Source organism: Sminthopsis crassicaudata, chromosome 4 (assembly GCF_048593235.1).
Source record: "Sminthopsis crassicaudata isolate SCR6 chromosome 4, ASM4859323v1, whole genome shotgun sequence".
In the NCBI taxonomy this organism is placed as follows: domain Eukaryota; kingdom Metazoa; phylum Chordata; class Mammalia; order Dasyuromorphia; family Dasyuridae; genus Sminthopsis; species Sminthopsis crassicaudata.
The window spans coordinates 59090377-59148477 of NC_133620.1; the positions used below are offsets into that span (position 1 = coordinate 59090377).

The 58101-nt window shown below is 34.5% G+C and overlaps 2 protein-coding genes across 3 annotated transcripts in view; one reads left to right on the top strand and one right to left on the bottom strand.

Moving 5' to 3' along the window:
* Positions 1-395: 395 nt before the first annotated feature.
* Positions 396-21996, top strand: LOC141565376 (flavin-containing monooxygenase 5-like). Of its 2 annotated transcripts, XM_074308337.1 has the most exons (9): positions 396-591; positions 4209-4346; positions 7200-7388; positions 8966-9128; positions 11031-11173; positions 11567-11766; positions 13800-14155; positions 16675-16747; positions 17545-21996. In XM_074308337.1, the coding sequence occupies exons 2-9, from the start codon at positions 4215-4217 to the stop codon at positions 17897-17899; spliced, it is 1611 nt and encodes a 536-aa protein (XP_074164438.1). In that variant the 5' UTR covers positions 396-591; positions 4209-4214; the 3' UTR covers positions 17900-21996. The 2 variants fall into 2 exon arrangements, with proteins under 2 accessions (XP_074164438.1, XP_074164439.1); XM_074308338.1 differs by lacking the exon at positions 7200-7388.
* Positions 21997-41754: 19758 nt separating this feature from the next.
* The window catches only part of LOC141565377 (flavin-containing monooxygenase 3-like), a 17952-nt gene continuing 1605 nt past the window's right edge, over positions 41755-58101 (bottom strand). Inside the window, exons 3-9 of the mRNA XM_074308339.1 lie at positions 53236-53424; positions 50161-50323; positions 49393-49535; positions 47413-47612; positions 46001-46356; positions 43750-43822; positions 41755-42133 (exon numbers count right to left, since the gene is read on the bottom strand). Coding sequence (XP_074164440.1) covers positions 41791-42133; positions 43750-43822; positions 46001-46356; positions 47413-47612; positions 49393-49535; positions 50161-50323; positions 53236-53424 — 1467 coding nt within the window. The 3' untranslated portion in view covers positions 41755-41790. The remainder of the gene's footprint in view (positions 42134-43749; positions 43823-46000; positions 46357-47412; positions 47613-49392; positions 49536-50160; positions 50324-53235; positions 53425-58101) is intronic.

Here is a 58101-nt window from a genome sequence, read left to right on the forward strand (position 1 = left end):
GGGGTCACAAAGAGTTGGATAGAACTAAAAACAATTCGGCATTTTCCTTTGGTAAAAGGAAAGAAAAGATGCAGAGTGTTCTTTTGCTCCCCTCTTTGTTGAGCAAAGAACTCCCTGACTTTCCAAATTCCAATGATAATTTAAAATGAAATGGAACAGATCCCATTACCTGAAATTCTCCAGGGAAATAGTAAAATGAATTGGTACTAGTCACATTTTAGGAAAAGAAGGAGATAATGGAGATAATCTGTGTGGTTTGTTTTGGAAAAAGGAAAGATAAGGAAGGTACTTTCAGACATCTTGAAGAAAACAGAGCTATATTCATAAATCTCTCTGAAATGTGGGGGTGGGGGATGACACACCTCAATACTGGGTTATGATATTTAAAGGGAAGCCTGCATATTGGACCCAGAGACAAAGATCTTCAGAACAAGACAGAAGAATCCCTGTCAGATTTGGTATCATTCAACTAAGAAAGAATCTGAGTCGGCAGTACTTGCAAGATCCTCAGATCCTACCTATTACAGTGGTTGCAGTAACATCAAGTTACTCTCAGGAGTCAACCCTGTGGTGAGATTCTAAAAACTATTGGTGAGCATTCTTTGCCTCCCCATAACTGCATTTAAAAATGGTCCCAGATCCCTGACTTCTTAGACAGAGGGAAACCTTTCTTCTTTTCCCTTTACATAACTCTCTTTCCTCCCATTTTCTTTGGTTAACTAGGGTCCACTTATCTAAGTTGTCTAAGTAGAATCCATTGGAGTCCTTTCTTTTGTTTGTTATTGTTATTGCTTTTATTATTTATGTATTATTATTATTATTATTACAGTTATTATTATTGTTGTTGTTGTTTATTCTTGCCTTAATTATTTTTTAGAGAGGCAAGGAAATATAGGATAAAGTTTGCCACACCCTGGACATAAGTCCAGAGTCCTAGATTCAAATTCTAATCACTACACCTAGAGGTGATAATAATAGTTTTATTGAGCTGGGTTGAGCAAACCTTACAACATTTCAAGCATTACCAAACTCTAGACAGCTAGATGGTGCATGAACAGAGTTCTGAACTTGACATCAGCATTGTTGATGTCTATTATTGTAATTATTGGCTATTATTATAAATGTGAATGATTGCCATCCATATCTTACTCATAGGGTAGTTGTGAGATAAAATTCATAAAACACTTTGTAATTGTAAAGTTCTATGTAAACCTGAACTGCTCCATTTTATTCACTGCTTTGATGTTTTTATAAAGCACTTGTATTGGCTGATACAACTATGATTATCCCCATTCTACAGATGAAAAAAATCTGAGTTTGAGAAGTAATTTGCCCACTATTACATGGTTGAGAAATGGGAGAGTTATGGCTATTCTGCATTTCCCAGCATTACTCATAATAGCAAAATCTAGTATTTACATAGTGTATTAAGTTTGCAAAGCACTGAACTTGAATTGAAACCCTACTTCAGATACTTGCTAGCTGTGGGAATCTGAACAAATCATTTGACTTCTTTATGTCTCAGTTTCTTCATCTGTAAAATGAAAGAGTTGGATGGATTTGATGACTATTAAGATTTCTTCCAGCTTTAAATCTATAGTCTATGATGTCTAGCCCCAGGATTAACATGTTATAGTCTCAGTGAGAAAATAAGAATCATTATTTACTGCTCAAAAGAATTCATTAAGCTTTGTTCTTTCCTTCTCCCAAAGAATTAGATTCAAGACAAAGAATAAAACTTTTCATCCTCACTGGATTTCTTTTTTGATTTCCAGGTAGTCAGATAAAATGATATTTTTATTAAAGTACCTCAATATTAATAGATTTGACATTGTTGGCCTAAGATTCTTGGTTATGATTTCTTTTTGGAAACTAAAAAAGCACCCATAAATTTAACCTCATTAAAGGCTACGGTTTAGGTTACTCAGTTAATTGGGATGTCACTGTGTTCTGCAGACTAAGGGATATTGTCAATAGGTAGAAGGAAATTTGCTGTATAGGATCTAAATAACATACTAAATGGGTATCACATCCATCAAATGGGCAATCATGTACTCTACTGTTGACCTTGCAGACTTCCTAGATAGTCAGTAAATGAAATGCAAACAAACAAACAAACAACAGCAAAAAAAAACAAAAAAAAACTGCAAGCTCTTGGGCAGATTTATAGAGAACAATCTATTTGTGGGGAAATGAGAGTGGGGACTTCATTCTTTGTGCAATCCCAGCACTTACCAAAATGTTTAGTGCATAGGAATTTAATAAATGCTTGTTGATAATTAAGACATATTCTGATTGATAGAATTGCCACAAATGTCCCATATAAATTAGCAATTTTCAAAGAAAAAGATTACTTTATATGAAAATTAGAGCAGACAGAATTTAATCTTTTAACGATTTAGAAAGTATGATTCAGAATCTCCTAGTGGCTCAGAATCATCAGTTCTCACTATACTAGTAAAGCACAGAAATACATGCTATTAAGAAATTTTAATTTTATAGAATTGAAAATAGTAGTCAAAGGAACATTTCCCATCATCTACATTTCAAAAAATGATAATGTAGAAATCCTCCCCTGGCTAGTTCATCAGTTGATAGCCTAGCAAAAATGAGAGTTGCTATTTGCTCTGTCATAGAATGATGAAATGGAAAAATTGCTGAGAAAATTGGAAGGTTCTTGCTTTAATATCTTGTAATTATATAGTTGTGATAACATTGGTTTACTGTTCCCAGAGTTATACAACCAGAGAAGCATACTCATGAAGGTCCTATATTCTCATAAAGAAGCAAAAATCTGAACTCATAGCTCCTAGATCCAGAGTACATAAAGGTACACTAAAAAGAAAAAGACTTTTACAAAATAATGCTAAATCCTTCTTGAATCTGATAGGCAGTAAGAAAGAGAAGAATTCAGTGCTAGAGTGAGATAATTTTTTTTTTTTCAAATCTCCCTTAATGCAATGGAGTCAAGGCAAACCAATAATCATTTATTAAATGCTTACTCTGTGCTAAGTACTATGCATAGTTCAGTTCTAAGGGACACAAATAAAAGCAAAAAGGTTAAGGAAGGAGGAAGGTGAGATGAGCACAATAGTGAAGAATGGGTGGTAGGAGATATGGTTGAATAAGAAATTTGATTCTTCAGCAAATTTTTCTATTAAAGGGAAATTTTCTTTGATGATCTAAACAATTTGCAAATGGACATTAATAATGTATAAATTCCAGCTTGATTCATTCAACAAGTATTTTCAATTCAATCCCAATTAGTGAGAACTGATAGTCCTGAAACATTAGATATTCTGAATTGCTAAAAGGTTAAATTCTATCTATTATAATTTTCATGTAAAGTAATTTCTTTTTTGAAAATGGGTATGGGGTATTAGTGACAATCTATCAATCAGAACAAAACCCTTAACTATCAAGAATATTCAATTTACCATTGGCTCAGCTTCCACATGTCTGGCATTGTACTAGGCACCAGGAATGTGAAAACAATAATTAAATTAGGTTTATATTTATATGTTATATATATATATATATATATATATACACATAATTTATATATATATTTATAATATTATTTATATTATAAAAATATAAACATATATTTTATATATTATTTATTTATTATAAATATATATATTTTTATATATTATATTATATTGGGAATTTACATTCTGGTCATTTATTAAGAACTTACTATGGGGGCAACTAGGTGGCACGGTGGATAGAGCACAAGCCCTGATGTCAGGAGGAACTGAATCAAATATGGTGTCAGACACTTAACACTTCCCAGCTGTGTGATTCTGGGCAAGTCACTTAACCCCAATTGCTTCAGGGAAAGAAAAAAAACAAAAAAACTTACTATTTACTGGATACTCTTTGGTGTCCTGGGAGAGATACAAAGTTCATATAAGATACAGTATTTTCCCTGATGGAGACTACAATGTGATAGGAAAATAAGACATCAATACTCAATAACACATGATAACTACAACAAAATCTTCAGATAACATTTCTTCTTGCCTGGAGAATAACACAACATTTTGATGACATTTTTATGTTTATCTTTACATTTCAGCAATACTAATATGTAAGCTGTTGTACTCCCTTTTCTCAGTAGAAAATACAAAAGGTAGAAACCAGGAACCAAAGAATCCCTGTCACTGGAAGATTATCAAATTTGTCTGCTTCTTCCCCTGACACAGGAGACCATGGTAAAGAGAGTTGCAATCATTGGCGCTGGGTCCTGTGGCCTCCCTGCCATTAAGTGTTGTTTGGATGAGGGGCTTGAGCCCACCTGCTTTGAGCAGAATGATGATATTGGAGGACTCTGGAAATTTCATGTAAGGAATATTTCACTTCCTTTCTAGATCTGTTTTTTAAACACTAGTTTGTTCAGATAAAAAAATACTAGTAATATAACTAATAGAATCTGATTAAAAATCTATTTTTTTTTAACTTAAATGTAGAACTAGGTGGGACAGCCAAGGATAATGAAAAGGACATTAGATTTGGAGTCAGAAGTTCTAGTCAGCTTGTTTCCTCAATGACATTGGGCAAATCATTTAATTTCTCTGGGCCTCAGTATTGACCTAGAAAATCTCTAAGGCCTTTAACTTTTAAAAATCCTATTATCTCTATTTTTTTCAGTTCCTAAAGAACTTGCCTTCCATTTATAGAATTCAGAACTGGAAGTAACTTTATAGGTCATTTATCACAACATTTTCATTATATAGATAAGGAAACTGAGGCCCACAGAAGTGAATGGCCTTGTCTACATTCACATAGGTACTAAGTTATAATTGAATCAGTAGTGGGAACCATGCACTTTGACTTCAAATCTTTCCACTTTGTTTTACTGCTTTCCATTTCCTTCTTGAAATAGAATTTAAGACTGATTAAGAAAAACAAAACAAAACAAAACAAAACAAAAAAAAAAGGATAATAGCCCTCCCCTTCCAAAAAAAGATGATAAGGACCAAGTAAGGACCCCTTGCAGCCCAAGTAAACTGAACATTTTGTAACAAGCCATGAAAATAGATTAAATGTTTAAAAATTAGATCATGTTTCAATTATTTTCTAATTTATAAAATAATAATAATAACTATGGTATTATCTTTTAAACTCTGGAAAAAATTTTTTTTTAAATTTGTGATCATGTTATAAAAGTCTCTACCCTAAGTCCAAAACCCTACATATAAGCCTGCAAATTTGCTTGTTATTTTTATCTTGGGAGCTGTGAGTGCTGATTGAGTGACCTGGGTATTAAAATTCTTGGGCATTTATTTATGGGGTTCTTGCCTTGCTCCAAGTACTCTATTCTCTTATCTTGTGGGATCTGTTGTAATTATTTCGTATATCACCACATTTTCTTTTCTTTGAAATTGTGAAGTTGAAGAAGTTTGCATAAAACCATTATTTTGTTATTTTTCTGGTTATGTAGGTCACACCTATTTCTTAATGATAAGCAAAACATCAAAATTGGGAGAGACCACTGAAATCACTTAGTCCTACTTGTACCTGAATAAGCATTTCTTCAACAACATTCCCAACAAATGGTCATCCAGGAAGACTTTCATTTAATAATTAAATAAACTACATACCAAGACAATCCATACTACTTTGGGATATCTCTAGTTTGCTAAGAAGTTGTTTGGTTTTTTTGTTTTGTTTTGTGTTATTTTAGATAATAGACAGACAGGTACATGGGTAGATAAATTGATGGATAGATAGGAAGGAAAGAAGGAAGGTAGGAAGGAAAGAAGGAAGGAAGGAAGGAAGGAAGGAAGGAAGGAAGGAAGGAAGGAAGGAAGGAAGGAAGGAAGGAAGGAAGGAAGGAAGGAAGGAAGGAAGGAAGGAAGGAAGGAAGGAAGGAAGGAAGGGAGGGAGGGAGGAAGAGAGGAAAGGAGGGAGGAAGAGAAGAAGGAAGGAAAGAAGGAAGGAAAAGACATATTTACTTCTCTCTTTCTATATATACACCACATCTAAATTCATTTCTTTGCTTTTTATAATTGCTGCTATTTCTGTCTTTTGGGGCCAAACAAATCAGTCCCTCTTACATATGACAGTCCTTCAGATATTTAAAGTCAGCTTATGTCCCACTGCCCACATCACAACCAAGATTTCTCCTCATCAAATATCTCTGATTTATTTCATTCTATATTCATACATCTTAATTTTCAGTCTCCAAACCATCCATTTAAATGTGCTTCTATATCACATATATGTTCACTTTTCTGTCATTCTTTTACTCCCCCTTTTTTACTTAAATTTTTCTACAAAGTGAGTTAGTGTTTATTTTTATGGCCACTGACCACATTCAATTCACAGAAACAGGATCCATGGCAGAAATGTAAGGAAAAAAAATCCCTTCCCCCCACTCTCAACAGAAAAATGTCAGAAACTGACTTGGAAGTTCCTAAGGCTAATAAAAGTATTTTTAAATGCTATCCATTTTCATAAGCACTTTCTTATCATTTCACTTGATCTTTCCAATAATCTTATGAAGTAGGTAAGATTGGTATTATAACCCTACTATACAGATGAAGAAACTGAAATCCAATGATGTTATGTGACATGTCCATTGTCACAGTTGATTAGCATCTAGATGTCTTGATTCTCAATAAAAAACTTTCTTCATTAAACAAATATTAAATATATATTAAAAACATTAACTATTATAATTACTTTTGAAGCATAAAGAAATAATAGATACAACATGGCAGTATATATTAATGATATAATTGAATAAGCATAGTAAATAAATTATGTTAAAATTTTCATTTGTCAAGGTATTGGCTGGGAAGCAGAGGAATAATTTTTAATTAAGGGCTCTCAAGAAAAATATTTCCAAAGGTCTCTTTACTTAGTACTAATTTCAAACTAAATCAATGTCAGTTGTAGAGAGGCACTTACTTTCCTGCACCTAGTTTGCACCTAGTAATAACATAGTTAGGTTAGAAAAAAAGATACATGTATTTATATTTCATTGGACTGGTAATAGAGCATATATTGTACAGACAAATAAGAATGGATCAGGAAGATACTTTTCACGAGAATTTTATGCTTCCTTGAGAATCAGAGGACTGAGGGTGGGCCTTTTCCTACGTGACATAAGAAACCAGTGATTTGTGAGATTTATGGATTTGATCTTGGATGACAAACCTAAACAGTTTTGGCTTGCTTTCTTCCTGAAGGATGAAACTATTGAGGGGAGGGCCAGCATATATAAATCCCTGACAATTAACACATCTAAGGAGATGATGACATTTAGTGATTTCCCCATTCCAGAAGATTATCCCAACTACATGCACAATAGCCAAATCATGGACTACTTCCGGGCTTACGCCAAGCACTTTGGACTGCTGTCATATATATGTTTTAAGGTAAGGTGTGAGGAACACTGTATTGTCTATAAGAAAAAGTGCGGATGCTCAGTTCACATTAAAAGTCCTTCATAATTTGGCCCATAATTACCTCTGCAGACTTTCTGCCTATTACTCCCCTTGACTTGGTCTACATTCCTACAAAGTCAGCTTGCTGACTGTTCTCTGAACTTGGTCTTCTAACCCCAAACTCTGTGATTTTGCACAGATTGTCTCTCAAATCTGAAATGTATTGCTTCCTCCTTTCTGCTTCTTGGAATCCTAGATTCATTTAAAGCTCAGTTTATGTGCAAGCTCTTTCAGGAAAACTTTTTCAAGGCATATCATTCTTATTATTATCCCTTCTCCTCTTCAAGTTATCATGTTGATATTTAGCTGTTTACCTGTGTAATTCCCTAATAGAATATAAACTTTTTGAAAGGATGAACTGTTGCCAGGGGCTTTTGTATGTGTGTGTTTCATGTTTGGAGTTGGGCCTGGCACAGTACCTTTTATAGAACAAATACCAAATAATTTCAAGGCAACTAAAGGGTGCAGTGGACAGAATACTGGCCTGGAGCTAAATGACCTGAGGGCAAATCTGTCTCAGATACTTAATAGCTGTGTGATCCCAGCAAGTCACTTAATCTTGTTTGCTTCAGTTTCCTTATCTGTCAAATGAGAAAGAAATAACAAACTATTCTAGTATCTTGGCCAAGAAAAACCTAAATGGGGTCTCAAGGAGTCAGACACAACTGAATAACTTTTTAGATACAATTGAACCAGTATATATAAAATATACTTTGGCCAGTGAGATTACAGAAATTAAAAAGTATCAACTTAATGCAATAATAGTAACAATAGTATTTGTATTTTGAGAAGCATTTAAGATTATTTTCATATATACAAATTTAGAGTCTGGGACTTCAGGAGGAGTAGATAAGGTCAGAGTGGGAATGCTAATATTCAGAGACTGGACTGATCTAGTTGAGGATGGGAATTAGGAATAGGAAGAGAGAAAAAGTACATTGGAATGAGAGTCCTAGCAGTAGGTCAAAAAAAGACATTTGTAAAAGTTTCCATTGTCATGACAATCTGGGAGCAGGCAGTAGGTAGAAGTCCAGGTTGGCCAATGGTCCTGCCAGAGATGCCCAAATGTGGATAGCAAAGTTGGGAGAGGGGTGACAACAGAGAGATTTGGTCCTGTTTTTGAAGTTGACAATCCAGAAAGTCAGATTCTGACAGACAGAAAGTGGGAGGTAAAAACAGGTAGAAACTTGATATTGCTCCACTAATAGCAAGGACCCCAAGCTGAGGTTCAGAAGTAGGACATTAACCTTGAGGAAGGCTGAAGAGAAGGAAAAGTCCCATCTTAATGTTCCACCAAACAGAACTCTCACCTGGCTGAGTATTTCTTCCTGACAACACATATTCTGTGAGGGGCAGTTTAGTAACATAAGACTCAGAAGTGTAAGCTAGTCTTCCATTAATAAAAGGCCAGTGTCCTTGTCTTGGTCAATGGCCACTATTATCTTCCTACAGCAAGATTAATCAATCTTCCTCCTTGCTTACAATTTTTCTGTTTTGTTTTCTGTTAGACCACTGTCCTCAATGTAACAAAACAACCAGATTTCTCTATTACTGGCCAATGGAATGTTGTCACTGAGTCTTCTGGGAAAAAGGAATCATCAGTCTTTGATGCTGTTTTGGTTTGCACGGGTCATCATGTTGAACCTTATCTACCACTCTCATTTTTTCCAGGTAAATTATCTGTGGGGAGTGTCATAACTTACATGGCTGTATGTTTTAAATTTTAAATAAAAAAGGAAAGGGGGGCATTTGAAATTGCAGTACAAGCTGTCATATTTGTCTAGTGAGAAAAATATTTGAATTATCATTAAGCTTAAACTTTAGAGAAACCAACAGACACAGAACTGATCCAGAGATAAGCCTTTCAGCCATCCAATTGAGTCTTTTTTTGTATGGAAATGCAATACCCATAGCTGGGTAGCATAGTGGATAAAGTACCAGCCCTAGAATCAGGAGAAACCAAGTTCAAATACAGTTTTCAGACATTTATTAGCTATGTGACTCCTGGGCAAGTCACCTAAGCCTGGTAGAGAGAGAACTGATCTTTTCCCCTCTCAATGTGAGAATTTGGGCAAGTCAATTCCCATCTCTTGGTCTCAGTTTCCTTGCCTGTAAAATGAGAGGGTTGGATCAGATAGTGAGTGAGATCATGATCCCATGACTTTAACACTTCATTTTTAGACTTCTGTAAAGCAAGCATCCTATATTAATATTATCCCTTCTCTCCCCCTCTCTCCCTTTCTCTCTCTCTCTTTCTCTTCTCCCCCCACTTCTCTCTCTCTCTCTTTCTCTTTCTGCTCTCTCTCTCTGACTCTGTCTCTGTCCCTGTCTCTGTGTGTGTGTCTCTGTCTGTCTTTCTATGTCTCTCCCTTTCTCTCTGTCTATGTCTCTCCCTTCCTCCCTCCCTCCTTTCTCTTCCCCCACCCCCCATATATATATAATATGTAATCTGCATATATATCAAATCTACCAATTAGATTTAAATTCTAAGAAGGCAGTGAATCCACAGACATCTGGTGCTTAGTCAATGTTTGTATTATTAAACAACAACTTAGCAAACATTTATTAAGTGCTTATTATGTACAGAGCATTGTGTTAAGCAATAAGAAGGGGAAACTAGTTAGATAAAATTTGCCCAAATTCTCACAGGACAAGCTAATTCAAAGCAGAATGTGACCTTTACTTTTCCTCTACAGTTTCCTTTGATTCCATTAAGACTCAGCTCAAATCTCTCTTTCAGCTGGAGTCTTTCTCATTCATTCCCCTCCAGCTATGAATGCTTTTCCTCTTCAAATGATGTAATATGGTTGGACTTTAGAAGCTCATCTAGATAAGCAATAATAATAATAATAATAATAATAATAATATCTAACATTTATTTAGTACTATGTACCAACTAAACATTTTACAATTATTATTTTTTATGTAAGCCTCACAACATCCTTGGGAAGTAGGTGCTGTTATTATCCCCATTTTACAGATGCAGAAACTAAGACACAGAGTGGTTAAGTAACTTGCCCAGGGCAAGGTTTGATGCAATATTTGAACTCAGATCTTCCTGACTTCAAGCCCACTCTAACTACTGCACCACCTAGTAGTGCTGGTGATATAGGATCCCATGATTCTAATTAACTCTTTATTTCAGATTTCTGCCCCCCTCTCTGTGTGTATATAAAATATATGTTGAATATACTTGTTATTTATATGCTGTCTTTCTTCATATCCCACCTCCTCCCCAGGGCTAAACACTGCTCCAGGAACATAATAGGTGTTTAATAAGTGCTCCTTTCTTTATCTGAAAGTGAAGGTGGGGTAAAAAACAGCATTATCAGTATAAGATTTACTCAAGGTCACATATCCATTTAGTGGTGAAGAAGAGGTTAGAGTTCAAGCCTTGCCTCCTTTCTCAAATTCGATTCAGAAAACTGCATGAACATTTATAAAGAACCTAGATAAAGTTGGATTATGACATTTGTGATTTCTGATTTAGGGAAAATCTGTGCTCAAGAGAGTCTTCATTCTGGAATGAGATATGATCTAAAGGCTTTTTGTTGTCGGTTTTCACCCTTACAGGTATAAGGAAATTTAAAGGGCAAATCTTGCATAGCTGGAAATACAAAGAGCCTGAAAATTTCAGAGACAAAAAAGTGGTTATGATTGGCCTGGGGAACTCTGGAGCAGATATCACTGTGGATCTCAGCCACACCACAAAAAAGGTTCAATTTATTCCAACCTCCCACTGGAGGTTGCTCTTTTGAACCCCTATTAAGGTTTCTCCAGTTGAGGAATTATTAAGAATTTCTACCCTGTCATCTTTTATGAGGCACTGTACATTCTAGTTTTAGTCCTCCTCCCCACCTCCCTTCAACATAGTTAAGATTCAGGCAAATATTACATACTATTAACCCCAAAGCCCTAATAATGTATCATTTATTTTCTCCTTTCTTCCCCATCTCTACTCTCATCCCTGTTCTGTTCTCCTCTGAAAAGCAATAAGGTAGCTTGACCCAAAATGAAACCCTCGTATCCCATCCTTCTCTCCCCATTTTTAAGAATAATAAATTGAGAGCTGGTTCACCTAATCTGAAGTTTTTTGCCTTTTGAAAAAGATTTTCCTCAGCACCAGGTCAGGATCATGGGTACTCAATCGTGTTTCAGATAATGGCTATCCACTGGATGTTACATACTTTACTCGCTTCAGAAATGTCATCCGCCATGTTACCCCCTTGTGCCTACTGAATAGGTGGGGAGAAAACAAACTGAATTCGAGATTCAACCACACAAACTATGGCCTGAAGCCTTCCCACAGGTACTGACTATCATTCCAAAACAGTATATTCCCAGAAAAGATGTGTTAAATGGAAATGTACTAATAGAACAGTGGTCTAAAAATCTTGAGAGATGGTAAATGGTTCAATAATTTTCCAGGTTTTTAATTTCTCTGAATTGTCTGAAAGTCTTGCTTCTGGGAATTAAACTTTTATTCAGAAATTTCCATTTTGTCAGGGACAGAGCCATGAGTAACATGACCAGCTGGGAATTTTTCTAGCCATCAACCTTAGTCAGGAAACTATTATTTTCCCAACCACTGCCTCTATATCTAACACCTATACTTCTCTGTCACAGGCCAGCCTACACCTGTAAAGAGTTTATTTGTAATATGGGTGAGAGAAGACATGGAAGGGAAATAGCATGAAATTGTGAACAGTAAAGATGAAGGAAGTAGAAAGGATGAGGGTTATTCATTCTCCTGACACAACTGCATCCCTAGTTGAACTGTATTTCCTGGGAGCTACTTAAATTATCACCCTTTGTGGCCTTATTGGACTCCTCAACACTGGCTTACTTGATACTGGATGTCAGGACATCTCTGATTCATAAATGCAATTCCCTATTACAAGAGAAATTTTACTTGAGGATAAATTAACTCCCTTCCAATCTAAATTTTAATTTAGTTGGTAGGGATGGATGTGAATCACATTTAAAAAATTTAAAACCCCCTGCATTTTCTTTCTCAAAGCTGTGAAAATTTTGTTCAAATAGGAACTTTTTCAACCATAACTGAAATTTTAAATTTCACCCAAGTAAAAAGTTTTCAAATGCTCAAATATGAGAAAGGGGAAAAAAAAAAATCAAAACTACCAAGATCTAGAAATAGAACATACTTGCCAGTTGTATATAAGCCAAAACTTATTCCAGAGCATGAAACTATGCCCCACCCCCACCTATTCCTTTTGAGTTTCTAGAAGTCACTTGAGAAAACTGTGTGTCCTTGGATTCTAGGCACTCTAGTTCCGTCTAAATAATTCTAGATATAAAATGCCTAGTCCAAGTAGAGGTTTCTGAAAGTCTTCCTCCAATTTCCTCCCACAGCCACCATACATTTTAACAAATACAGAAGGAAAAGCTGAATTTGCACAAAGCCATCCACACACTCTTGACTGGTTCCTCTGTATTTGTCCCTCTGATAAGTGACACTGTGAATATATCAAACATTTAACTGTAATTTTATTGGAATAGTCATCTTTTGCCAAATCTAAGGGTAGGAAGAAGAAGGATAGAAAGATATAGGTCACTGTGTTTAAGCTTATGCACTAAGCAAAAGTAATTTCACAATTTGATACTTCCCTGCCAAAGCGATATCACCACCTCTTTTAACTATAATTTACTCAGATTGTGAAGTGAACATTTATTTATGCTCCTCATACTCTTTGATCTCTGGAGGGAAGTTTAAAAAATAGGTGAAGGTTAAGAGCTTAGATATTAGGTTTATGGGAGTACTAAGGGTGATTCAATCATTCAGCCTTTATTTTTGCTTAGTACATGAACTTGAACACAATGATGTATATCCTTCCTCCTTCCTCTTCTTCCTATCCTTAGATTTGACAAAAGATAATTATTCCAATAAAATTGCAATTAAAAGTCTGATGTATTCACAGTGTCACTTATCAGAGGGACCAGTCATGAGTTTGTGGATGGCTTTGTGCAAATTCAGCTTTTCCTTCTGTATTTGTTAAAATGTATGGTGGCTATGGGAGGGAATTGGAGGAAGACTTTCAAAAAAACTCTACTTGGACTAGGCATTTTATATCTAGAATTGTTTAGCACCAAGATTGCTGGGAAAACAACAACAACAACAAGAATAACAACAAAAACCTTAGATGTTCTATCCCCTTTTTGTGGGTCAGTGTATCATTATCCTGTGGAGAGCCTATTTTAACATCAGAGTAGGAAATGCCCAACATACATTTGGCTTATTGATTGAATCTTTCATTATGGAGGATGGAGATCAATCTTATAAGTTCTTTCTCTTCACCTGTTTTCTTAAACTTCCCCTAACAGGTTCCTCAGCAAGTATCCCATTGTAGGTGATGACCTTCCCAATGGAATTATTTCTGGCCGAATCATCGTGAAACCAAATGTGAAGGAGTTTACTGAAACCTCTGTGATCTTTGAAGATGGTACCAAGGAAGATAATATCGATGCTGTCATCTTTGCAACGGGTTACTCCTTCTCTTTCCCCTTTCTTGAGGAATCTGTCATCCAAATCAAGAACAACCACATCTCCCTTTATAAATATGTCTTCCCTCCATTCCTGGAAAAGCCAACATTGGCAATAATTGGTCTTCTCCAACCTCTGGGAGCCATCATGCCAATTGCAGAGCTGCAAGCCCGAGGTGCTACCCGAGTCTTCAAGGGTAAGAGGGAAAATATGATTGATTAATGAAAGAGGGATTCAGAAGTTATTCCTTTCTGCTGCTGAACCTTTCAAATTAGATATTGTAACTCTCTGGTTCTCTGGTCAATATTGCCAAACTCCAAACACTTGGGCATTGTTCTCTGAGTTGAGACCATTGGAACCCAGATAACTGCCCTTTCCTCTTTTCTGTGTCTACTCACATTATCCAGCTTTTATGACTCTGATGAACAATTGAATTTCAATATGGTGGAAGATGTGGGTTCTGGCTGAGGCTAAAAGTGTTGTGGTAGAAAAAGCACCAAGCTTGGAGTCAATCTGAACCCATATTCACATTTTAGCACTGCTTCTTACTATTTGTGAGACCTTGGTCATGTCTCCAGGTTTCAATTTACCTCATCTGTAAAAGAGGAGATTGAACCAAAGAAGATAATAACCTTTATGTAGTTTGTGCTTGTCAAACTTCATCTTGAACCTTGTGTCTCCTTTTGGAGAAGGAAATTGACAAACTAGTATAATTCTAAAAATTTAAACTATTCTCTGTGCCCTGCATGAATGCAACCTAACTTTCCCTCTCCTGATGCCATGGTCCATGTTTTTTCTCCATTCTTTGCTTTCCTTTCATCCTTCTCTGCATATTTCATTCCTCCTTATGCTTTAAATTCTAACTAAATACCACTTTAATGGTATCTAACTAAATACCACTTAAATACCATATTTTAAATTCTAACTAAATACCACATTTTCCATGAAGCCTATCTCCCAGTCAATAACAATCTTTCTCCTACAAACTCAAACAGTACTTTCTTTTCTATTTATCATATATTATAATTATCTCTGGATTTGTCCTACCCCACTATGCTAACAGAATTGTAAGGAACCTTAGAGATTACCCTAAAGTCATCAATTTCCTTATTTTACAATTGTAGAAATTTCTTGATTAAGATTATACAGGGAATAAATTGACTAGACTGGAAGTTTCCTGAGGGCAGGCACCAAGTCTTCATTCAGCTTGTATCTCACCCATCATCCATCTCAGTTCTCAATACATATGAGATACTTAAATAAATTTTTCTTGAGTTTAATAGTACCTAGAATTTCCAAAAATCCAATTAAACTAAGGCAACTAGATGATGCAATAGACAGAGTGCCAGGCTTAAAGTCAAGAAGACCTATCTTGGTGAGTTTAAATCTAGCCTCAGACATTTCCTAGTCATATGACCCTGGACAAGTCAATTAATCCTGTTTGCCTATGAGCAGGAGAAGGAGGAAATGGCAAACTGCTTCATTATTTTTATCTGGAATCTGACAATGGAGTCTTCCAAGAATCAGTTCTTCTTCTTAAATGATCCAAGGAATCCTGTTGCTTTGCCCTAGAATTGTTTTTTTCCTTTTGTTTACTTTTCTTTGTGATAAATTGATGTTTTTGGTTTCAAAGATCTTAGTTATTTTCCTGTTCTTCTTCCATGATTATGGCTTGGAATCTCAAATGGCCTTGCCTTGTCTGACCCATCAGTTTCTTCCTGAAACCAGTCATTTCTCACTTCTCTCCCCTTTAATGATTGTCCTGTCCAAACTATTGTTTGTCCAGATTGGAATTCTGAGCTCATTCTTAGATAACCAGGAAAGTTCCTTACTAGACTATAGGTGCTTCAACCACCTCTCCCCACTTCATCATAAAAGAACTTCCATATTGTCCCCCTAAGGAAGACTCATATAATCCAGAAGGCAATTATACAATCTGAGGAAGAGTTCTGGACTTGAAGGCAAGAATTCCCATCTTTGTGAGTTCAAATCGGGCCTCAGACACTTAGCTATGTATCCCCCAGCAAGTCCTGTAATGCTGTTTGCGTTTCTTCATCTTTAAAATGAAGAAAATGTCAAACCTCTCCATGTATCTTTGCCAAGAAAAGCTCAAATGAGGTCATGAAGAGTAAGATGTGACCAAACAACACCATCCCCACACATTGGCAGGTGGTACATACTAGTAAAGATACAGAAATGACATGTCATTACATGTCATTCGGCTTTGCCATGAACTCTTTATTAACTCTCATTGCAAAGCATTTAATTTTTAGGTATCTCAGCTTGTTACTCTGTAAAATAAAGCTATTGAACTAATATCAGGACAAGATAAACTATGGTCTGAAGGCTAAATCTGAACATGCTTAATGTTGTGTGGCTGGTAATCTATTTTGTACAGTTACCTGTTGTTTGTCCTTCAGTCTCAAAGAAGTCCATGACATTGGGAGGGGATGCCACGACATGCAAGGGAGCATATCTCATAATAACCAAAGAATAACCTTTATAATCTTTTTTGCAGTTGCTTTGTGTTTTGTTTTTGTTTGTCCCCTAATAACTCCAGGTACCATTACAGGAATTAAGCATAATTCTAGCCTATTTTTATCTATTGTCTTTTCAGTTTGCCCTGATACTGGTGAATGGTAAAGGATGTCTATAAAGAAGGATTATACCATTTCCAGTTGAAAAGTAAAGAATCATACTATGCCTCTTTTTCAGGTTTGATTAAACTCCCTCCTGAAGACATTATGATGGCTGATGTTATCCAAAAGATAAAGGAAAATGAGAAAAGGTACAACCCAATCATCTAGGACCCACCAAGCCAATCATAGACTTGAATTTAGGGAAATTTTTCACTGATTTTAAATTCTCTTTTCATGTATTATACTTGAATTTCTAAAACCTAGATTCTAATGAGTAATTAATTTGCCAACAGTCAAATAATAGATTTATTGATTCTTTTTAATGTGAAGAACATAGTGTTAATTGTTAAAACAAAAAAAGAAAAAAAAAGAAAAGGAAAGAAAAAAAGAAATATTTTTTTTTTAAAAAAAGATAAAAGATTTAAAAAAAAGAAAAGAGATAAGACATGTATATCTAAAAAAAAATAATCAGTGTAAGGGAATATAGACAATAAGAGCCAGATGACATCAGGAGAAGAAGTCATTGTGGGCTGTGAAGAATCTCTATTTTAAACTGTTTTGTTATATGGAATCACTAGGCAGGAAGTATGCTGGAGGAAAAGATATTAGATTTTTAGTTGGGAAATTTGGGTTAAAATTCTTGTTCTCATATTCCTTAGTTGTTTAGTTGAAATATGATGGAAAGAGTTCTACATCAAGGGTTGAGAAATTTGGGGGATAAAGTCAGTTCTGCCATTGTTGAGATGTGCGACTTTCACTTTCTTTCTTTGTATTTCTGTTTATATTTCCATAAAGTGAGGGGATTGAAAATAGACTATCCCTAGTTGCTTCTAGTTCAAAATTTTAGTGATTTTTAGATAAAGATTGTTAAATTTTCTTTTCAAAAGAAATTCCCAGAAGTTAATATCAAACACACACTGATAAGCTTCCTATTTCTTGTCTCTAGGTATGTGCCTAGTCAACACATCAACTTGCAAGTACAATATGTTGAGTACATGGATGAAATTTCCAGCTTTTCTGGAGTCAAGCCCAACCTGCTGTCCCTATTTCTCAGAGATCCAAAACTGGCTTGGGAAGTCTTCTTTGGTCCTTGTACACCAATCCAATTCCGCCTCATGGGGCCAGGGAAATGGGATGGAGCCCGGGAGGCTATTCTATCCCAGAGAAAAAGGATCATCAAAGCAACAAAAACTAGGGAACCCCCCAACACCAGGGAGGAAGGCCCTTTGTCTTTGGGCTTCACGTTTTTGAAAACTCTGTGGTTCTTAGCATTTTTCATGGCGATTTTTGTTTATTTGTAATTTGAATGGTCTCTCCTAGAAAGGTTCCAGCCAAGATTTCAACTTCATATATGTCTAGCATGCTTACAATTCCTTTTCACTGCCTTTTTCTCTTAGTGCTTTTTCTCTCTGAGTACTTAGTACTTTCCTCTCCCCATCACAAAGTTAATGCTAAAAGGCAGAGGGATGCCAACTTTCCCCATAGTATGTAGATAATCTGGAACAGGGAAACCAAGTATCTTCAAGTGGATACAGTTCAGATCTCCCAGACAAATGTTTATCTTCTTTGGCAGTCACTGGTCCCTAATCCAAGAGATTCACAGTTAAACTGACCTTTTAGCATTTTTTAAAGATACCTACTTGGGCAAAAGTTCAAATGTTCTAGTTCCAGAGCAGAACTTAACTGAAATATAAACAATTAGTTTGTGTAGAGCACTGAAGCTGATTGTGTTTATGTAAAAATACACACACACACACACACACACACACACACACACACACACACCACATACACATACATATCAGGGGAAATAAAATCATACTTTTCTAGTCCATAGAACTGAGAACCATTTTACTGTTTTTCTACCATTTCTGAAACTAATGAGAATCAGGAAATTATTCTTCATTTCTCTTTCCAGGCCTTCAGGACTCCATTTAAGATTTCTTTCTCTTTGCTGTGACAAGAATAAGGGCAGAAAGGATAGCTCCTCTCCCTAGGCTGAAATGGTTATGAAAAATTGTAAATGATTGCATTATTCTCTTTAGCTCTTCTCTCTTGCAGGCAACAGAATCACCATTATTTTAAAAACTGATTTCTTAAAGTCTCCTTTCCACCTGTTTGACCACCTTTGTAGTTCTCCAAAGTTTTCTCATCTTTTCTACATCTTTCCCTTGCCGTAGAATCCAAATTCATTTTGAGACTCCAAAGTAATTGACTTTGGCTGAGATTCACTTTGATTTGTTGCTAGAACTTGTATGTCTATGTCAGTGTTGGGACCTTTTTGAGATAATATACTTATTCTCACAATGTTGCTATTGCTAAAAACACTTTTGGATTTTTTTCTTTTAGAGTTGTCTTCTAAATCCATGTATCAGTTACACATGAAAACATTTCTCACTAACAGTAGTAACACTATGGTGTTTTGTTGTTATTGTTGTTGTGGCTGTTTTAAACCAAAACCAATAGCACGCAGCTTGATCACAGTGCCAAAGTCTGGTGCGACCTTAGTGATTCCTTAACCTGATTGCATCCTCTTGATAGATGAGGGTACTGAGGAATAGAAAAATTAAATGCTTTACCCAAAGGCACACAACTAGTTAGATGAAAAGCCAGGAATGAAACTGATTCAATTTTCTTTCCTCTTGACCATTCTTACTTCCCTCCATCTTAGTCCATAGACTTTCCTCCTGAATGACTTTGAACTTTTACTTCAAGTCAAAAATTCCTCTTCTTCCTCAAAAATTTTCCACCTAAGAGACTATCCACATTGACCACATATAAATAAGTCTCTAAAATATAACTCCAAAAAAAGAAGTTTTCAGTCATGGTAGCTTCATTCAGATAAGGGTCCAATATTCTGTTACAATTGCAAAAAACACAGTGCTCATTTGTGTAGAAGTGTATTGACATTCTTTTTTTAAAAAAAAATAAGCAGGCCATGATCACTATCTTACACTTGAAGAATTATTTCATCTTAAATTTTACCTTCTAAAATATTCAATTCACTTTGGAGCTAAGGGAGAAACAGGAAGAAACAGAGACAGAGAGACAGAAAAAGAAACAGAGAGAGACAGAGAAACAGAAACATACACACAAATTCTAGCCCTATTTCTTAAGCATTTACTATGAAGTCTAACAGTGGTCAAGGGGATCATTTTTATGTATCCATAAGACTTTAAATCTGCGTAGAGTTTTAGTCATCTTTTAAGTTTCATCTTAACTCAGCCCTTCCTTCAAGCTAACATAGTTACTATCTTAATTTCCAAATCAAGTTAAATATTAGCCCATAGTTTGTTAGCATTCAAGGATACCATGATCATCATCATCAACACAATTAGTCTAACAATTTAAATTTGTATAATTTAGAAATACAAACACACACACACACACATCCTAATTTTATATTGGATTGTAAACTCCTTGAAGGAAAAATCCATGTCCCACTCAACTTTATATTTTAGCACAGCCTTCTTCATGTATTTCAGTCAATAAATATTTTTAAATAAAAGAATGAATGATTCAATAACTTCTCCCATCTCAATAAATATTTTAAACAAAAGAATGAATTAATTAATCATTTGTCCCATTTCATGAACAGTCTATAGTGCTTTTCTGCATAGACATCTCTGTAAATGTTAGCTTAGTCAAAAAGGTAACATCTAACATCATTCAGAACCTTCCTACTCTTGCCTCCCTTACCCCTGTCTCATATGAAGAATCAGCCTTTCTCTTTTCCAAGACAAACCCCTCTATACTCACAGATGATCTCATTCTATTCTGTCTTCTTCAGCAGATTTCCTCCTCTATCATCCCTACTTTTTCACTAAACTTAAATCCCTCTCAGTGTATTGGCTTTTTTCCTGCTGCCCACAAACAGGACCATTTCCATCATTGGAAAATCTTCACTTGATCCATTAATTCATCCCCATGAACTATTTTTCTAGCTCTCTCCTTCCTTTCATAACTAAACTTGAGAAGGCCATCTATAATTTGTACCTCCACCCCCGCTATTCTTTTTACAAACTCTGTAATCTGTCTTCTGGCCTCATCATTCAACTGAAACCTTTCTCCAAAGTTACCAATGATCTGCCATATCTATTAGCTTTTTCTCAGTTGTTTATGTGAAGAACTGTATTTAGACTACAGCTGTTCAAATAGGTTTCCATTTCTGCATAATAATATAAAAAAAAACAACCAAACACCAGAGGGCACTAGATAGTCAGATTCAATTTACAGGATCTCAAAACAATTGGTTGACAATTTTCTAGGCATTCTCAGCTGGATCATTGGAATAACCTCCCTGTCCCAAGCAGCTTTCCACTCCAGGCCCTTCTCCATTCAGCTGTCAAAATGATTTTCTTAAAAAGTAGATTTTTCTAAAAAGAAAATACATATATTAGACCAAAATATAAACATTTAGCATCACACAACAGAATAGTACATTCTAACAAAATATTCAGGCCACATGTCAAAGTGTAACACAAGTATATGTAGCAAAGAAATATGAATAACATTAAGTTATCAGCATATAGACACAGGTCAGCCTATATAACAAAAGAATAAACACATTTCTATGTTCAAAAGCACATGCTTGCTATGTGTTACATACAATATACACACATGCATAAATACATTTTAGATAGGAAGGAAAGAAGGAAGGAAGGAAGGAAGGAAGGAAGGAAGGAAGGAAGGAAGGAAGGAAGGAAGGAAGGAAGGAAGGAAGGAAGGAAGGAAGGAAGAAAGGAAGGAAGGAAGGAAGGAACAGACAAACATTGCCAAACAGTGATGAGGGTCTAGTTGAGGTTGTAGAACATAAATTTGAAGTAGACTGAGACAGAGCAGTTACATAATTTCCTTCACCTTCATTCAGCAGTGCATGTATAAGCAAAGATGGCAAATGGTGAGAATGAGCCAAGGTTGAGGGTTAGTAGGGCATAATCAGTGAAATGATGAAGGGGCTAGAGTTTCAAGAAAGGAAGACAGTATAGATTTGAAAAAAAGTCACCAAGGAGTCAAGATGGGAAAAGAAGAGAAAGTGGCTGGAGTAAGGGAGGCATCCTGGGAGAAAAACTGAGGGGTCAAGGGATTTAGAGATAGAGTTTAACAGCATAGGGGAGAGGCAAATTTATGCTTGACGGGATCCTCCTGGAATTGTTGGGAAAGGAGGGGCAGGGAAGGAAAAAAGAGTTCTGGCTTTACCTGTTTGTCCTATTTGAGGATGTTATTAGAAAACTTCTGACTTTTGTAGCAAATGCTTAAATATTTACTATAGAAATATCTCATTTTATTTTGCTTTGCTTTACTGTTCTATGCAGATATTAGGGAGTGGGGCTTTTTTCTGTTTTGTTGTTGTTGTTGTAGTTGTTTTTTACAAATTGATGTTTTATGGCAACCCTAAGTCAAACACGTCTACTGACACCATTTTTCTAACAGCATGTGCTCAGGTCGTCTTTGTGTAACATTTTGGAAATTCTCACAATATTTCTAATCTTTTAATTATTATCCATTATTATTGTATCTGTTATGATAACCTGTGATTAGTGTTCTCTGACCTTACTATTGTAATTGTTTTGGGGCACTACAAATGACAGCCATATAAGACAACAAACCTAATAGATAAATGTTGTACAGTCTGACTACTCCACCAACCAGCCATCCCCCCATTTCTCTCTCTCCTCAGACCTCCCTTTTTCTTGAGACACAACATTGAAAAATTTTACATAAACTTAGTTGATAAAACATCATCAGAATTTGAGAGTACTGACTCCAATTTGGAAAGAAGTTCTACTGCAGATAAAATGCTACAGAGAAATCTTTCATGAAAGGAAGAGCCAGTCAATGCAGCCAATTTAATTGTCTTATTTTAAGAAATGACCATAGGGACTCCAACTTTCAGTAGCTATTATCCTGATCAGTCATTAGCATCAAGACAAGACCCTACCTACAAAAACAAAAAGATTTACAATTCACTGAAAGCTCAAATGATGGCTAGTAATTTTAGCAAGAAAATATTTTTAATTAAGGTATATACATTTTAGATATAATACTATTATTGTGCACTTAATAGACTGCAATGTAGTGTGAACATAACTTTTATTTGCACTGAGAAACCAAAAACTGCAAGTGATTTGAGATATCACAATATTTGCTTTTATGTGGTAGTCTGAAAATCAAACTTAAAATAACCCCAAGGTATACCTGTATATGTTAACACCATTCTTCTGCTTTTTAAAGGTAAATGCCAACTTAAAAACTAAGTGCTTAATATTCAAAGGCTTTTGGCCTTGAGGACATGGGTCAACACAAAATACAGGAGCCAACATCCTTCAGTCTTTCAAAGTTCACGGAAAGTTAGTTGTAGGAATAATATCTTCTCATTCTTTCAACAACTTTCTTTCAACCAGTTTTTGCTGTGAAAGGGGAAAGGAAACAATCAGTTATTTATTACTTACTATTTACCAGGCATTTTAGTAAGTGATTTACAAATATTGCTTTGATTTCACAACCCTATGAAGTAGGCAATATTATTATCTCCATGTTACAGTTGAGGAAGGAACAGTTAGTGTGGCACAGAGGGTGGAACTGAGCCTGGATTCAGGAAGACCTATCTTTGTGAGTTCAAATATAGCTTCAGATATTTATTACCTGTGTGACTTAGACAGGTCACTTAATCCCGTTTGCCTCAATTTTAATAATTTTTCTGTTTTTCTATTTTGTTAAATTTTGTAAAGTTAAATATAATTAATGATACTCTATGTAATATGATACTCAGAAACATATTACAACCTCAAAAGAATTTAGGCAAGTTCAGACAGTTTTAAACCCTAGAAAATCTCTCACCATATCACATTCATTGAATTTTGATTCAGCATGGTATTATTTTATTGTTATTGTTACTCTTGATCAATCATTTCAGTCATATCCAAATCTTTGAAACTTCATTTGGGGTTTTCTTGGCAGAAATTCTAAAGTGGTTTGCCATTTCCTTCTCCAGCTCATTTTATAAAGGAGGAAACTAAGGCAAACAGGGTAAGTGACTTGCCCAGGATCACACAGATAAGTGTCTGAGACCAGATTTCAAACTCAGGAAGAGGAGCCTCCTTGACTCCAGACCCAGCACTCTATTCTAGTATTCCATCTAGTTGTCTGTGGTATCATTTTGTAATTCACACTAAATCAAATTTTGCATTATTTGAACTTGAAATAAATTATTATTATTGTCTTAGCTGTATTCTGAACCCCAAAAGAATTCTATGACACAAAGAAAGTTAAGAACTCTGTTAGAAAGCATGAACTTGGAGATTAATGATGAGTTAAGGGGACAAAAGACAGTTGTTGATTAAATTAAGTGACCAAGACTACCAAAAATGTATTAAACTTCCCACCACCACTATCACCAAGTGGTGAAAGGTCCTTCTAATACTTTACCCTCCCCTTGAAAGGCAAATGCACCCTGGGGATCCCAAACAACCAAACATCTTGCCACATAATCTTCACTGTCCAAATAACATATATTAATTATGACAGAGAATGAGTATGTTTTCTACTTCCCCATGATAGAACTTGAGTCGTTTTTGCTCACTTTGCTTCAGGAGCTATATGAACAATCTTCTTTATCTCTAAATAACATGACTCAGAAATTCCCTTCTTCTCTCTAGCAGATTAAGACCAGATCACTGAATGATTGAACTTGGGGTTATTTTTTTTAACAACTTCCAAGACTGGTGGAAGTTATCCAGGAGATTTCTAATTTGCTGAAGAGGAGACATATCTACTTTCCCACTGCTCCTCCTTTCGTTTGTTCTTTGTCCTTCCCCCTTCCTCTACTATCTCCTTAAAGAAAAAGTGAAGAGAAAAAAAATATCCAAAAATGGCTGAGCAGGCTTTTAAGCTCAGTTTTAATTAGGCAGGGGAAAAAAAGGATGTCCCTCTCTACCCCAGCACCATCTAGTCTGAAACAGCTCATTCATCTTGGAGTCAAGAATAGGCACTGAAAAACCTTTCACTGAGAGAATCCAAAAGGCAGCTCCAAAACCAGCCAATTCATTTTGAAGCAAGCTAGTAAATGCTAAATGGGACTTTGCCTTTTGTCTTCCACATATGGTTCCCTCTGAGCAGAGACTTGCCTGTGACAAGAATGATAGTCAAATTCACAATCAGAGTGAGAGCTATAAAAACTACCCAACTACCACATTTGTTGATTGTCTACTATGTACAAAGTATTATGGTATCCTCTAGAAATACAAATTGTATATAACAAGTGATTCCTTTTCTTCAGAAATTTGCAATTTAATAGGAAGAACCAAACATACACCCAGAAAAGTACAGTGCAAAGCAATATATACTAAATTCTATATTAAAGTTCTCTCATTCAGAAATGATAATTGTCTGTACTCTGTGTGTGATTTTTATTATCTAGAAAATGCTAAACAATTTCTCCCTTTAATGAAATTTTCAGGGGATCTTACTAATGACTGTAACATTCTCAAATCAAAAATTCCAGATGATAAAGATGTGCTTTGGGCAACTTCAAATTCTAGAACCCTAGTCTTTAATTTTTTTTATTGTTTTTAAAAGGTGGAAGGTAACAAGTATTTATGAAGCATTTACTATGTGCTAGAGGCTATAAGTGCTTTTACAAATATTATCTTTTTTAATCTTTGAAATAACCTTGGGAGATAGGATATATTGTAATATCCCCACTTTTTAGTGTTTGTTTGGTTTTTTTTTTAGAGTTGTGGAGAGAGAATCAGAGGTTAAGTGATTTACCTGAGATCACAGAGCTAGTAAGTAAGTATCTGAAGCCATATTTGAACTCAGATCTTCCTAACTCTAAGACCAATACTATCTACTGATTAGCTCTTTCTATTAAAACAAACAAACAAACAAAAAGACAAAATGTCTCTAGGAGGCTACATTTTCCTGAAATCATATAACATGTGAATCAATAAAAAATAACAGTTGTATGATCTTTGGAAGACGAGAACAACAGGGGAAAACAACAGTGATATATGTTGTGCTCTTTGAAGACTATTTCTTTAACAATATAGTATAGTGAAACACTTAACTATGTCAAGCTAGTTGCTTTAACTTCTGATTTGCCAATGAGACCAAGGCAATGCTCACAGAACTCAATTCAATAAGTATTTATTAAGCACCTATTAGGTACCAGGCACTCTTCTAAGTGGGATCTACTTTTAAAGAGAAAACATCTTTTTTTTTTTTCTACTTAGTGATCCAATGCATCATCTTGAGATACAAATAAGAAAAAGACTTCCCCTAAATTTATACAGCTTAAAGTATAATGGGAGGAGAAAATATAAAAAAGAAAGCTAGAAAGAAGAATTGGGCCAAGAGGAGGTAGCTAGCCAGGAATATGGAAAACAGGATATAAAACCAACCAGAGACGCTGATAGAAAATGGAGTAACTTGAAAGGTCAATCTAAAAGGAAGACTTGGGGGGGGGGTTAATATTCCACCATCCAGCCTGTCAATCAGAGTGGAAAGGCCACCGAGGAAGGTGTAGAGAATCAAAAACAATCAATTAGTGCCAAAGATGTCATTTACCCTTTTTGAGAGAAGAACATCTGATAGAAAACAGAGAGCTACTTGGGAATTTACATATGATAGCTATGGTTTGAAATTTTGCCACAAGATACACAAGATAAGGGTCTTTTATAAAACTTATACAGGGATTATGAAACTTTGAGAATCATGATTGTTTTCATATTTATCTCTTTTTATACCTCTTAGGATAATACATGAATTTCAAAATCCTAAACCATAAAGTTACTCCAAGACTTTTTTTTTTTTGTCATGAGTTAATTCATTAGCTTACTAAGTAAAAAGGAATGCTTTCTTTTTAAGAGAAGCTCCTCCTATTTTCAATTATTGACTCTAGAGGAAAGACTATGAAAGCTATTCCTTTTATATAAGTCTTTGGAGAATATTCAGAATTCAAAAGTCATAAAGAATAAGAGAAAATAACAAAGAAAAGAAAGGCATACACTTCAGGGATAGGAATAGAAAAGGGGAAGATGGGTAACAATAAAAATGCTGGCCATATTTCTACTCTCAACATAGTTGGAATAAAGAATAGATGTAATTAACAAATTCTAATCAATCTAATCTTTCTGGGAATTATATCACAATTTGGGGCTCAAATTTTTTTTAAAAATAGTGTGAATAAACAATGTTTCTCAAACTGGGGTTTGTTATATTTAGAAGAGGAAATCTGGTGGTGTTTTCTCATTTCTGAAATGAGGAAACTGACCTAAACAATCTCTGAGGAGGTTCTTCCCAGTTCTAACATTCTATGTTTCTGCATCAATAATAATATATATTTCTGAGAGGGAGGTAAAGGGAAAGACAAAACATTGGCAAGAAATGTTCTGAAGTCAAAAAGTTTAATATGTACATTTGGCTGGAAGCTTCTTTTAATCCTTACACTAAAGTGATTAGTGACTATTTGCTTTCCTTGTTTTTGAATATTTCCTGATCACTCTGTTAAAGGGGTTAGTGAAGAGTGAAAGTGTAAAGACCAGCAAAAAAAGGAAGAGAAGGAAAGATTGCTAGTCACATGATTGGGTTACTGATCTCTGGAAAACTGAGAATTAGCTATAATGTAAAAATAAGGAAATGCTTTCCATGGAATTCAGAAGTAGGATATTCTATATAAGAACTGAAAGAGGGCGTGTAAAATATAGTCAAATGATCAAAAGGAGTCTTTGGGATTGGAATTAACGACAGTCCTAAGGTAGAAAACTATTTTATTGATGGAGATCAGCATCTCCTATAAAACTTATATCTTAAAAAAAAAAAAAAAAAAAAAAAAAAAAAGGTTCACTGGAGACTAAGTGACTTGCCTATGATCACATTGTTACTATGTGTAAGGAGTCCAATCTGGGTTGTCCTGCTTCTCAAGCCATCTTTCCATTCACAATGACAAGTTCATTCTTGAGGATCCCTAAGCAGAAAGGGAAGAAATGGGAACAAAAACCAACATGTTTTTCAGTCAAACAGAAATAATGTAAAATTTTGAGTTAAGTGATAATGCTAGCTGAAGAAGCAGTCTCTGTTCTTACAGGAAGCCATGGGGAAGAGAATGGCAATGATTGGGGTTGGAATGAGTGGCCTGGCCTCCATCAGGGTCTATTTGGAAGAAGAGCTTGCGCCCACCTGCTTTGAGTACAGTGCAAATTCTCAGTGAGTGAACTTTTATTGTGTGACAAAGAACAAAATGGGTTCATGAAATAGAACAAATTTTTTGCTTAGGATTTTGCTTAGACTTCAGAAATGCCTCAGCAGAGAGATATAGAGTCAACTCTATATGCTAAAAGAGGCACATGTTGCCAGACATGGCCAAGTGTTTGTTTTATTTGAGTAGTTTACTGTTACAAGGGAAGGTTTCTGGGATGAGGGAGAAAAATTGGAAAATTACAGCAATATCAAAAAAATTACTAAAAGCTTGTTTGTTTAATTATTTCCTCCCATCTTCCATAAAAGATTTTCAAGACATAAACAAGTTGAGCCATGTGAAATTTCAGAGGTTCCTGAGATTTTCTCCAGCTGTTAGTCTGGAATTATTTTTCAGCCATCTCAATCATGTCTTAGACTTCATAACCTCATTTGGGGTTTTCTTGGCAGACATACTGAAGATATCTTCCTGCTTCAAGTCTAGCATTCTATGCACTGTTCCGCTAAGCCCAGGACATGGCCAAAATGACTGAACAACAACAAACTCCCTTGAGAGTTCTATTTGTAGTTCAAATTTTAGGGCTTTTTTATTTCCCTATCCCTCTCTCTTCAGGGATCCCCTTGAATTGAATCCAGATATGAGAAGTTCTTCAAAGTAGATAATAGTCTTCTCACTTTCCTAAGATTAGTACACTATGCTTAGATATATGTTGGAGTGCTGTGAAGTTTTACTGTAAAGAATGATCTTTAACTCCAGTCCTAACATCACCTCCAAAGAATGACCTTTTACTCTAGTCCTACTATCACTTCAGCTTTTGGCACCTCACCTTCCCTATCTGGAGGATGAGATGGACTCTGAGGTCTTTCCAGTGTTAAATCTATAATCCTGGGATCTAATGACATAATTTCTGTGGGCTGTATTTGTCCAGATCAGTGTCCTCTTAAGTAGACTTTGATAGTACCAAGGTTATCATACAAACTCAACTAATTCAAGTAATCTTCTTATATGGTCTTTGCCAAAGAGTAATACAGGGGATATAGATTGTACTACTCTGAAATGGCTGATGAGGTGACTGAAATCCCCTCTGACTGTCTCTATCAATAATGATTTTTCTATTTCTTTGCTTTTCTAAAAAGCTGAACCCTTTCTTTAGTTTCAGCCTGCAAGTAAAACACAACCACTTATGAAAAGATGGTTCCACAAGCTATTAATCAACTCCCTAAGAAAAAATTCCCAGGACCAGAAGCATTTACATGTGAATTCTAAAAAACATTTAAAGAACAATTAACTCCAATGCTATATAAACTATTTGAAAAAAATGGGGATTGAAGGAGTCCTACCAAATTCCTTTTATGACACAGACATGGTATTGATACCTAAACCAGGTAGGATGAAAACAGAGAAAGGAAATGATAGACCAATATCCCTAATGAACATTGATTCAAAAATCTTAAATAAAATATTAGCAAAAAAAGATTACAGAAAATCATCCCCAGGATAATACACCATGACCAAGTAGGATTTATATCAAGAATGCAGGACTGGTTCAATATTAAGAAAATTATTAACATAATTGACTATATCAATATCCAAATTAACAAAAATCATATGATCATCTCAACAGATGCAGAAAAAGTATTTGATAAAATCCAATATCAATTCCTAATAAAAACACTAGAAAGTATAGGAATAAATGGACTTTTCCTTAAAATAGTCAGCAGAATCTATTTAAAACATCAGTAAGCATCATATGTAATGGTAATAAACTGGAACCATTCCCAGTAAAATCAGGAGTGAAACAAAGTTGCCTACTATCACCATTACTTTCAATATCATATTAGAAATGCTAGCTTCAGCAATAAGAGATGAAAGGAATTGGAGTAGGTAATGAGGAAACCAAATTATCACTCTTTGCAGATGATATGATGGTATACTTAGAGAACCCCAGAGATTCTACTAAAAAGCTATTAGAAATAATCCACAACTTTAGTAAAGTTCCAGGATACAAAATAAATTCACATAAATCCTCAGCATTTTTATACAACACTAACAAAATCCCACATCAAGAGATACAAGAGAAATGTATTTAAAATAACTTTTGATAATATAAAATATTTGGGAATCTATCTGCTAAAGGAAAGTCAGGAATTATATGAGCAAAACTACAAAACACTTTCCACATAAAATCATATCTAAACAATTGGAAAAATTATAAGTTCTCTTGGATAGGGTGAGCAAATATAACAAAGATGACAATGCTAACTAAAGTAATCTATTTAATGCTCTGCCAAACAGACTCCCAAGAAACTATTTTAATGACCTAGAAAAAATTAAAAACAAATTCATCTGGAAGAACAAAAGGTCAAGAATTTCAAGGGAACTCCATGAAAAAAAATCAATTGAAGGTGGCCTAGCTGTACCAGATCTAAAGCTATATTATAAAGAGCAGTCACCAAAATCATTTGATATTGGCTAAGAAATAGACTAGTTGATCAGTGGAATAGGTTAGGTTCACAGGACAAAATAGTCAATGACTATAGCAATCTAATGTTTGATAAGCCCAAAGACCCCAATTTTGGGGATAAGAATTCACTATTTGACAAAAACTGATGGGAAAATTGGAAATTAGTATGGCAGAAACTAGGCATTGACCCACACTTAACACTGTACACCAAGATAAGATCAAAATGGGTTAATGATTTAGGCATAAAGAATGAGATTATAAATAGAAGAACATAGGATAATTCACTTCTCAGATTTGTGGAGAAGGAAGGAATTTGTGACCAAAGAAGAACTAGAGGTCATTATTGATCACAAAATAGAAAATTTTGATTATATCAAGTTAAAAAGCTTTTGTACAAACAAAATTAATACAGACAAGATTAGAAGGGAAGCAATAAACTGGGAAAACATTTTTACAGTTAAAGGTTCTGATAAAGGCCTTATTTCCAAAATACATAGAGAATTGACTCTAATTTATAAGAAATCAAGCCATTCTCCAATTGATAAATGGTCAAAGAATATGAATAGACAATTTTCGGATGATGAAATTGAAACTATGAATATGAAACATCATATGAAAAGATGTTCCAAATCACTATTGATCAGAGAAATACAAATTAAGACAACTCTGAGATACCACTACACACCTGTTAGATTGGCTAAGATAACAAGAAAAGATAATGACAAATGTTCGAGGGGATGTGGGGAAACTGGGACACTAATACATTGTTGGTGGAGCTGTGAACAGATCCAACCATTCTGGAGAGCAATTTGGAACTATACTCAAAAAATTATCAAATTGTACATACCTTTGACCCAGCAGTGTTACTACTGGGATTATATCCCAAAGAGATATTAAAGAAGGAAAAAGGATCTGTATATGCAAAAATGTTGGTAGCAGCCTTTTTTTGTAGTGGCTAGAAACTGGAAATTGAATGGATTTGAAAAAATCTTGTAATTTCCTAGTATTGACACTTGTACAAAATTTTCCCAGCTTCCTGCTTAATGAGAGGAGATCCAATAAACTGGTGACTAAATAATAAGGCAGGTGAGATACCCAAAAACCTATACTAGCAAGTAGTAAGTTTCTTAGTGGAATTACAACACTTTCCTATATCTATCCTCTTCCTGAGCTGCTTTCCTCACATTCAAATTAAATTTATCACTTAGTTTGCACACTAGATGTCATTGCAGCACAAATAATAATAAGAAAAAGAAACCGGTGTTTACTTAGTGCCAGACATTGTAGGAATGCTTTATCATTCTTTTCTCATTTGATATATGTGTGTATATATATATATATATATATATATATATATATATATATATATATGTACATATATGTATATGTATATATGCACATGCATATTATGTAAATTGTATTTTTAAGTTAGCATTGAAACTACACAAATTATAATTTACCTTGGCTATGTTAACTAAGTAAGACTATATTCCAATCCATCCATACGTCATAAACTTTTGACTGTGAAAAGTCCTTTGAACTGGAGTGATGTCCAAGAATTTGTTCAGATGAGCCAAGGAAGCTTGGCAGTTTCCCAGGGTTTATCTCCAAATTAGGAAGACATGCTAGCTTACATCCCTTAAAAAACCATCTAGGAAGGGGAACAGAAGAAAGGGGATTTGAGAGTCAGCCTTCAGCCTAGGTCTCCTTCTTTTCCAATGATCCTTTGACTTTTGGAGAACCAGGGAAACTTTGAAGGGTCTGGACAGTGGCAAACATCTCATTCACACATTATTGTTCTAGCTTCATCTCTGTGGCAGCAGATAGCAGTGTCTGTAGTAGAAACCAAAAAATCAGATTAGACCTATATTCACAACTCCATCAGAAGAAACTCAAGGAAAAAAAGAAAAACAAACAAACAAAAACAACAAAATTACATTCTGCTTAAGGAGAGTTCCTTCAGTACTTCATAAATGGAAGAAAAAGGACTCAGGAATCAGAAACTGTCAACACATAAGTCACATTCATCTCTAAACTTAAGTCCACTTTCTCCAGAGTGATAAAAAAAAATTTATGGGAAAGTATGTCATAGAATGGGACAAAGATAGTTGTTCTTAGTAAAATCCTTGCTGGGTGGGAGCAACAACTCTGGAATCAGAAAAAGCTGAATTCAAATCTGACCTCAAACCTTATTAATGATATGACCTTAGGTAAGTCATTTAACCTGTTTGCCTCAGTTTCCCTGTCTGTCAAAGGAGCTGAAGAAGGAAATCATGGCAAACAATTCTAGTAACTTTGCCAAGAAAACCCTAAAGAAAACCCCCCAAAAAACCCTGACTCACAGAGTCAGACATAACAAATCAATTAAACAATAAAAAAACTACTTAAAGCTAGCCAATTAAATTTATTCTCAATTGATAATCTTGGAGGGAAGCACAATACTGAAAACTCACTCCAATAGCATTAGTGAAACACTTCCCACTCTTCCCACTTTACCATTTTGCTCTTATTGAAAACCTCTCTTGTTTCCCCCAATATCACCATCTCCAGCTCAATCAATATCTACTTTTTGCATGTATAAATACATATTATATCTGTATGTAGATATAAATATGTATGCATGTAACTATCCATATTTTGGCAGGTGATACTTATGTCAAATGTATTTCTGCATGCATAACTCTAGCATTGTTTCCTATTTTTATTTATTTGGGGACATGTCATAATCATCTAATAAAATACAAGTTTCTAAAAGTCAGGAACTATCACACTTTTTGTATCCCCAGAATTCAGAGTGGCACCTGAACCTTAGTAGTAAGTCTTTAATAAATGCTTGTTGTTTATTGATTTAATGTTTAGGTTATATATTATAGCTCCCCAAACCATTTAAAAACGCTTCTTGAAACTTTTTACTTATGAAATTTCAGTTACCACAGTGGGATATAAGAAGATTGGATAGATGAGAGAAAGAGGAATAAGAGGTTCTTCCTCATGTTCATCAAATCATATCTATGTTTAAAACCAGTCCTGTGTATAAATGGGGTGTGTTCCATCCATAAGGGTCACTCTAAAATAATTCTCTAACAGAGGTCACTATGATTCTGAAAATAATTCAGTCAAGGCACAAATGACCACATCACCATAAAAACTTTATTCAGGAAAGAATTTCACTTATTTCATTCAAATTCATATCATTAAAAACTGACATATATTAAAAATATTTATTTGTAGGAATTTAGTAAGAAATGTATACATATGATAAATTATTTTTTAAAAATTAAGAAAGAATATTTCTATCAAACCTTCATTTATGAAACAAATATAATCCTAATACACATAGCAATTTAGGATTAAGAAACTAAAGAAGATTACAGGTAACATTTAAAAACAAATAATGACACAACAAAAATTAAATTAAAAACCCAAGCAAAAAGACAATAGCAATGTATTTAAAAATAACTTAGTATAACCAAGTTGGGGTTATATCAGGGATATAAGGATTGCAAGTGTTGGGATACAACAAAACAATAAGGAGGACATCTTCAGAAACAAAAATAAAACTTCAAAAAATCTCATATTATACAGTGGTCCTCAAACTTTTAAAATAGGGGGCCAGTTCACTGTCCCTCAGACTGTTGGAGGGCCAGACTATAGTAAAAACAAAAACTCACACTCTAGCTCTGCCTCTCAGCCCATTTGCCATAACCCAGAGGGCCCATAAACGTCTTCAGTGGGCCGCAGGCCATAGTTTGAGAACCCCTGTATAAACAAAACTCAGCAATTTCTCAGCAACTAAATCAGTAGAAATTCCTCAAAGTATATTGTGGGGAATATAAAAAAATAAGATTCCTTGAGAAAGTCTAGAGACTTTTAATTATGCCTCAAAAGATCTCACAATATAGAATCTATAACAAAGTTTTTTCATTATTAGGAATAGACAATTGGGATGGAGGAAAGAGGCAGTATCACTCACTGAAATTTAAGAAAAAGAAGAAAGATCAAAATGTAAGCATTCATTTACACATAGTAACTTGTTCATTTTTGGGAGTGGGGAGGAATACATTCATGTTAAACTAGTCATTTGTCATGAGACTCAAAAGTCTAGTTCAGGAATATACTCTATAATCATGGGTAGCTGGTAATTTAAATAGTATGATACTTAATTCTTTGCTGAATTTAGATACTCATGTTAGTGTATGTATTTTTTCTCTAGCAAAGTTTGACAATGGTCAGGCGTTACAGACAGCTTACATCCCATACTTGGATGAAACTGCTTCCTTCATGGGGACCAAGCCCAGCATGCTTTTGCTGTTCCTTACAGAACCCAAGCTGGCTGTGGAGGTTTACTTTGGCCCCTGCATCCCATAACAGTTTCAATTGACAGGATCAGGAAAGTGGCCAGGAGCCAGAAATAGCAGCCTGATCCAATGGGACCAGATCTTGTAGCTCATACAGACTTGAGTTGCTGGTCATCCACAGAAACTTTAACCCCTCTGTTTGAATGGCTCAAACTACTTGCTATTCTGAATATTCTCATTGCTGCTTTTCTTACTTTGAACTAATAATAAATGTCTGGAGCATTTCTAACTCAGAATAATGACTTTGCTTGGGATCAGAACACTATTACTTAAAAAATAAAGAGAAGTTCATATTTTCTTGTTTTGCCCAACATTCTACATGTCAAATTGACATAACCAGCTTTCTGGGAAAAATAAAACAAAATAAACCATTTCCATACCTCTAAATACTTCTCAAATCACCTTTCTCCTGTCTCAGAAGGACTATATCTCAAACATCTCAGAAAGTTAAGTTAGAAATTTAAGTCACATTTAAATAACATCCTTGGAAGGAGATTGTTCCATTTACACCTGTTTCCATACTCAGAATGACTTCTCTGTCAGAACTGTTCATTCTAATAACAGTGTGATATTTTTTTCCTATAAGTAATCATGTGGGTTTTGTTGGTTGAAAGATTCTAAGATGGATCTTTGTACAGAGAAGCATCTGAAGAAATAAAGCTTAACTCTGCTGAAATATAACCCTTAGCCTCTTGCTGATATGGACACAAAACCAATTCTGGTAACAACTATGGGAGCCTGTTAAATGTGGAAATGTATAATCAATGCATTTTCACTCTCAAGATTCTGGTAAACTGGCTCTTCTCTCAACCATGGACCTTAGAAGACTCTAGCTAAATGCTTGCTTAAGTGCATGATAAGGATTTTATGCCAGTAAGCCCTCTTACCTGGATTCTTTCAAAGAAAGATTATGCTTAGTCTTGAAATTAATAAAATAAAGAGTTCTGATGAGAGTGTGTTACTAATCAAAATGTACTGATTATGCTTCTATTTAATCTATGGAATTCAGATCTTATTCACTATAATATTCTTCACTGTCACAGCCAGCTATTCAGAGACATGGGCCAAAATCTGTTATCCAGTAGGACAGAGTAGTGGGAGAATAAAAAATCTGGGCTATATAAAAACATAGAAATCAGGGAAGCTGAAGCTGATGGAAAAGTCTATGTGTTTGAAAGGGACAGGACAATGCAAAGCAAATTTATATAGCTCCTACTCCTTATTTTACTATTGAAGAAACTAAGTTGAGTGACTTTCCCAGAGTGATACAGCGAGAAGTGTCTGAGACAGGATTTGAATTCAAAGACTTCTGGACTTCAGACCCTGTGTTCTGTCCATGGAGTTGCCATTGAGAAGAAGGTAGAGAAGACTCATCAATGTATAAGGGAAGTTCCCAGATAATAGAATTCAGCATCTGGACAGGATTGAGTAAACTTTAATATTAGTAAGACCAAATATGAGTTTAATTATATAGCCACAGGAATAGGTTGCTAAGGGAAACTGTATAGTTTCTCTTCCTATAGATCTTTGAATTAAGACAGACTTTTCCCAAATGGGACAGTTTAAAAATCAGCTGTGTTTTTAGGAAGGAAAATTAATTTAATTAATTTTAGAGTCCTATGCAACCCAAGAATTTTAGAAATTTAACTCAAATGTTCTTTTTCATTTATCACAAGGCCTGTACTTGAATCATTGAACATCAAATCTTTCTTTAATAACGTTTGGTGGAACCTAACAGAATATTAACTTTGTAGACAAAGCTTTCAAGAAGTCAGAGCAACCTCCATACTTAAAAAGGAACATCAATCAAGTACTTTTCTAGAACGACCAACAATGCAGAGCACTTGTAAATCTTAAATATATATATATATATATACACTTACATGCTAGCTATTCATTTTTATTATTTGAAAATGATGATACCTCTATGTGTATTGTTCAAAAACTAGTTTAGCAGTTATCTTTGCTAAGAATTGAAAATCAACATATTAAATTTTAAAGTTTTTGTACAAACAAAACCAGTGCATCCAAGATTAAAGGGAAGCAGAAAACTGGAGGGAAATTTTTACACCCAAGGGTTCTGATAAAGGCCTCATTTCTAAAATATATAGACAATTGATACAAAATGTTTCTAGCAGCTCTTTTTGTAGTGTAAAGGAACCAGAAACTGAGTGGATGCCCATCAGTTGGGGAATGACTAAATACGTTATGGAATAAGAATTTAATAGAATATTGTTCTATAAGAAATGAAGAGCAAACTGATTTCAGAAAATTCTGGTTAAAAAACTTACATGAACTGATACTAAGTGAAGTGACTAGAAGGAAGAGACCTTTGTGTAAAACAACAACAAGATTATGTGATGATCAACTGTCATGGACTTGACTCTTTTCAACAATGAGGTGATTCATGGCAATTCCAACAGACTTATGATGGAGAGAGAGTCATCTGCACCCAGAGAGAGGGGTACAGTATTTTCATCTTTTTGTTATTGCTTGCTTGTTTTTTTTCATTTTTTTTTACTTTTTGATATGATTTTTCTTGTGCAGTATGATAAATGTGGAAATGGATAGAAGAATAGCACATGTTTAACATATATTGGATTATTTGCTCTCTACGGGAGGAGGTGGGGGGAAAGAAGGGAGAAAAATTTGGACTCAAGATTTTGCAAGAGTGAATATTGAAAACTTATCTTTGCCTATATTTTGAAAATAAAAACCTATTTTTAAATAAAAATTGGAAATTCAGAGGATGGCTGTCAATTACAGAATAGCTGAACAAGTTGTGTTAAATGATTGTGATGGAATATTATGCTATATCTATTCTGTGTGAATTTATATGTCAGAGTTGTTTTAAAAATATAGCCACATGTGACCTATAACTCTCCTGAGTTTGGCAAAACCAGCTTAAAATTTTTTTCCCAAAATTTTTATTAAAATATTTTCCCAAATTAGTTTTCTAAATTAATCAGTTTCATGGCTTCCATTTATATTTGAATTTTTTATCATTGTTATATCTTACTAATTCTTGAATGTCTCCTCTATTAGAATTTGAGCTCTATGCAGCCAGTGACTGTTTTTCTTTGTCTCTAGTGCTTAGTACAATGCCTGGTACATTTTGAGCCTTTAATAAATGTTTTTTATTAATTAGATGAATCAGGAGTAATGGGTAGAAGTTGCTAAAAAACAAAATTTATACTTGATTTCTAGAAAAAACTTCTTCACAACGAGAGCTGCACTAAAATAGAAAAAACTTCCTTAAGAGGTGGTGGATTCTCCCTCATTTGGATGGAGATATTGAGTCAGGTATTTTATATTAGAGAGCACTTTTAGGAATGGGTAACACATTAACCTTGATTGCTCTGGAATCAGGAGGAATTGAGATCAAAACTGGCCTCAGACATTTACTGGCTGTGTGACCCTAAACAAGTCATTTAACCCAGATTGCCTAAAAAAAAAAAAAAAAAAAAAAAAAGAGTGGATAAAAGTAGGCCTTCCAGCCCTCGGATTCTATAATTTATAGTTGAATAGGAAGAATTGAGTGGCTAGATCAATTTTAAGAAGCAGTGCTCCCAAGTGACCCAAAGTTTTTTTCTCAAAATATCTATGAGTACTAGAGGACTCATAGAACTGGCTACCTTCCTTATTTTCCATGTTACATTTTCAAATCAACATTTCCCCAAACCTTGACTTCTGTTCAATGCTTGTAAGCAAGATAATATTACATACTTGTACAAAGTTAGATTTTATCAACCAGAAATGGAGAGAGGCAAGAAGAAAATAAAGCACTTAAGCACAGATTGATAAAACTCGTTGTTAATACTCTGCAGTGAGTAACAAATCCAAAGAATTGGGCTACTTCACAAAAATTAATGAATCGAATGTTTAGCCCAATCCTCTGGGATACTGGTCCTGATATGATCTACTATTTAAAGACTTTAGCATGAGTGATCATATTCTCACAGCTTCTACTGTTAAATGATTTTTTTCTTCATTTATTTCTTCTCTCAATTTCTTTTACCTCTCTCTTCATCTCTCTCTCTCTCTTTTGTTGTTCATTTCTATTTCTCTCTGTAAGTCTGTCTCTTTCATTTTCTTTTGTCTCTATCTCTGTATTATATTTGTTATATTTTCTGATTACATTTTAAGTTGTTTGTCACACTCAATACTGTTGTGAGACACATGACCACATTTTTTGGGTAGTTTTTTTATTAATTTTTATAATTATAACATTTTCTTTGACAGTAGATATGCATAGGTATTTTTTTTTTTTTTTACAACATTATCCCTTGTACTCCCTTCTGTTTCGAATTTTTCCCCTCCTTCCCTCCACCCCCTCCCCTAGATGGCAGGCATTCCCATACATATTAAATATCTTATAGTATATCCTAGGTACAATATATATGTGCAAAACCGAATTGTTGTTGTTGCAAAGGAAGGATTGTATTTGGAAGGTAAAAATAATCTGGGAAGAAAAACAAAACAAAACAAAACAAAAAAACAATGCTCACAGTTTACACTCATTTCCCAGTGTTCCTTCTCTGGGTGTAGCTGATTCTGTCCATCATTGATCAATTGGAATTAGACTAGCTCTTCTCTATGTTGGAGATATCCACTTCCATCAGAATACATCCTCATACAGTATCATTGTTGAAGTCTATAACGATCCCCTAGTTCTGCTCGTTTCACTCAGCATCAGTTGATGTAAGTCTCTCCAAGCCTCTCTGTATTCATCCTGTTGGTCATTTCTTACAGAACAATTTGTGATTTTATAGTACAAAGAATGCTGGATTTGTATTCCGGAAGAGCTTGGTTTAAATAACACTTCATACAGTCATTAGCTATAAAAACCTGGGCAAATTGTGTAACCTTCTCTATAGATCTCTAAAATGAAGCAGTTGGAATTGTACTACAAAATTCAAAGAAACAAAAAAAAATGAATTTAATGAAGTAAAAAATAACATGCTTCACTCTATATTTGAACAATATAAGTTTTTGTTTTTGTTTTTGTTTGTAGGCAGATAGCATGTTTCATCATGAGTCCTTTGGGATGGCCTTATTGTATTGCTAAAAGTAGCTAAGTCATTCACATTCTTATAATATTGATTTTACTATGTATGACATTCTCCAGGTTCTACTTACTTCACTTAGCATTAGTTCATGTAATTCTTTCTGAAATCATCCTTCTCGTCCTTTCTTTTCATTCCTTTTTGTTGAGGCAATTGTAGTTAAGTGACTTAATCATCTAGTAAGTGTTAAATATCTGAGGCTGGATATGAATTCAGTTCCTCTTTACTTCAGGGACAGTGCATAAAACACTGTCATGTTATTTCTTAAATAATGCTTGTTATTTATTAAAGCACAGTAATATTTCATCATATAACACAATTTGGTCAGCCACTCCTCAGCATTCCTTTGATTTCCCAAATCTTAACCATAGCAAAAAGAGTTGCTAGACTAATTTTTGAATAACCCATATACAAATACCATGATTATCACCATAATCATAATAAATAGTTAATATACATCTTTTAAATTTTACAAGTGCTTTGCATTCCTTGTCACTCTAGAAAAGTTCTAGGTTGAGGTTTCTTTCAGTTATGGCGATGGCTTTAAAGGCTTTGCCTAAAAAGTTAAATGTTCTGGTCGATTCTACCAAATACAATAAGAACAATATTATTATGTTCAATGAGCCAAGTACAGGCCTTGAAATAAATGAAAAACCATACTTGGTTTAAACTTGAATTATATAGGGATTCCAGAATTAAATTTATTTTCCTGCCTAAAAGTACTACTAAATTTAAATTGTCCCACTCAGAAAAGCCTGTTTTAAATTCAAAGCTCCCCAGGGAAAGAAACCCTACCTTTTCCTTTAGTAATCTATTCCTGTTCCTATGTAATTAACTTTAAAACAATATGTGATACTGCAATAAAAATGGTGCAAAGTTGAGGTACTCCTCAATTTTACTCCAACAATTTTATATCTAGACTGTTAAAGAAATGTATGAAACTGAGGAAAGAAGGGAACTGAGGGGGGAAGTTTGTTGAGCACTTAATAAAAACTTATTAACTTTTACTAATGTAAAATTTACTCAATCCTGTCCTGATGCTGAATTCTATTATCTCTAGACTTCCCTAATACATCAATTAGTCTTCTCCCTTCTCAATGGGAGCTAGTAGCCCAGGGTGCAGAATACAGGGTCTGAAGTCCAGAAGTCTTTGAGTTCAAATCCTGTCTCAGACACTTGTGGCTGTATCATCCTGGGAAAGTCACTCAACCTTAGTTTCTTCAATAGTAAAATGAGGAGTAGGAGCTATATAAATCTGATTCCTCCAGTCTTGTCCCTTTCAAACACACAGACTTTTCCATCAGCTTCAGCTTCCCTGATTTCTGTGTTTTTACATAACCCAGATTTTTTTGTTCTCCCACTTCTCTGTCCCACTAACAGAATTTAGCCCATCTCTTTGAATATCTGGCTGTGACAGTGAAGAATATTATTATGAACAAGATCCGAATTTTATAGATAAAATTGAAGCATATATGCTTAATTAATACATTTTCACTAATAACACACTCTTGCCAGAATTCTTTATTTTATTAATTTTAACACAAGCATAGTCTTTCTTTGTAAGAATCCAGGGAAGTGGGCTGACTAGTTTAAAATCTTTATTATGCACTTAAGCAAGCATTTAACTAGAGTCTGCTAAGATCCATGATTGAGACAAGAGCCAGTTTACCAGAACCTTGAGAGTGAAGATGTTTTGATTGTAATTTTTCACATTTAATAGGAATTTAATTTCAATTTAATAAGAAAAAATATCACACTATTATCAGAATGAACAGTCCTGACAGAGAAGGGATTCTGAATATAGGGACAGGTGTGAATGGGACAATATCCTTCCCTGGAGGCTATTTAAATGTGATTTTAATTTCTTACTCAACTTTCTGGGACAACTGAGATACAGCCCTTCTAAGACAGGACAAAGACCCCCTGATAACTACTTCTTATTTGAGAAGTAGTCAGAGGTGTGGAGCTGATTTATTTTATTTTATTTTAACCAAGAAAGCTGATATGCTTTCTTGCCAATTTGGTACTTCTGTGGAATGTTGTACAAAACAAAAGAAAATATGAACCTCTCTTTATTCTGAGTTAGAAATGCTCCAAACATTTATTATTAGTTTAAAGCAAGAAAAGCAGCAATGAGAATAATAGGAATAGCAAGTAGCTTGAGCCATTCAAAGAGAGGATAAGGTTTTTGTGGGGGACCAACAATTCGAGTCTGCATGGGTTTCAAGGTCCGGTCCCATTGGGTCAGAATGGCGTTTCTGGCTCCTGGCCACTTTCCTGGTCCTGTCAATCGAAACTGGTAAGGGGTACAGGGGCCAAAGTAAACCTCCACAGCCAGCTTGGGGTCTGTGAGAAACAGCCAAAACATGTTGGGCTTGGCCCCAATGAAGGAGGCAATTTCATCCATGTATACGATGTAATCTGTCTGTAACGCTTGACTGTTGCCAAACCTTGAAAGAAAGACATACACTACCATGAGTGTCTAGATTCAGCAAAGAAATAACATGTGAAAGTACCATACTATTTAAATTACCTATCATCCACAAATATAGAACATATTCCTAAAATAGATTTGTGGAGTCTCTAACAAATTGCTGGTTTAATATTAATGTCTTTCCCTTCTTTAATGGGAAAAAGAAACACTTGTTACTAGGTGCATATGGGTGCTTGTATTTTGATTTTTTTCCTTTTACTTAAATCTCAGTAAATGATCTTTTCTCCATCCCAATTGTCTATTCCTAATGGTGAAATAAACTTTGTTACAGATGCTATATTGGGAATTCCTTTGAGGAATGATTAAAAAATTCTAGACTTTCTCAATAAATCATATTTCATATTATTACCACAATAAAATTTGGCAGATTTCTATTGATTTAAACTGGGAATTGAAAATGTCCAACCCACATGTAATCATTTGCTAAGGTAAACACAGGCAATGATAAACTGAAAGCTAGGTACAACCATGTCCCACTGCTTGACTTTATATAAGTTAATGATTTTGGGAAACCTATGAATGAGGTTATAAATGGTCCTGGAAAGAAAACAAGCTTCCCCACCTCTGATTTAAAAAGTCAGAAATTGCAGAGTTTTGTGTATAATACAAGCTCTTTTGAAGTTTCCTTTATGTTACTGAAGATACCTTCTTTATTGGTTTAGTACATCAACACTTGCAATCCTTACATCCCTCATATGACTTCAATTTGGTTACAGTAAGTTATTTTTGTATATATTCCTGCAGTTTTTTGGCTAGGATTTTTTTTAAATTTGTGCATCATTATTTAGTCATTAATGTTATTTTTTAAAAATTTGCTTTATCCTTCCTTGATTTGGCTATTATATATTCCTCACTAAATTCGAACCAGTTTGTCAGTATTTGATAATGAAATATCCCATAAAATTTTCAATTTGAAGGGAATCTTAGAGATTATCTAGGCCTCTATAGTATTCCTGATGAGTGGTCATTCAAGTTTTATCTAGTTATCCAGTTTTGAGAAACATTTTACCTTTCTAGACACCTCACTGATCACCTCTAATTATAAAAAGTTTTTTTCATATCTCAAGCTGAAATATGCCTCCATAACTTATTCCACTATTATTATTCCACTTATTATAACCACTATTCCCTCTGTTGTTGTTTTTGGTCAATAAGTCAAATATAACCCCTTTTCAAAATAATACTCCTTCAAATATCTAGAATTATTACAGCCTTCTTAAGCATCCTAATCTACAGACAAATTGCTTTTATTTCTCTTAATCAATCCATAGAGACCATAGTAACCATTCTTCTCATCATCTATTTATCCCTTTTTGAACCTGATCAATTTCATTGGTATTTATTTACAGTTATAGTCTCAATGAAATGCCCCAATATTAAATAGTAATTAGCATAATATTGGCTGGATTCTGAAAATTAAAACATATATAACAACTTTTTTAATGAGTTAGCAAACTATTACATAAGTATTTATGTATTAACATCAATATTTATTATGACCTTTGTAGCTGATCTGCAAGAAGTACACTTTCAGGAGGGAAGAAAAGAAAGGAAGGAAGGAAGTATTCTTACCATTTGAGTCTCATCTTCATTTTCTCATCAATGTCATGCATCATATCACTCACAGGGGGCAAAGAACATGTTCCTAAAAAAGAAAATCAGAATCATATTTTGAGTGCAAAATTACATCTCATTCCATAGATAGATTGAGCGGGAAACTATTGTGTTCTTTATTATGAAGTCCAGTGACAATTGTAGCTCTCACTGACTAATAAAATACTATTTAACCAATACAATGAAGTAATAAAAAGTTAGTGATTATTTTGAACTAACCAGATTTTATTTATCCTTATAAGAGATTAGAGTAATCATAGTGACTAAAATAATGACATAATCAAGATGATAATCAAGGCAGCTAAGTGAGAGAGTGGATAGAGTGTTGATTCTGCTGTCAAGAAGATTAGAGATAAAATATGAACACTGACATTTACTGGCTGTGTAACCCTGGCCAACTCATTTAATCTGTATGCCTCAGTTTTTCATTTGTAGAATATAATAACAGCCTTCCAAGATTCCTCTGAGAATAAAATGAGATAATATTTGTAAAACACTTTGCAAACCTTAAAGCAGTATAGAAATTCTACTTCTGGGGCCGCTAGGTGGCGCAGTAGATAGAGCACCAGCCCTGAATTCAGGAGGACCCAAGTTCAAATCTGGTCTCAGACACTTAACACTTCCGAGCTGTGTGACCCTGGGCAAGTCACTTAACCCCAGTCTCAGGGAAAAAGAAAAAAAGAAAAAAAAGAAATTCTACTACTACTATTGTCATTCTGATTCATTTTTGTTTCTATGTGCAATTTCAGCAATAAAAGAAACACCTGTTGGGGAAACCTCCTCCATAGATACAGATCCATAACTTTTCTGTTACTGATTTAGTCTATTTGTCTGGGGGAACTGAGAAGAAAATTGATCTCCTTGTGGTCACATAATTTATATCATTGATAGGATTTTAACTCGAATCTTTCTAAGTGAAAGACTTATTGTTTATCTACAACCCTAAGGTATTCTTTATTGCTTTGCTAATGTTGTTTCCAAGTCATTTCTTACATAATCTTTGTGAAATGCTTTAATTCAATTTCTGGAAAGTTTCCATTTTTTGTAAGTGTCAGTTTCCTAAGATGAGTCCTATACTTTCCAGCTTATAATTAAAAGATAACAAGATTAATGTAGTTGATATAACTTTAGATTTAGAATCAGAAAGTTTGAGTTTAAATTTTATCTGGAACACTTATTATACTGGGTACTTGTCATATACCTTCTCTCAGACTCACTTCACTCATTTGCAAAGTGGGGAGAAAAATATTTTTATCTTAAAGGATCTTTGTGAAGATCAAATGAGATTAAAAGGCAAGCTCTAGGCCGACTTAAAATGTTATATAAATGCTATTTATATATTTTTTTTTTTTTAGTTTCTGTGATTCTTCATGATTTATCTACTTAAAAGATAGGTCAAACATCCTAACAGTTGAAGATAGTTCCATGGGAAGTTACCTTAACTTGTTGAGGAATTGAGAATAAAAGAGAAATTTTATTTAGACAACCCTAATTTTTCTTTCAGAGGTCATTTAATTCTTGGGATAGATTAAGATTCTGGAGAAGACAAATTCATGCTATAATTGATTTAATGGTTCAGGACTACAAAAGGATGAATTAAGAGTTATTCTTGGATTCTTGAGGACTTTCTAATATGGGAAACAGTCTAAAAAAAACCAAACAAACTCTAAATGGATCATCCCAATCCCTTTTTTGAGTCCCTGATCTTAAAGCCTTTAAAATTTGGGTTATTTCACTCAAATTTCAATTCATCTCCAGACCCTGAGATCAAACTTGTCCAAAGTTAGTGTCATTTAAGGAACAAACCATCAATAGATCACTGGTTTAGTTAGTTAGTTACTTATATTCTGACTCTGATATTTTAGCTCCTTAGTAAGTGGATCCCTGCTTTGTATATCTACTCCCATATGATTAAGTCTACACTTTCTATCAGTTATCAAACAACTGGAATTCTGTCTTGTTCTGTGACTCTCAGTCCATAATTACTTTTTTAGTAACTCAGTTCTCCTATTTTTCTCTCTGAACTTATCTTCTTGAGATTTGATTCCCAATAAGTATTTCAGAACCTCTCTGATAATGACTTTCTTGGACTGAACTCCTCTACTTCACTGCTGTACCCATGTTTGGAGAGATAATTGAATTTTTGATTCACTTTGGATTTTTTTGCTGACAAATCCCATTTTTATCTATTAACTCTCCTTCTACCTACCTTTTATTACTCTTACAGCCCATCGGGACTGCATATCAACAGTAGGTATGGCAGCACCAAGGGCCTGGATGAAACCAATCATAGCCAATGTTGATTTCTCAAGGCAGGGAGGGAAAACATTTTTAAAAAGGGTCATTTCATTGTTTCTGCTTTTGAGGATTGATTCATCAAGGAAAGGGTAGGCATAACCATAGCCAGTTGCAAAAATGATGATGTCAACTGCTTCAAACACTGTCCCGTCCTGAAATACCACAGATGTTTCCTTAACTTCCTTCACATTCGGCTTGATGGTTATTGTACCACAGATGATACGTGCTGGGAGCTCATCATTGATAACAGGTTCTTTTCTTAGTGTTCTGCATAGAAAAAAGAGTCAATATTTCATATTATAATGTTTCTATTTGTTTTTTTTTAAATTTATTTTGTTTGAGAAAAGAGTAAAAAAAAAGAAAGAGAGACTGAAAAGAAAAACAAAACAAAATGAAGCAAAACAAAAGAGAACATTGTCATGTGCCCAGAAGAATATCAGGGAGGATTCAACATATATAACAAATTACCAAGTCAAGAAAGAGTATATATAGATAAAGATATACATCTATATAAATAAATGTATATATACATATATTATTAGAAGAAATCATATTCATGAATGTCCATTTTTTGCTTCCTTTAAATTATTCTTTGGTTCTCTGATGCACACTTTATTTACTTTAGTTTCCCCCTTTTGTTTCTCCACCCCCAAGCAAGCTACAGTTAAGAAAAAATACATTTATATATACGTTTGTAGATATATACATACATACACACACTCAAATACACAAATACCCCACATATACACACATGGCTTTCCTATCCTTGCTGTCTCTATTAGAATTCTTGTACCCTAAGTATGATAAACATATAGGAAATGTGACAATGCTTTTCTTGATGTACAATGCACAAATAATCGTGGGTAAATTGTGTAATAGGTGATGTGAGTGTTCACACTAACCCCCTTCAACATTTTTGTATTTCCTTTTTTCTCCTACAGCAATTACCACATCGTTCTCAGTTACTAACCATAATCAACTTTATTTTCCTTGGATCCATGTGAACTTTGGCATCTCTGCTGGCATAGAATTGACCTCAAAATTAGTCATGGGCCATATGGAGAGAGATCAGAAATTTTTGCTTTCTTGCTTACCTCCTCCTTTCCTGTTGTAATTCTTAGTTTTAGGCCAAGAATGTCTGCTGAGCTCAGTTAAACTTTGACTCAGTCAGTTCTTTTGACTAGAATTTCAGCCTCATAATCCCAGTTTTGAGGTTTACCATTGTGATGTTATTTATTAAGCTTATTGTTTGGGGGAGGATCAAATAAATGCTTGCACTGACATGACAATACTTGGCTATGTAAGAATCTGAATATAATATACCTATCCAAAGGCATCAGTCCGTAGTTCTCATGCTTAAATCTCTCATTCATCTTCTTCACATAACACCAATCAGAGATGAATGTTGGGAGGTTGTTTCTGATGAAGTTATCAAAGCGCTTTAGAAATACCATGTCCCAAGGGAAGCCATCATCCCAGACACGCCTAATTATCCAGGAACCACTTCTAGAACTAATGATAACCTAAAAATAAAAATAAAAAGTACCAACAAAGTAGAATTGAATTCCCATTTGATAATAATAAGCAAAATCAGACTGCTATGAGCCACAGTGGTGCTGAACCTGTAGTCAAGGTACCAATTTTACCTTGAACTGTGATTAACTATATGATCTCAGACAGGTCATTTAGGTTCTGCCTCAATTTTCTCATCTATAAAATCGGCATAGTATTAGCACATACCTCCTGGATTATTGTAAGGCTAAAATGAGATATTTGTAAAACTTAAAGTACTATATAAATATTATCATCCTTATATTTTCTAATCAAATTCTCAATGTAGAAGGAAAGTAATAAGTAAATTTCAATTGCATTTCCCCCCAACAAACTCTGAAATTGAAGTCTTAAGAAGGAATATTTTACATACATATATATATATATATATGTCTCTTCTGTGAGACTTTGCTCTACTCTTCTAGCTATTAATTGATCTTTCTATTCCTTTGAACTCAAACAGCTAAATCCTTCCTTTTGGGTACTTAATAATTTACTGCCTTCTGACATTTTGAATTGTTATTTTGACTTTCAAATATTATAAGTTAAATATTTCTCTCTGCGAATAGACATCTCCCCAGCTAGATTTCAAGTTCCTTGACAAGGACAATTCTTGGTTGTATTTCTTTCGCTTCCCTAGAGTGCCTTGGATGTAGTAAGTTTTTCACAAATATTCTTTTATTATTATTGATTGGTCTAGGATGGCTACCTCCTTTCTTACATTGTTGATAGATAAAAGAGTCATGACTTGATTAACATCAGAACTTTGTTTTGAGATATGTTCTTTGTGAATTGTTGTGGTTAAATATAAGGAAACTTTTTTTTTTTTTTGACAATTAAACCTTTTCAAAAGTGGAATGGGCTGTCTTGCAGGTGGGAAATTTTGACTTGTCTTTTACCTCTGTTAAGACAAACTTCAGAAATTATTTTGTAAATGCCATAAATTGGAAAGGCCATTGTCTCTGGAGGCAGAAATATTGGGGTCAATTCCAACTTTTTATTCTGCTTATGTGACTTTGGGCAAGTACCATTTATTCCCTGAACCTTGTTTTCTTTTTATATAAAATGAGAGAGTTTGAGTTAGAAGATTTCTAGTTTCCTTTCAGTTCTAGACTTATGATCCTCGATTAATTTTTAAGAGTATGGAGTACATAAAATAGCCACTGAGATTTCATCCACCTCTGAATCCTTTGATTCTATAACTCAGACTCTCTTATTTCCATCACCTAACAATGCATTTAGAATATGAATTTTTTTAATGTGTTGAATTAACTTCATCTCTGAGCCACTGAGAATTTTGGAGAAGATTCTTGTTAAGATAGCAGGCTTGATCAAGGTGATCTCTTTGATGCTTGCCAATTATGAAGTATGCTGGGAAACCCTCATCTAGTAACATTAGACCTGACTTCTAGAGAAAAGCTCCCTATTGTTTGTGCCATTGGCATTTGGGACATACATAAGGAATTTTAGTTGGTTTTACCTAAAATTCAGAACATTCTTCAAAGTGAAAATGTTTAGAGAGGAAAACACTGATGTTTTGAAACAGATTTTCCCTATCATACTACTTTCTAGATATATTCTGACTTCATTAATTAGTGGATGCTGATATTTCTAGAGGGAGGCTAACCTGGCCCTAACTACTTGAGTTCCAAATCAACTATGCTATCACAAACTCCTTGTTTCAATAATTTTCTAATAAAGGAATAATAATTAGGTGAAAGATAAAACCCAAGGAATCTTGGAAAATCATACCTGTGCTGCTGTATGACTCAGTTCTGTAGCAATATCACAGCCTGAATTCCCCAAACCAATCACAAGCACTCTCTTCCCCTTAAATCCTTCTGGTCCCTTGTATTCCTTACTGTGGAAGAACTTGCCTTTAAACTCTTTCAGCCCTAAGAGGGAAAATGGAGAGTGAACAAATTTGCTAAAAAAATTTTTAAAAACCAGGAAAGATTTTTCATTTAAATTTTGACTTATCTTTTACCTCTGTTTGTTATGACAAATTTCAGAAATTATTTTGTAAATGCCATGCTCTCAAAGCAGCAGCTTATTTCTTTCTTTTATTTTCAAGTCCATGAACAATTTTTAAAACATCAAGGTTTTTCAGAAGGGTCAATGATTGGAAGGATGACTTTAGAATCAGAAAGGATAGGAATTAAGTCCTGTCTTTATCATGTACTAGCTGTGTCACTATGGTAAGATGTTCAATCTCTCAGCATTCCCTGGCTTCTCTCTAAAAGTAAAGCCAAGTTATCAATCTGAATCAGCAGAGGGAGTTTCTACACAAGGAGTACCCCATACCTCAAACCCCATAGATTTGGTTCAAAGTAGGGTAGGGTGAGGTATTTGTATTTTTTATATTGTACTTATATATTTATGTATTTTATTTTGTATTTATTTTAGCTATTCTGTGATGAAAAAAACAACAAAAATGATAATCACCAAAAAAATTACATAATCAAATTTTGCCTTAGTTAGCTTTGTCAAGTCTTCACAGTAAATCTTCTTTCAACTCACCTGGAAAGTCATCTTTTGGCAGATTGGGGTACACATGATGTCCTGTACATATTATAACACCATCAAACACAGCTGATTCTTGCTTCCCATCCTTTTCAGTCACAACATCCCATTGGCCAGTGACAGAGAAATCGGGACGCTTCTTTATCCTGGAGACCAAGGTCTTAAAAAAGTAAAAAGCAACATTCTGCTCAGTAGTGACATACATGAATGGATGGAGCAGACAAGTAAGGACATGGAATTTACCAGAACTTGGAGGTAATAATGTGCTTAATAGGTAGAAGGATCAGCCAGTTAGACAATAAATATTTTTAAGCACCAACTATCTGCTAAGAGTTATGTTAAATACTGAAGATACAAAAAAAAGACAAAATGAACTTTCTGACTCCAAAAAACTCCAGAAAAAATGGAGACACAAAGAATTATGTACAAACAAGCTATATAAAGGATAAATAGAAAACAGTCAATAGCAGGAAGGCACTTAAATTAAAACTGTTGGTAAAGGTTTCTTTGGAAAGATGGAATTTTATTCACATCTAGGTGACCATTAACGCCATCTTGAGAATTTTGACAACCCAAAACTCTCTAAAACTGAAATCTCCTGGAGAGGATCTCTCTTTTTTAAAGTATTTTATTAAGAATTGAATATCAGAAATAAATTGAACTAAACTTTTTTGTAATTATTTATATTTGATTTAATTTCAACCCATAGAACTTTCAATTTTGATAGGAAAAAATAGAAAGATTAGATGGCTTCAACATACATGGAGGACAGACTTTGAGTCAGGAATATTATATTCCACCCTATTTTGGACCCTGGACAAATTTTTGACTGAGACCCAGAAAGCTTATGTGGTTACCCCTGGTATACATGGTACATTCCAAAAGATATGAGTTTTAAGATTATAGGATTACAGGATCATAGATTTTATTTAGAGCTGAAAGAGGTCAATCTGGTCTAACTTTTTCAGTTTGTAGATCAAGATGCTGAGTCCCAGAGATTTGCTTATTAACTAATCTAACCTAATTAATTAATTAAATTGAATTTGATGAATAGTAGAGCTAAGATTTGAACCCAGGATCTCTTAGGGCCATTTTTACCCCTTCACTATACCATACTGTATAAACATCAGTAATTTTTCAGTTACTGCCTCTAACTCTCCATTGGAATTCTTTCTTTTTAACATAGGTCAGCTTCAGAAAATGATATTGTTTTATTGATTAAAAATTACATTAAAGAATATATATTTCCATCTTCTTTATCTCTGTACCCTAAGGACCACTGATTCTTGCCACCCTACAAGTATCTGGATTATCTCCCATGACTAAAATGTGATCTCCTTGAGAGGAGGAACTGTCATGCTTTTCCATATGTATTCTCGGCTCTTAACATAAAACTTTATACAAAATAAACAATATATTTTCATTGATCCTCTCATTCATTTTTCTCTTCCAATACCGACTCTATAATCTTATTCATTTTCTTTTTATGTGGTCACAGTAAATATGAACTCTATTCTTTGTTTTCACTCATCTTATTTCATTCACTCTTTCCTTATCTGTATGTCTCATACACACCAGTCTTAATGGATTTGGGTATTCCATTTCAATAATGAAGCACATTTTATTTAATCATCCCCCTATTCTCAGACACAAGCTATTTCCAGGTTGTTGTTTTTGTTGTTGTTACATAGAATGCTTTTCTGAAATTCTTTCCTGAATAGGGTTTCTATTTGTGATGTGGTAATTTGTGCCTTTTCTGAATTATTTTCAGAATCATAGTGACTTCTCTCTCCTAGAGAATTAAAATTTGGTCTTGGAGTAACCGTTATGGATAGAATACACCTCATTTATACACAGGATTGCTCTTACACATAGATATGATTTGATGAACATGAGGAAGAGCCTTTTTCCTTTTTCTCTCATCCATCCAATCCTCTTATATCCTCCGGTGGGGACGATGCAATACCTATACACATTCCAATATATGTACACAGATACAAGTATACACACATACACACTTCTAAATGTTTTTACACACACTTATACATACATACAAAATGTAGATATTGATTGAGATTGGTGGAATTTTCATTTGAAGGAACAATTGGAGAAGAAACAAGACAAGCCTCTTGTATAAGTTGACACCTTAGGCAATGATTATTAGCTATTTCTCAGAAGTTTTGTAACTGAAGTGAAAAGTTAAAAAGGACCAAGGGAGACATTATAGAGTAATAGAAAGGGGTAGAAGTAGTCTTGGATAACTAGAATGGTGCAGTGGGGAATATTCTGGATATGAAGTTAAAGGACGTGATTTTCAATCTTGGCTCTACCCTTTACTACCTACGTGACTATCATCTTATCTTATCTATAAAATGAGGAAGAGGGACATTCTAAATGATGACTCCTAAGATCTCTGCCAACTTGAAATCTATAATCTAAATATCCCTGGCCTTTGAGTCCAATTGTGTCCTGACATCGAGGGATTTGCTGGTAAATATCTAATAACTGACTCTGAAGAAAAATTGTATGTACAATATATTTTAAAATTTAATCTTCATTAGAAGAATTTTCTTCATCACTTTAAAACTACACAATAAACAAAACACTAAATCAAGTCTTGATGTAACAGCATTTACTGATTTCCAAGTGTGTAAATGCTCACATTGAAATGTTAACAATTGTCTGAAAGCTGATGAGCTGATTGATTTGCTTCGTAATATCTCTGAATCTTTCTCACTAGCAAAATAGAAAAATGAAGATGTTTGATCATTAATTCCCCTTCCAATATTAATATGCTTAGATTATAGACAGATACATTTTGAGGAGAGAGAGAGAGAGAGAGAGAGAGAGAGAGAGAGAGAGAGAGAGAGAGAGAGAGAGAGAGAGAGAGAGAGATCATTGATCTCATCCAAGAAGGCAGGCTTCATTGGGATATTATAGCATCCAGGGTCCCAATTTTGGGAGCTGCCACTGAGTGAGTAAATAGTGCTGAAAATAGAGGTGGAAGAGAGGAATCAGAGGAAAAAGCTTCAGTGAAACTGTCTAGGAATAGTATTATTAGTAATATCTTACCTTAAATCGTATATATCTTAAGAGATTCTTTTCTTTGGCAAATGTGATGATATACTCCTGGAGCTTACTCCTATGCATGAAAATGGGGTAATTATCTGGGTAAGGGAAATCTGGGAAACACATCATTTCTTTTGAGGAGTTGGTGAACACAGATTGGTAAATGCTCCCCCTGCCTTCTTCTGCATGGTCCTAAAAAATTAAACATGGATATTAAAAAACAAAATAGAGTATTTATAAGTGAGTAAGCCTGTGAAATTTGAAGCAAATTTCTAATTTAATTCACCAGTTCCAAGTGACCTTTGCTTCAAGTCAATTTAAAAGACCCTGGGATAGAATGTGCAGGAAAGGAGAGAAGGGAAAAGGGAGATTAGTTAAGAGGATGTCAAAATAATCCAGATAAATAAAGAGAGAGAATAGAGGTCCAACATGATAGCTATCTTCAAATACATTGAAGATTATCATGAAGAAATGGGAAAAGACTTCACTTTTACTTCAGAGGCCAGATCTAGAAGCAATGAGTAAAAATATATTATATTTCATATATATTCATATAGGTATTCAATTGTATTAAAATGTATATGTTATTAAATATGTATCTGTTAAATACATAAATATATTTAATATATACATATATTATATTTAATGTATATTAATTATATTGGAGATATATGTAATATATCTAAATATTAGCCGTAAGGATAGGAAATGTCTTATTGTTACATCAAAAATGCACAATATATGGGATTCTTACCTCAAGACCCTTCAGATACTGAAGTCGTACATTAAATGGCGTAAGTGGACAACCTTGGGATCGATAGGATGTAGCTAAGGGGCATTGACAGTTTAGGTGGGGGAAAGGCAAAGGAATAAATAAGCATTTATATAGCACCCATTATGTGCCAGACACTGTGAGAACTACTTTTCTAAAATTACCTCTTTCAGTTGGGGACCAGGACCACCATGTAGGGTTTGAATCCAGGTCTTCATCATAGTAGCTGTCTCTCTATCCTCTATGGCAAGCTTTTTTTTTTTTTTTTTTTTTTTTACAAGTTAACATTGGCAATAGTGCAATTAATTGCTGGCATCTCTTTGCTGATTACAAAGCTCATAAAAAGAAAGTATGTCACTATCTATCTACTTCTTTTGTCTATAAAATGTATTTACTTAATAGTGAATATGTATTCATTCTCCCCTTTCTCCCTACTCCCCAGTTCTCCAAGATAACGTAAGCTTTTTGGTGGCAGGAAATGTTTCACTTTTGTGTCTGTATCCCCAGTACCTAGCATAATGTTTGGCACATAATAAATACTTAATGAATGCTTACAGATAGATGTATTACAAGAAGATGTTTAACTATGACTCATAGAGCTAGTATTTAAAAGCTTTGATTGAACCCAGGATGTCATATTCAGAAAATTCATGAAACTGAAGAATATTTTTGAAATTTCAAATCAATTAATTCAAAGTTGATTAAGCCCTCAAAGTAGAGACAGCAAATGAATTCAGAATAGAAATAAAATGGCCCTTTTCCTTAAGAAACATATCCAATGGGGAGATTAGAACATGTACAAATATAAAGTATCTTCTGTATGAAGGAATGTCCTGGTCTCAGATTGTTGGAATCTTAAGATTTCTTTCATCTTCCAAAGAAATATCACATGAGTTTGGGGTACTCCAGGATTAGGAGACTCACGGAGAGAGAAGAGGAAGAGGCAGTTTTTCTTTCTTTCCAATTTTTCAAGATCAGTCTTGTCTTGGGATCTTTCTCCCTCTATAACCTATCTATATTCATAGATACACATGGACACATATACACTTACATCAAAGGTACATGTTGCACACCCAAGACCTGATGATCATTACCATAGGTTCCATGATCATAGCTTTGGGTTCCAGGGCAAGGCTAAATTTTCTAAGATCTTAGGACTATCTGTGATGACTGATGGTAGTGTTCTACAGGGATGAGGAAGTAGGTAGGAGAGAGAGGTGTTTCTCTAATGCTATTAGAGTGAGTTTTCACTACTATGCATCCCTCCAAGTTGGCCAGCCTTAAATAGTTTTTGTTATTTAATTGATTTGTCATGTCTGACTCTTTGTTAGCCATTTAGACTTTTCTTGGCAAAGTTACTAGACAAAGTTTCATTTGCCATTTTTCCTTCTTCAACTCATTTTACAGACAAGGAAACTGAGGCAAACATGGTTAAGTGTCTTGCCAGGGTCATACCATTAATAAGTGATTAAGGTCAGATTTGAATTCAGTTCCTTCTGTCTGTAGAATCAGGGCTTCCATCCAGCAGGAATATTTACTAAGAACAATCATCTTCCTTACAATCTCTGGCACACTCTCCCATAAGTACATACATATTTTAGGGGGAAGTGAGCTTAAGTTTAGAGTGCACATGTGACTCATGTATTGACAGCTCCTAATTCTTGGGAATCCCTTTTCTTCCATTCATGAGGTGCTCAAGGAGCTCCCTTTAGGCAGGATGTAGGTTTATTTTGCTTTTTTGTTTTTGTTTTTCTTTTTTTCCTCATAGAGCAGTGAATCTAGGTCTAATATACTTATTTTACTGCTAATATAAACATTGCTATCTGCTGCTACAGAGATGAAACTAGAACAATAATGGGTGAATGAGAAGTTACACACTGTCCAGACCCTTCAAGGTTTCCCATTTTCTCCAACAAAGAGTGTAGATCTGACTCTGAAGACTGACTCTCAAATCCCCTTTTTTCTGTTCCCCCTCCCAGAAGGTTTTTCTTTAGGGATGGAAGCTAGCATGTCTTCCTAATTTGGAAACAAGTCCTGGGATGTGGCCAAGCCTACTTGGTTCATCTGAACAAATTCTTGGACATCACTCCAGTTCAAAGGACTTTTCACACAGTCTAAAGTTTATGATGGACTGGGATATATTTTTACTTAGTTAACATAACCAAGGTAAAAATATGATTGTGTGATTTCAACTCCATCTTACAAAAATACAATTTACATCCGTACGTGTGTATATATATACTTATCAAATGAGAAAAGAATTATAAAGCTCTCAGTATAATGTGTGGCACTTAGTAAACACTAGTTTCTTTTTCATACTATTATTTATGATATTGTATAAAAGTAAGTAATAAATGTAATTTGAAGTGAAGGAAAGCAGCTCAATTAGTAAAAAGCTAGACACAGGTAAGTAGTGTAATAATACTAAGAAATTTATTGCTTGCTAGTAGATTTTGGAATCTACTGCAATCCTATCTAGTCCCTGGTTAATTAAACATTCTCTCCCTAAGGAGGAAAATCAGGAAATTTTTGCATGCCCAGTGTAAACAAAGGTGTTGCTTCAAAACAATTTGTGGTTTGAAAGGGAACCCTACACTGAAAAAGAACAAAATATTAAAACACATAATTTATGGTAACATGATAACATTTTATCTTCCTACTTGTCAAATAAAACAATGAAATTTCAGTCTATTATTAAGTAAGGGTCAGGAGAAAGATGATAGCATAAAAGAAGGGGAAGGGAATTTGGAAGAAATTTGGCCCTTTGGGAGAAATTGTCAGTAAAGAAAAAAGATCAAAAGACATGGTGATTAATGATGATCATTGAGCTTCCATAAAAGAGTCAGATCAGATTGATGGATCCAAGAAGGGCAGAGGGAATAATAAATAATAATAAAGGGAATTCTGTGAGCAGAATACAGAGAAATCACTAAATCGGGATTTCAGTGACTCTGACAACAATATTAACTTGGGTTAATAGAATATAAGCTTGTTGAGAGTAGGGGCTGTTTTTGCTTTTGTATTTTATTGCTGATACCTTATTGAAGGAAGGGATGAAAAAACAAACAGAAAGAAAGAAGGGGGAAAATGTGTTGCTTCCATGATGAAAGGCCACATGAGAGGGCTCACTTGAATTAGTTGAGTTTGTACAATAACCTTGGTCCTATCAAAGTCTCCTTAAGGGGACACTGATCTAGGCAAATACAGCTGACAGAAACTATGTCATTAGATCACTGGCTTATAGATTTAACACTGGAAAGACTTCAGAGTCCATCTCATCCTCAAGATGGGGAAACTGAGGCCCCAAAAGGTGAAGTGATATTAGGATTGGACTTAAAGGTCATTCTTTACAGGGAAAATTCAAAACACTCCAACATACATCTAAGCATGATATACTAACCCTGGGAAAGTGAGAAGAACATTGGCTACTTTGAAGAACTTTATATATATAAAACCCAGCATCCATGACTATATTGTTTCTGCCATTACACTATGCCATTTCCATTCCTCTGAGTCCCTGACTCCAGATCAAATATTCATAAAAAAATGGAATTATAATTGTTGGTATTTGTTACATGGCTCCAAGCTGAAGAATCTTAATCAGATAGCTCCTGAAGCTTTTGAAGGCTCTGAGGATGCAAACCTATTGTTCAAATAAAAACAATTGTGTTAAGTCTTGACATCACCAAATACTTTCTTTGACCAAAGCTGAACATCAAAAACGTAGACCATAAAAACTAAGAGTACTGGCAAGACTAGGGAACTTCAACATGGATTGCTCTTTTCTCAGTTCATCATTTTTGTTATCCAAAATAGACTATTGCAGTATCCTTAGGATTCATTCAAGACGTATAGCAAGATCTAATAAACTTATAACTATCATTTGAATTGGGGATGGTGTTGTAGAAAAGACCATGGCAACCTTAGTCAATTAAATGTAAGGGGTCATTCCTCTTGAAATAAACATGTGAGTGGCCTAAGGCAAACTGTTACATACTAAATGGGATGAAAAATTTTCTGATTGATTAATGATTAATCCCATGCTGGGTGATACAGAACATAGAATGCCAATTCTGAAGTCAGGAAGATATCTTCAG

Coding starts and splice junctions, on each gene's coding strand:
- LOC141565376 (XM_074308337.1), top strand. CDS start 4,215: ATGGTAAAGAGAGTTGCAATCATTGGCGCTGGGTCCTGTGGCCTCCCT. Junction 7,389..8,965: donor TGTCATATATATGTTTTAAG/GTAAGGTGTGAG, acceptor GTTTTCTGTTAG/ACCACTGTCCTCAATGTAAC. Junction 11,767..13,799: donor GGCCTGAAGCCTTCCCACAG/GTACTGACTATC, acceptor TTCCCCTAACAG/GTTCCTCAGCAAGTATCCCA.